The 72,089-nt window shown below is 34.8% G+C and overlaps 3 protein-coding genes across 4 annotated transcripts; all 3 read left to right on the forward strand.

Moving 5' to 3' along the window:
- Positions 1-5,740: 5,740 nt before the first annotated feature.
- LOC139885972 (rab GTPase-activating protein 22-like) lies at positions 5,741-10,599 on the forward strand. Of its 2 annotated transcripts, XM_071869717.1 has the most exons (12): positions 5,741-6,184; positions 7,149-7,244; positions 7,372-7,475; positions 7,703-7,875; positions 7,956-8,036; positions 8,559-8,681; positions 8,762-8,850; positions 9,287-9,392; positions 9,616-9,713; positions 9,834-10,094; positions 10,189-10,271; positions 10,347-10,599. In XM_071869717.1, exons 1-12 carry the CDS (start codon positions 6,083-6,085, stop codon positions 10,360-10,362), a joined length of 1,332 nt encoding a protein of 443 aa, XP_071725818.1. In that variant the 5' UTR covers positions 5,741-6,082; the 3' UTR covers positions 10,363-10,599. The 2 variants fall into 2 exon arrangements, with proteins under 2 accessions (XP_071725818.1, XP_071725819.1); XM_071869718.1 differs by lacking the exon at positions 7,149-7,244.
- A 2,930-nt stretch (positions 10,600-13,529) lies between these two features.
- LOC139851491 (albumin-8-like) lies at positions 13,530-14,722 on the forward strand. Its single transcript, XM_071840560.1, has 2 exons — positions 13,530-13,734; positions 14,484-14,722. Exons 1-2 carry the CDS (start codon positions 13,530-13,532, stop codon positions 14,720-14,722), a joined length of 444 nt encoding a protein of 147 aa, XP_071696661.1.
- A 15,104-nt stretch (positions 14,723-29,826) lies between these two features.
- LOC139851499 (albumin-8-like) lies at positions 29,827-32,149 on the forward strand. The gene is made up of 2 exons (XM_071840572.1): positions 29,827-30,034; positions 31,890-32,149. Exons 1-2 carry the CDS (start codon positions 29,827-29,829, stop codon positions 32,147-32,149), a joined length of 468 nt encoding a protein of 155 aa, XP_071696673.1.
- Positions 32,150-72,089: the final 39,940 nt, after the last annotated feature.

A 72,089-nucleotide genomic window follows, 5' to 3' on the forward strand; every position in this document is an offset into this window, starting at 1 on the left:
CTAATTGTATATGTGATCCCTTTTCAATTCTATAAATCAAACGATCTTTATCTGTTATTCACACAATCACTCAATTATTCATCTCCATTATCAATTACACCTTGTGTACTGAAATTTAACAGAAATAATTTTTTTTTTCTCGTATACCTCTGTACTTGAACTCAAATTGCAAAGGCTCGATTTTATACTGTTTTTCAAAATCTAGAAATGTAGTTGTGTTAGGATTCGTCTATTCAAACTTCCTGTAAAATCCCAAGTTCCAATTCCTCATAACGAATCCAAATTTTGAAGTCAAACTTTTGGTTTTTAAAAGTAAAACTTTGTTCATCAATCGAATTCGTGTTATCCGTTTCGATTCAAGTTAAATTGATGATTTGGAATGTTTCCACGAATGTTTTCTAAACTATTTCATGTTATAATCATAGTCTGATACGTGATCAAAATCGAAAATCAATTTTTTTTTTAAAGTTGCTAGCTTCAGCAGCAACATTTTTTTCTTCTTCTTTTTTTGTTGTTAATCCTCTCAAACTAAATGATTTTTGTTTCGTTTATACATTTTTAAAAACAAACAAAGTATAGTTTCATTAAGAATTTAAAAAAAAAAAAAACTATCAACTAGTTGTTTTGTGAAGAAGATGAAGTAGAGATACGGGTTATAATTAAATGGATTATGTTTAAATCAAAAAAGAAAGGATGGAGGGGTGGTTAAGGGTGTTTGTGTGTGTGCGTGAGGTCTCGGGTTCAATCCTGGTTCGTGGTTTTTTTTTTAAAAAAGGGCTTTCTAAGGTATTTTTCAATTATTATTATTATTGTTACTATCATTATTATTACAAGTATTATCATTTAAAAATTATTAGTATTATCAAATATTATTATTATTATTATTAGTATTATTATTGTATTATTACTAATTTTATCATTTTAAATATTATTATCATTATTAAGATCATGATTATGATTATTATTATTATGAAAATAACAAAATTTATTAATATTAGTATTAGTATCATTTTATAATTAATAATACTATTATTATCAGTTTTAACATAAGTATAATTATTATTATTAGTATTGTTATTATTAAAATTATTATCGTTATTAACATTTTTACAAAAGTTAACATTTTTGCTATCATCAAAACTATATTATTATTATTATTTTTAAAACCTTATTATGATTATTATCAATTTTACTACTAGCATTATTATTGTTATTACAAAATAATACAACTCTTTATTCATTATCATTATCAAAGTCATTTTATCAAACAAATACTTATACATAGAATATATAAATATAAGTATATATATAGAAATATATAACAAATGAAATAATATATAAACTTATTCGATTACAAGTATATGTGTTAATATATATACTTGATATAGGTTCGTGAATCTGAGGTCAACACAACTCTGCACTTGTTCAGTGCCATCCTATGCATATTTACTACAAACTATCGTATCATATCGTGAGTTTCATTTGCTCCCTTTTTATCTATATTTTTAGGCTGAGAATACATGTGCAACTTTTATAACTGTTTTACGTTTAGACATAAGTACTCAAACTTTTATGCTATATACATGCTTTGTCATGCTAAATCCCTGCCGTAATATCGTTAATTGCTGAGGTATAAGATGCAAGCTTAGTTATTGTGAGTAGCGCTACTGAGAGTGACGTCTCTAGTCAGTTGACCATTGGTCTTTGACTACATAATAATGATTCAACGACATGAATAACAAATGTCACTGGGTAACTTTTGTTTAGTCGCGATATTACAAACTACAGCATTACTTTTAGATTGATATTTCTATATCAGTCAACTCTAAACTAAATCTTGTGCTCTAACACTATTATTGAAATCATTATTTATGATAAACCTATGAACTCACCAACCTTTTGGTTGACACTCTTTAGCATGTTTATTCTCAGGTACTTATATGTTATGCTTTTGCTAATTGAAAGCAACATTTCAACGAGTCATTCATGGATAATTGGAAGGACTTGCATTTGCTAAATTGATGATGATTGCTTGCTATGATTGGAGTCTTCATTACATATCATATCAATTAAAGACATTTAATGCGTTGTTTATTAAATACAATGTAATCTATTTATCTTCTGCTGCAAAACTCAATAAAACGTCTCATATAGAGTCGTTCTCATTTATACAACTGTTATTTGAAATAATTAGTCACAAATACCCCAGGCCCTATTTGGGGGTGTGACAGTTAAACTCAAAGTGGAAGTATGTTTTCTAAAATGGTCATCTAGACGTCGTTCTTTCGACTAAAATGACTACCTTTACAAAAACGAATTGTAACTTATTTTTCTGACTATAAACCTATACTTTTTCTGTTTAGATTCACAAAATAGAGTTCAATATGAAACCATAGCAATTTGATTCACTTAAAACGGATTTAAAATGAAGAAGTTATGGGTAAAACAAGATTGGATAATTTTTCTCATTTTAGCTACGTGAAAATTGGTAACAAATCTATTCCAACCATAACTTAATCAACTTGTATTGTATATTATGTAATCTTGAGATACCATAGACACGTATACAGTGTTTTGACCTATCATGTCGACACATCTATATATATTTCGGAACAACCATAGACACTCTATATGTGAATGTTGGAGTTAGCTATACAGGGTTGAGGTTGATTCCAAAAAATATATAGTTTGAGTTGTGATCAATACTGAGATACGTATACACTGGGTCGTGGATTGATTCAAGATAATATTTATCGATTTATTTCTGTACATCTAACTGTGGACAACTAGTTGTAGGTTACTAACGAGGACAGCTGACTTAATAAACTTAAAACATCAAAATATATTAAAAGTGTTGTAAATATATTTTGAACATACTTTGATATATATGTATATATTGTTATAGGTTCGTGAATCAACCAGTGGCCAAGTCTTACTTCCCGACGAAGTAAAAATCTGTGAAAGTGAGTTATAGTCCCACTTTTAAAATCTAATATTTTTGGGATGAGAATACATGCAGGTTTTATAAATGATTTACAAAATAGACACAAGTACGTGAAACTACATTCTATGGTTGAATTATCGAAATTGAATATGCCCCTTTTTATTAAGTCTGGTAATCTAAGAATTAGGGAACAGATACCCTAATTGACGCGAATCCTAAAGATAGATCTATTGGGCCTAACAAACCCCATCCAAAGTACCGGATGGTTTAGTACTTCGAAATTTATATCATATCTGAAGGGTGTCCCGGAATGATGGGGATATTCTTATATATGCATCTTGTTAATGTCGGTTACCAGGTGTTCACCATATGAATGATTTTTATCTCTATGTATGGGATGTGTATTGAAATATGAAATCTTGTGGTCTATTGTTACGATTTGATATATATAGGTTAAACCTATAACTCACTAACATTTTTGTTGACGTTTAAAGCATGTTTATTATCAGGTGAATACTAAGAGCTTCCGCTGTTGCATACTAAAATAAGGACAAGATTTGGAGTCCATGTTTGTATGATATTGTGTAAAAACTGCATTCAAGAAACTGATTTCGATGTAACATATTTGTATTGTAAACCATTATGTAATGGTCGTGTGTAAACAGGATATTTTAGATTATCATTATTTGATAATCTACGTAAAGCTTTTTAAACCTTTATTTATGAAATAAAGGTTATGGTTTGTTTTAAAAATGAATGCAGTCTTTGAAAAACGTCTCATATAGAGGTCAAAACTTCGCAACGAAATCAATTAATATGGAACTTTTTTAATCAATAAGAACGGAACATTTCACATGACACATGTGTGTGTGTGTGTGAAATATAATGAAATAACTATATAAACTTTCAATGAAATATAGGTATATAACTTAAATTAAATAAACAATCAAATATCTATATTAAATACAATATATGATAATTAAGTAAACTTAAAGTATATCAAATTTTTTGAAATTTGCGGACACATATTTTAACGAAAGAGCTCATAATCGTATCATTATATGTTTAAAAAATTGTGCGACATTATAGATAAATAAATTTTTAATAAAATTTAGGTATATAACTTGATTTAAATAAACAATCAAATATCTATATTAATTATAAAATATGATATTTAAATAAACGTAGGGGTAATTGATCAAAATACACTTTTTTAAAAAAATTTCAAAGAAAATACACTTTTTAAAAAAAAATTTGTCAATATACACCATTGGGTAGACCAAGGTGTTGGTCGACCACCATATATCATGGTCGACCACCTCATTTTTTAAGGTGGTCGACCAAGCTTCATTGAGTTCCCGGTCGACTACCGTGTAAACATGGTCGACTAGCTCTTATTTTTTTTTTTTATGGTCGACTACCCAACAAAAAGCAAGGCGGGCGACCCAAACCATGGTTGACTACCAAATAAATAATTAAAAAACTAATTTACAATAATCAATCGGGTCCAAAACCTTGTTGATAACAACCCAGTTAATATAGCCACACCGTATACCATTTCCAAAAGCCATATACAAATCCAATAAACCTGAAGAAATTCATATGTAAGTTGTTTCATTCCTAAATTCAATTTAAATATTATATTATTTCAAATTAATCCTAAAGCTAATTCTGATTGATAGATAAATTGATCGATATAGTTTAATTCTTACACGTTTTTGGCCGAATTGAGAAGCAAGGGAGTTAATTCCATTAATCTTGTCACCCTCAACATCTGGAACATCCTAATTTAAGTTGGGATTTTTAGTACATGATCAGTACAATCAATCAGTGTTTAATTATATTGTTAATTCATGCCCGTAAGTACCTTAAATAGTGCTATAACTATCGTAGATGCTCATGATTCCAGATACAAAGATGGCATGCTTTGAAAGGAAACCCGTTTTTCCAGTTATGTATGTCTGCGTATATTGTCTGTTCAAGTTAGTTTTTTAATTATTTATTTGGCAGTCGACCGTGGTTTGGGTCGCCCGCCTTGTTTTTTGTTGGGGTAGTCGACTATGAAAAAATAAGAGGTAGTCGACCATGTTTACACGGTAGTCGACCGGGAACTCAATGAAGCTTGGTCGACCACCTTGAAAAATGAGGTGGTCGACCAAGATATATGGTGGTCGACCAACACTTTGGTCTACCCAATGGTGTATATTGGCAATTTTTTTAAAAAAGTGTATTTTCTTTGAAATTTTTTAAAAAAGTGTATTTTGGTCAATTTCCCTAAACGTAGACTATATCAAACTTTTTTACATTTGCGGACACGTATTTTAACGGACGGGCTCATAAATGTATCACTATATGTTCAAGAACCTGTGCGACAATGAATGAGAACTATTGATTGTTGTATTGTTTTATACTCATGTTATCAATAATAAAAGGGTTTTTTTTATTGTAATTGTATTATACGTTTGATCAGTATTAATACTAACACTATCGAAACTAATTTATACAATTACCGTGTAACGCACGAGCTCATAAAACTAGTAAAGTTATAAGTTATAAAACCTTTAGCAAGTTAATGTGTTATTGATACTTTAGTTTAAAACTAGTTTAGAAACAATTAACTGCGGAGAGTAGTCATTATCAAAAACTATTATAATTATTAAATAATCAATTTTATATTAAAAGATTGCTACGCATAATACTGTATGATTTTTAAATACAATTATTAATTTACTAAAAATAGGTAAATACCAGTTGCTCATCTGCCAACTAATTTAATGACACTAGTCTATAATAATTTGTAGGCAATTTACAACAATAGAGTCTACAGATTGACGTTGACCACGGCCACAATCTCCTCCTCGACAACTTTACAACATCCATACACAAAACCTTACAACCGGGCCCCCCACTAACCAGCCACGCAACGACCACCCCACCACCACCACCACCACAACTTCGCCACAAAAAATATAAAAAGTAAAATAACCCAACCCAACCTGACACCTTGAATCTTGATTTCAAGATCTCATTTGGGTTTTGTTTCTTCAGTTGGGGTCTGCGTTTCTTCAATAAATTGTCAATTTGATTATAAAGAACACAACTTTAGATCTGGGATTGAAGAAAAAGGTGAGTATCTTGATGATGAATATTTTCCGTAAAGACCCAGGACTAGCAACTGATTCATTTTATGAAATTAGAGCTGGATGCACTGATGTTCCAGATACCAAATTTAGGATCAAGGTAAAACCTTTTTATTCTTCTTTTAAGAACTTGATCATCTGCATTAACCCAATTATTAATGAACCCAGTTAAATGATATTTGGGACTAAAAGATTCGAACTTTGTGAGTTAATGTTTTGTGATTTGTTTGAATCATTATGTATTTATGTTATACAAGTATGTAAACTTCAATAAATCAAATTTTTTTTATCAATGGTCTAATTTGATTTTTAAAGATCTGTGTTGTTCCCATGAATTCCGTATGAACTTTTGGATAATTTGATTATAGTCTTGACAGTATAGTATATTGAGATACGTTATCAAGTCAGAAAAGATTTAAAGGATTAAATTTCAAGAATCTAGTACCATAAAATTTGTGCAGACTGTGGATTGGTAGAATTGGCGCTAATTTTGTACTATTTGATATTGGGCATGAACCCTGTTGTGTACTCTGCTGCTAATTAGTGGTATTGAATGAAATTCTGTTATTCCATGAATCTTTATGGAATTAGTCCCGTGTCTATCTGCCTTTATTTCTACTTCTTTATAAATTTAACTGTTATCATGGTCCTGAATCTTGATGATTGTATGTAAGTGTTTGCTGGACTAATAGTTTTGTTACCCCTATCGTTGAATAGGTTGTAGTAGCGTACAGAAAATAAAAATTCACTTAATGCCCAGTAAAACGCTCAATTCGTCCTATAATAGTACAACGCTTGACTGTTCATGTAGTTTAATGGTGGATATTTGAATATTTGATTGATAGTTAAATATCTAAAACACCCTTTCATTGGAGCAAAAATAATAAATCTCGTGAACCAATATCAGGTCACCATTATCTACCGATGACTCGAATGGACAAATAGGTAAATCAGGATTGTAATTTTGCTAAAATGTGAAAGTAGTTTTTCTTTGAGACAAACGTAAAAGGGAAGTGTTGTAATCATGATGTTGTAACTAAATTTAACATTTCCTTCGTATCCAGTCCGGGAAGACGTTAAGTCTAAAAAGGTGGCTGGCTTCGTTTACACCCGAAGGTTCTCTGGATATAGGCAGGTGTCTTGATCGAATATATCGTGGAGTAAGTTTTCTACTTATAAAAAAAAAATTAAAACATAGATTATAGATTATATATTTTTAAAAGAAAGCAGCAATATTTGTGTTGGTAAATTCACTTGCTTTTGTTCATGCATGTTGATTGTATTCAGGGAATTCATCCTTCGATTAGGGGAGAAGTTTGGGAATTTCTGCTTGGTTGTTACGATTCTAAAAGCACCTTTGACGAACGAGAAGAAATACGACATAAACGAAGGTTATATATTATTTTAAAAGAGGCGAATCTCTTGTATTATTAATTTTTTGATCCTAAATGCATATATGCATACACCATCCTAAAGTATGACATATTTATATTATTAGTGTGACCATCATTAATAAATGGACAAATAAGTTTTCCTGGGTCAACCCTGGGTCTGTTTGACCCGCATAATAAGACATGAATTTTTCCCCCTTTAATTTATTTGTATATTTTGTCTACAGGGAGGCATATGCTGAGTTAAAAGAATCATGCAGTCACATGTTTCCTGTTGTTGGAAGCGGAAAATTCGTAACTGCACGTGTAATTACATCAAATGGTGAACCAGTTCAAGACCCGATTGTATTGTTAGGGACAAAGCATGATGATCTTGCAACCCCACAAGATGAAGAAAGCGGTAAATTTTAATTTTTGGGCCCTAGACTGATAAAACTTTTTATGATCGCTATTTATTTATGACCCGTTGCGTACTTGCAGTTGACCTAAGTGCTGCCCCAATGGTTACTCGGGAGCATGATAAAGAAGTAATTCAATGGAAGCTTGCTCTACATCAAATAGGTTGATATATAAAACTTTAAATACATGCTTAATGTGAATCATGTAATTATTTGGGTTTCTATTACTTTACTAATCCTCTTATATCATGTCTAAGTAACCTAAAAATTGCATCAAATGATGTATAATATCTCTCTGTTTAAATTTAGTATTTTGTAATATTTGGTGGCCATTTCGGCCTATAACTGAGTCCGTTTAGTTTCTTTTCCCGTCTCAAACGAATCAAATGGTTAACTGTAAAGATCCAGCTAAATGGGAACGTGTCAAGCGGGCCTAAACTCTTCGTTCTATCTTAGTGCATACATATTCCTAAATCGTTTTCATTATGAATTTAAATATTATTATTATTACAAATTTAATTACTAAGAATAATTAATTAATAAGAATAATAATAATAATATCATAATTAATGCCTTGATACTGTACAGTTTTTTAAGGTATGGACAAAAAGTGTTTGCTGATCAGCCCGATTGTTTTGACACCCTTAAACTTTTGCCTTTTTGGATTAAAAATTATATATGGCAGGTCTTGATGTGGTTCGCACGGACAGAACGCTAGTGTTTTATGAGAAGCAAGAAAATCTGGCAAAACTTTGGGATGTTCTTGCTGTCTATGCATGGCATGATAAAGATGTTGGTTATGGTCAAGGTGAGTATATATAATACATCACAACCCATATACTATTTGGTTTCAAGATACCAATTCTGAATTATTATTATTTCAAACAGGGATGAGTGATCTTTGTTCCCCTATGATTATGCTTTTTGAACATGAAGCAGATGCATTTTGGTGCTTTGAACGTCTAATGCGTAGAGTGGTAAGCATATGCTGTTTAAATGTATCTATTTTGTATAGAGGTGGCATGATGTTTCGGTTGGGTATGTTTGACTAACAGATTAAACAGGTTTGGGTAATTCAGGTCAAGTTTTGTAGTGGGTGTTGAAATTGGCAGGCAATAAATTTTATTACCCGTATATCCATACTTACTTCTGTAGTTAATCAGTTATATATGGGTATTTATGATTGCTTGTGAATTATTATGAGTTTATATACATTGTAAATGGGCTTTCAGAGTCTTTGAACTTGTTGACCCATTTTTCTTTGCTCCCCTTATTATATTCACCACCCATTTGACCTATTTAATACTCCACCTAAGAGACTCATTCATAATTATTTGGGTTGAAATTGCCACCTATAGTTTTGTAGTGTCTTGATGTTTGGTGGTTGTTTGACATAATTCTTTGTCTTCAAAGCGAGGGAATTTCAGATGCACGGGTAACACTTTGGGGGTCGAGGCACAACTCGATAATTTGGCCAATGTCACTCAACTTGTTATTCCTAAACTTCACCGGCATTTAGGTATTTTCTATAAATAAATTAATGTCTTGATGCTTGCTTTTTATTTGCATTTTCGTTTATATCATCAGTTTTAAGTTTTATACATTGCTATTTATGTAACACATGCTTAAATCTTAAGATGGATATAATATATAGTGAACGAAAGCAACAATCAATTTCGAATTTGGTATGAATATATATTTTACGAAAAAATATCAATAATAAATTACATTTTCAAATGCAGAACACCTCGGTGGAGGCGGTTACCTATTTGCATTCCGGATGCTCATGGTGTTGTTCCGCAGAGAATTATCTTTCGGAGATTCGTTATACTTGTGGGAGGTAATAATAATTATGTAAAAGATGTGAGCCTGTTTATAACTTATTATTATTTCAATTAAAAAATAAACCTTGAAGACATGTATGTAAATTTTGACACTTTTTGTGGTTTGAACCAAATAGATGTTGTGGGCATTAGAGTATGATCCCGAATTGTTTACGTTGTACGAGGGAGGTGAAACTCATGTTCATAAAATAACAAGAAAAGCCAGACGCCAATATGGAAAGTATGAAAGAGCGAACAGGAGAAGTAGAGCGCGGGCCAGAGGTGGGCCCGGATCCACGGCACCATTTTCCATTTTTGTTTTTCTTGTTGCAAGTGTCCTCAAGGACAGGAGCGACAAGTTATTAAAAGAAGCTAGGGGACTAGACGACGTTGTAAAGGTCAACCTTTTGACTCTTTTAGAAAACATAAACAAATATGTTCATTCTTTTTTGCTATGCAAGTTTCTTAAATAATTTAGTTTTTTTTCTGCAGATATTAAATGACGTATCCGGGAATATGGATGCTAGGAAAGCTTGCATTGGGGCCATGAAGATTCACAAAAAGTATCTAAGAAGGTATTTTCGAAGTCGATATCGGTAATACTTCATGTGCATTTCAAGCAAATAAATTTGATTTATGGATCATTTCAGGCAAAAGAATCAATGAGCTAGCTTTAGTGGCTCTTTTTGATCACCTACATTTTGACTTTTGATGATTGGTTTCGCACTTAGAAATCGATCAACGGCACTGTAGGAGGCATTTTGTTGTGAGCTGATGGTCATTGACCTTGTATTTTATTATTATTTTTTTTTTTTCTACAAAACGAACAAATAAGTCATGTTTGTATATGTATATGTAGCAGTTATCTTGTGAAATACAAAAGTTCCTCTAAATTTTTTTTCCTCTACATGTTGTATAGTACAGTATTACTTCAGTCATTTTAGTTGAAAGAGAGATCAAGAGTGCTATAAGTCTAACTAATGCGTTTTGGGACTGAAACTGCAATAAACAAAGTACAACTATGCTATTGTTGTGATTGTGTGTAAATACGCCCCTGGTTCCGGCCACGAAAGGACCAACTCGCAGTTCGCAAATCGCAAGTCGGTCCCTACGACTTGTGAATTGCCACCTTAATCTTATCCGGATAAGAATCTACACAAGATTTACCGATATTTTTATAGGTTCTTTTGGATAATGTTTCAACACTACAAGTAGAATGACCAACTTTTGAAAAAATGCGTTGGGTCATATTTTAATGAATCTGACCATTTTATTTTAGTGTTGAAGATTATCTGAAGATTATCGCAAGTTGCAGGGACCGATTTGCGATATGTAAAAAAATGAGTTTATCCTTGACCGATATACGCTAAAGTATATGCAAATTGGCTCTTGCGAATTGAGCGAGTTTTTTTAGTTCTGGACTAATACAACAACAACAATACTCAATCCTACGAAGTTCTGGACTAATAGTGAGTTTTAAGAAGTTGTTAGACCACAAAATATAATATATTTCGCTTGTTCAACATCAAATGGTGTTTAATTGAAATTAAAATGTAAGAACGAATTAGTACAGGTATGGTCCGACTTTGTGACCACTTTTGGACTAATACAACGACAACAATACTCAATCCTACGAAGTTCTGGACTAATAGTTATAAGTAAGAAGTTGTGATGTGGTCAGCGGTTGGTGGCTTGCCTCATTTAGGGGAGGTCATGAGTTCGACCCCCGTTGGCTACATATGAAAAACACAAATTCATCCCTGCCATGAAGTATCCACTCATGACACATTTCCCATATTGTTTGGAGGTAAAGGGGAAAGGGGTTTTACTTGACCGTGCCCTCGGATCGGTTTCAAGATTTCCTCCCGGGCGGGGTTATTATCGCTGCATCGGCATAGTCGAAACGGGAGATGATCGCAACGGGTGGTTTAGTCCCTCTCGGGTAGACCCAATCGCTGTCAAAAAAAAAAAAAATAGTTATAAGTAAAGTTTTGGAAAAAAAAGTGCGTTTCAGTAAATATCAAAATTCCCAAATAATGATACGGAGTAATAAACATTACACTGTTACAAACTTACAATAAAAAAAATGTGAGAGCATCAATGTTTTAGTTGGGAAATATGGGCCTAGAAAGCCCATCCGAACTTGGCTTCAGATGGTTCAGCTTAAGAAACTTGAAGACCACCTAGAAATCAATTGATCAACTACCGACTGTTTCATGTAATGATGTAATCCGATCCTTCCAAAGAAGATCAACATGAGTTGTATAGTTATTTTATTTTGATTTAAAGTCTTAATAGAATAGAATGATTAAGCTATAGTCAAAATCAAAATTATTAAACAAATAAAAGGAAAAATTACTTATTTAACAACTTTATAGAAGGGATTCATATAATGTGTGCCCTTTTAACGTATGATAAAAAACCAATATTACGTTTGAAGTTTTAATAATTCTAATATAATATATATAATCATACATAAAATGAGTTCCATTTTTATGCTTTCTCATATTTACCCTTCATCTTCTCCATACTTGTCGCTGACATAATATTTTTCTATCTAAAATATATAGATATGAATGACTTTGAGTTTGAATTTTTAAGACCGTGGCTTAATGGTGCGTCTGATTAGGCGTCAGACCAACGTAGCCTTTTTTTACGTTCACCAAATTGTGTTACGAAGTGTGATTTTAGACGCATAGGGTGTGTAAGTCAGATGTTCACCCATTTGAGACCAATTATAACGCAGCGTCAAAATCGAAATCTGACGCCCAAAAAACTGATGTGTCATGTGATTTGACGCCCCTGACGCCGTTAACTCTGATGCCCTCTGACGCCCCGGGGGCGTCAGTTAAAAAATTGACAGAAAAAAGGTAGGCGTCACATATGTATGGACCAATCAGATTTTAGCATTAATATTTATATATTATTAATTAATATATCTTATATCCAACTAGCAATAATATTTTATCACATCACCAATCACAAATTTAACATTCAAATTTAATAATTTCTATTAAAAAACTTCACTTCTTGACATTGCCACGTCACTAAAAAGTACACCACATGCCTGTGACGTCACAGTCAGAGTTAAAAATGGTCTGCAACTTTGGCGTTGCATTTTGTGTCCTCCAATCATATTTTATCTATATTATATTATTATATACACATTACCCAAAATATTTACACCAAAACCTTGACACTCACCACAACATAACTTTAACAATTGATATTTTTACGTTACAGTAAAATTCTTCAATTCACTCTTCCCTAAAAAGTACAGTACCAAATTTGACTCCAAATCAAAATTATTGTAACGGGTGGTCTAATGGTTAAAGATTAATTCTGTACTAATAGAAATGATAAATGTGAAAGAGCATATAATAAAGCCATTTTATGTTTGATTATAGTTGAGATTAACATATAATATGTAACGGTGGTCATCATCTCACATCATATAATATTAGTATTTTTTAATGACATCTAAATTAATTCAATTAATCAAAACTAATCAATATCAATATTAATATTAATCAACGATAACTCCACCTTGTCTTAGGCTCATACTTTCTCTAGAATTATATCATGCATATGCATGAAACCAAAACACAGATGACAGATACCACCAAGCTTACTACATACAGTGCATGCATGCAACAACTACGTGTTAACATTTTCCCTGCACTCTACAACAAATGGATTAAAATAATCACACGTACACTCCATGCAGTCTCCTCAATCCCCTATAAATTCATCACCTTGCATATCACATTATACATCAAACTATCTAATAATTAATAAAAAAAAATATTCGATCGATCATATATATAAAAAAGATGGCAAGGTTTTCGCTTGTATTTGCAGCAGCCGGAGTCCTCCTCCTCGTGGCGTTGGCGACCGTCGCTGAGGCCACCACTATCACTACCATCATCGTCGATGATGAAAACATTTCCCGCAAACAAAGTGGAGGCTGCAGTATGCAGATGCAAGACCCTATGATGCTCAATGACTGCATGATGTACCTCATGTCCTCTACTCAAGGTTAAATAGGTTTAATTAAATTAAATTAAACTGATCATCAAAATAGAATAAAGATCCATATATTTTGATGCATTAATTTTTAATATAAACACTTCAACAAGATTGCGCAAATCTGTTGACAATTAGGAGTAGTATATTTGGTAATTATGGAAGAAACTATGTGTAGCGCTTAGATATCTGAAAAAAATTAAAGGTAAGTTGAAAATAAAATATACTCCGTAATATTTTATAAATACTATTGAATTCAATTCTTCAGTCTCAATTTTATTATCCAGTCTGGGGCGGAACACTGTGTTGCTTAAAGGGGGTTTTCGCTCCACCAGGATTCAACGGAAAAAAAATTATATTAAATTTATATTTTACCAAAAAATGAGGTTTTTTAGTGTTTAGTCCTTCTGACAACGAAAAATATATTAAATTTTTACACTCGCCCCATGTGTATCCGGGTTCAAGTTCCACCACTTGTAATCCACCCACATAAAACAAGCAGATTAAGAAAATTTCACTATCACATTATAATTGCTTTCATCTTAATCTTTTGTCCACCTTTTGTCCTCAAAGCATATACTAAGAGCAAAAGAGAACTTTGATCTATTAACGCCAGTAATTAATTTCATACAACATAAAATGAAATAGTGGACGATAAAATAGGGCCCTTAACTTATATATACTCATATTCTCCTTTAATTATAATTAATACTCCTATAATTACTAAAGTTATTTAATATGTGACGATCGATCGATTATAGGAGGCGGGAGTCGACGTGCAATGATGAGAGAAAGCCCACAGGAATACATGAGAATGTGCTGCATGCAGCTAGAAAACATGGAGCAGGAATGCATGTGTGAGAGCCTGGAGATGATGATGATGAAGCAAGGAGGGATGCAACCACAGATGATGAGCAGAATGATGAACATGGCTAAAAACCTCCCAATGCAATGTGGTCTCATGAACCAACCCTGCCAGATGCAATCTGGCTGGTTCTAAACATGCATATATGCATCGACCGATCGATCCTGAACTCTGAATAATAAAATGAGACTCACTTTCACACCATCGTGTGTATCAATGTAATCATTATGTAGTACATTGTGTCTCATTATTAATAATATTTGGACTTAATTATCTTTTTGATTTTTGTTTCCTACTTCTCTAAGCTAATGGTGACTAAGATCATTTCTAATGGTGTGCACTTTTTAAGTGATGTGTCAATATTATGAAGTGAAGGTAAATAATGGGCGTCACTTTTTTTTAGTGTCACTTTTATGGTGCGTGATCTGATAAAATGTGATTGAAAGTTGGGGATAAAATAAATAAATTAATAATATATAAAATAATTTAGTGAAATCTTATTGGTCCATAAAAGTGACTTTTTTCAGTCACTTCCGTAACTAACGCCCCTATACCGTCAAAACTGACGCTGTGTTAGAAGTGTCAGTGGGCATCAGTTTTGACCACATGTGACTGAAGGAAAAAAATTCACGCATGGTAATATATATGGTCTAATATATCCATCCATCTCAAAATAGCTTTCTCATTTTACTTAAAGTCTTTTATTTTTCAAATTGACTTTACTTTTTTTGTTTAGGGCAAATTCTATTAATAGGTAATAATTTTACTTCAATTTCCAGGTAATCTATGTTTATTTTAACGTTTAAGGGATTTGTTTTATCAAATGTTAATAAAAAAGAGGAGCATCGTTACTTATAAGTTAGAACTCAGTCAAAAAAGTAACGATACTGCATTTTTTTAAGTTAATCATATGTAAACCTGATCATTGGCACTTACATGTGAATATGGAAGATCTCGTGAATGATGATTCTTACGAAATGGATATTTACTCAATTTCATTATGTTCGTAATATGATCGTATAAGATCAACGACACATGTATGTATCAATTGTTAGGCTTGCATATGTTCGTTATCCCCAAGTAAGTGTCAATGATCAGGCTTTCATATGTTTTACGCAAAAAAAATAGAGCACCGTTGATTTTTTGACGGATTTCTAACTTAAAAGTAACGTTACCCCTCTGTTTGATTAACATTTGATATAACAATCTTTTAAACGTTAAAATAATCATACATTACCTAAACTAGAAAATTGAGGTAAAAAGGTTATCTTTTAGTGAAATTTTCCTTTTTGTTTGTGTTATATAGTATTACTCAAAAGTTATTAATAAAAAGACATTTAAAACTTGATTTGTTAATATAAGTTTCATAAAATATTATATAAAATAAATAAAAATATTTAAAGTAAAAGTTAAAAAGTAAAGACTTTCAAAGTGTAAATGAAACATTTATTTTAAAATAAATGAGTATAAACAGAGACATGATCGTTGATATATCTAGTTATTGGAACTTAAAACAATATAATTTAAATATGATGGCCTGCCAAAGAAACCATAACATTAGAAAAAGCATAATATCGCATTAAGACTCGAAAAAAGGTGCATGTTTGGCATGGAGAGTCCGATCATGTGTTTCCTTTAGAAACTCACCAGACTCATATCGAAAAAGTCAGACGCCAGAAAATTACATGTACTGGGTCCTCACACATGTGACAAGAGGAACCATCATCCCACTGTCACAATAGTTGTAAATTTTTGCAGCGAGTAATGCTCGAACATACGCCAATTTTAAGTTCAAGATTCCACATGACCGATCTCAACTTCAAATGGTACCGGTTACCACTGAGTTATTGCTACAATGGTGAAATAATAAAAAAAATCAAAACTTACCTACAACATTAGGGGATGTTTACATATATGCGCTTTGAAAATTGATTTTATGTATAATTAGTGTAGCAAAATGTGTTATATATTGATGAAATTTAAATTTGATTATGTTGTTTGATATACAATAATCTATTAATCGATTGGTACGGTAAGTCTTATTAATTTATAATTTGACTAAATTAATTTTGGGAAAAATAGGTTGACAAAAAAAAAAAATGATCATCACGTTTTACTAAAATAAGGGATTAAGTGCATTTTACGTTTTGAACTCTCAAATCACGTGCGATTAATTGATTTATGTTTCTCCAACACTATTATTTAAAAATTTACAATTATGAACATATTAATCAAATAATCGCATTCTAAACGCCAAACAACCTTAACAGACACTACATTAACACAACAATTTTCTTCTGTCATCAAAGTTTGTGAATTACGAATTTGAAGCCTTGAAAGGACCATTGGCAAATTTGTGATCAAATTTCAAGAGTCCTGCTTTTTGTACGAAACTAATTAAGTTTGAGAGATATTTAATGATCATTTATGTGCAAAAAAACCTATACATCCTAGATATATATGGGTCCTATAGTTAAAGGGAAGTGATATGTACACAACCACTTTTTACATATACACAACCAAACACGCTTTACAGTATTGTACTGTATAACACTGTAAAGCATATTTGGTTGTGTATATGTAAAAATTGGTTGTTTACATATCATCACCCATAGTTAAATGTAGTGGCGCCATGCAATATTCTCTCGTTCGTCTTCGAAATTTTTTCTAATATTTGCAGGTTTGGGGGTCCTGGGTCTTTTTTCCTTTGAAGTTTGGGCCTGTGAGAATAGTTTTAGTGTAGCCGATACATACGTTTAGGATGTTGTTGACTATGATCGTTTCTTGGTTTCCTTTTGAATCAATTGTATTTATTGATTTTTGGATGTCTTTAACTTTATACTAGCTTAAGACCCGCAGATTCGCGGGTTTCGTCAATAAAATTTTTAAAAATAATAATTTATGTAGTAGCTCATGCAAAAATGTGCCACAAATTATGTATGTAATAAACAAATGAATGCAAAAAAGTGTAGTTAAACAAAAGATTAGCTATAAATTAAACACATGGTTCATTATTAACTAAAGAAATAAAAAAAATGTTCAGAATAATTTGTATTAAATCTAATAGTTTCAAAGAGGTTTTACAGCTATACTAAGAAATAACCTACTTGTATGGCAACCAATATATTAGAATGTACTAATATAAACATAACTCCTTGTAGAGTTGACACTTATATGGCTGCCCGTATTTGCATCATTTCCTACTTCAGTGTTCAAGCTTCAACGCAACCTATATTATGAATTCCAAAAGATAAATTGAATGAAATTCAGTACTACGACTATTTAAAGGACCATTTAACTAACTATTACTATATGTTTCTAAAATTCATTGTGTTATATTCATAACACAATGAAATAAAGAAAGCATACAATTGTAACATACTTCCTATTGTTATTGCTCAGCTTATGAATCACAGAAGTCTAGATAGTAGTGATTGACAATAACACTTTCTGGCTATAGAACAATCTGATAGACCCAATAGAATGGAGACTTTATAATTCCTGTGGGACATATTATAAAAAAAAATAGAAAAATATGTTGACTGTAAGGGAAAGAATAATATAATGATACAGAAGGAAAAGGTAATAGTATAATCAAGGCTAATGCTATTGCTTTCATATAATTATATACTCTAACTTTATAATCCTTAAGCGTAATAAGGGTTATGAAAAATAGAACCTGTTTCTTTTGTTGATGCTGCATTTGTTGTTGTTGTTGTTGCATTTTATTATGATTTAATTTGTTACATATTCTATCGTATTGTATGTCGGCAAATTACCTTTTGAGGGCTATAAAGGAGTGATCGTAAGCATCAACACCATTTAGTGAACACTGCGCCACATTCATGTACAACTCAGTTGTCTACTTGGTTTTGCATTCTCCAGTTTACCATCTTAGGGCCTTCAGTAGAAGTTTAAGTCTCGACCTATAGGCAACTACCAAAGTGAAAGTAAAAATCTTTTAGGGTGCGAATCAACTCTGACGTTTTGATCTTCTTTCACCGCATTTTATCTCTTTCATCTTCTCCTTTATTTATTTGACCATCTGTTTAAACTCATGGTTTCTGAAAGCACGTAAATTAATAGTTGATAATCATTACGTCTAACGCAATACTTATAATCAACAGAAAGTAAATTCTAAAAGTATTCACTGCTTATATTTTGAAAATTTTATGTGGTCTACGTGATAAAGAGGTATGATTCAGTGCTCTCAAACATTGTTGATGTCAAACACACAACGGACTTGTTTGCTATATTCCGATTATTGACTATCGATTACTCTACTTTTTTGGTGGTAGGGATAATTATCAAATTCTAACATTTATAGTTTCAACATATTGAAGAAGTAAAGAACATTAAGGTTGTGAGAACCTAAGAATGTATTAACAAAAGGTGATCATAAAAAGTTATTGTGTATATATATATTTAGACATATAAGTGTAGGAAAACCATCGTAAAGGGGAAATTAATCATTTTTTACCTAAACCATACACGCAACAGCTCACAATTGCCACCTAGGAGTGCTCTGATAGTAATGTACACACCAGGTTCATCCTAATCATCACATTTAGTGTCCACGTCACTTGCATTGCTCATTGAAAGCTCTCCCGAGTGATTACCCTCGATTGACAGGCTACTCCTTGTAGAAGCCAGTGATAATGTTTTAGTTTTGGTTCATGGAGGGTAAAAATTTCGAAGCAGTCGATCCTTGATAAGTGGCGGTGTAGCTGGTGTATAACCATCAGACTCGATTTTTACCCTGCAAGAACAATAAGTAGCAATTTATCATTAAAAAGATGACAACTTCCGTGATGAAGCCTATACAATATTACCTAGAACCAATAAAATAACAGCTTGTAAGGAACAACTCAATCTTGATTAATATTACAAAGTGTACCTTTTTGCTGTTGTGTGTATTTGTTTCTATTATGTATCTTGAATGAATCACTTTTGAAGCATGTGGATATTCCTCAACCAAAGGAGTCCCCTGAATTCCAAGTGATATCATCTCATTCACAACCACACAAGATTTATTATTATAACTAAATTCTTTCATTCTCAACTACAATACAATTATCAGTACCCGTAATCCTCCAAACTATAGTTCTAGGTTAACAATACATATAAAGCAGCGCAACCACAACGATAAAAAATTAAATTATTGAGAATTTGTAGTTTCTTAAATTTATGCAATATCAACATGGAATATGCAAACCATGTTTGAATTTTTTTTATAAACACAAAATCAAAGATATACAAATACAAATTCCAAATAAAGTAAAAATAAAAATTACAAAACAGATCTAAACCGGATCTGAATTTAAAATTGAAACTGAAATCGTTCTCATGAACTCTAGGTTCAAAAGCATCTAGGTAACTGAAACCCGTATTAAATTCTCTAGATTATACCATCTCTGACTAATATATATATATTTATAAAAACAAAACTTAACTCCATATTCGTATACTATCCCAATCAAAACCCATAATGAACCATATGAAAGAATAGCAGCAATAATAGAATGTTATACCAGCAACCTTAAACCCATGATCAGACTAAATTTGTAGACTACACTTAAGTCTTTTACGATATGCCCCACTCGAAGTAATTTTTCCTGCGGTTAACATAATAATATTGTAAAATTCAATATATATATATATATATATATATATATATATATATATATATATATATATATATATATATATATATATATATCAAGTTCTTGATTTCATAATAAAGAAGTGAGTACGGAAAACATTGTATCAAGAAAACAGTTCTACCTTATCAAATGCAGCACCAATTATGTGAAAGCCAACGGGAAGTTTGGATGTTCCATTTTGAACAAATCCGCATGGCAAAACCAATGCTGCCAATCCAGCTAAGTTCACATTCACTTGCAAATTATATACAAATATATACAGTTATACTGTTTAAAAGGAAGGTAACTAAAGTTAATAACTAACGTTTAAGAAATTACGGTCATGATATGCCCAAGATACATTGCCAGCGGTTCGTTTTTTTCACCTGTACATATTTATTTAACAAAAAGATAAGTAGTCGTTACAAAATATTACTATGATATCAAGAAAGGGTTGGAAAAAAAATGTGTTACCAATTTTATGTGTTGTCTTGAAGCACTTCTGCACTACTGTCCTCACCTAAACCATCGCATTATCATAATCAACATAGTAATTAGCACCGCGAATAAATATTGGAAAGGTATGTGTATTTTAAAAGAAAAAAATATGTTGTGTTCGCTTTTAATAAGCATCGTAATAACCAGCTGAAAGGGCGTATGTCTATATCAAAATTTTACTCTTTACCTTAAGCATATTAGTTCAAATTTCATTTTTCATAAAAACAATCAACACAACTATGGTCCGGTAGAACTTATAAGCTGCAATACGTGTTATAATATTCAGTTTTGTTCGCACCTCTGGATTAAAAGCGTTAGCATGAGAACCTCCATATAGGGAACTCAACCCACCAGACACAATTTCGTTACCAAACCTGCATAAGAAGGAAGACAAACTAATTTTCAATTAAGAATTTCACAAACTAATAATGGCTAGCAAATGCAAATAATATCAAAAAAAAAAAAAAAAAAAAAATTGTTTTTATTAATCCAACTATAAAATGTCGATAGTGAACATCACCTAATGCCATCATATTGAGTCAAGTTTGAATAAGATTCTGAAGATATGATCCGTATTTTTGTCATTGCAAGAATCAAGTAAGAGATGTTCATCATCAGAAATCCGCCAGATATATATTAGCATCACAAACATGTAATTAGTCCCCAATGCTGCAACTAATCGTTGCATTGCCAAGAGGTGACTATGTGCACACACATTCACCACTAAAGGTTGCGTAAGCTGAAAAAACGCAACAAAAAAAGTATCAGCACACATACACAAACCGCAACCATGTCCAGAAATTAGAAAAACTGATTTTCCAGAATCTGCTTCAATGGTTACAATCTGAAACCCTAATTTTTACAAATTTATTCGTAACAACTGTTAGTTCGAAACTGGAAATCATGTACACGATGTTGGAACCATAATTTATAAACAAAATCGACATATTCATGTTTGTTAATCAATGTTCAACAATTAAATCGACATATTCATGTTTGTTTTCCTCCGTCACTCGAACGTTTCTTCCACCCGGGATCAGTTCATAGTCAGTAATCAGTAACCTAGATTATAAAATTCAATATTTATTAATCGAAATAAACATTCGAACCTTTTGACTACAATAAGTTACAAAACTAAAAGTTATATAAGGTTTTATTACCTCTGATCGTTCACACAATATCATCTTCTCTTCATCAGCATCAATACTAAATGTTAGATCAAGATTATCACTGATATCATTCTGCATAATAATTCCAAACAGGCAATCAAATTAGAATTAAACAGTACTTAAAGTAACTACAATTTTAAAAGTTATTCAAATTCCACTTCAAGTTCTTAAAGTAACCCGGGTCGATCGCTTCAATATCATGGTAGGTTACTTTTGCACCAAGAATGTGCTTGTAAAACGATCTTGTAAAATGTACATCAAGCAACTGAGCATCAAATAGTGCCTTCCCAACCTAAATTACAGTTGAATCTCAGTTAGAAAAAGGAATAAAAAAAACAAATTCTGGATCTTAAAAAACAAAGTGAAAGTGGCAATTTCAACCCATATATTCATAAATAAGTTAATTTGGTTTATGTTTTACCTCAAATGGGTCAAACGGGTAAAATGAACCAGTTTTTTAAAACAAAAGGTTGTTTTAAAAAATCATTTTGGCCCAAACCCATTTTACCTCTAAAGGGTCAAACAGGTAAAGTCAACCAGTTAAGCAAAACAAAAAGTAGTTTATAGAACTATTTTGGCCCAAACCTATTTTACCTCTAATGGGCCAAACAGGTAAACTGAACCAGTTAAGCAAAAAAAAATTGTGGTTTTAAAAAACCATTTTGGCCCGACCCATTTTGCCACGGTTACAAAAAGCAAAGCCACTTACCACTCTTCCAACAAACCCTAAAATTAAAGAACGACATTAAGAATACTCACCCGCGATTAACAACTTATGAATTCTGGAAAATCGAAGTTTGAAGATCGTCCGCATGCGATTGTATCGATCTCTTGTGATTGTATCGTGTCTCTACTTCTTTAGATCTAATTAAGCCGCTTTTTGAAACAAAACCGAGTGTTCAAATAATGATTTATCGCTATAACACAAATTACCCGTACTAAATATCAACAAACTTACCCAAAACACAACCTTTTTACATAAACAATCAATCTCAGAGCATGATATAATTGTTGAATTAATAGACAACTTATAAATTAGTTAAAAACAATAATCTAAAGCATCAAACATATTTCAGCAGATATATATGAAACAATATAGATCCTAAGCATCAAAGAATGAGTGGTTTAGATTAGGGGTAATGAGATGTCTTTTTTTTAATCCAATGAATGAGATTTAGTATTTGAATTAAAGATACCTAAATTAATATTTTCTTTTAATGTATATAAAGATGTTGTAGTTGTCTTGAATAGATGCAGCAGCAGCATTATAAATGTTGTAAAATGTAAATAAATTAGAGTACCTGATAAATTGCTCTTCGTGGTGGGCTTCATTATTGTAGCCAAACTTGCGGAGATCCTACAAAGTTCGATAATTATATATTCAACACATTCTAGAGCAAGTGAGCAATTGTTCATCACAACAACAACATTGTTCATGTGCATAAGTAAAAGAAAAGAAAAAATAACAACGCGAACAGAGTTACCTTATTATAGCAGCAACACAACGACCAAACTTAATACGAAAAGTAAATTTCAATTTCAAAACTTTATTAATCCAATTTCTAAAAACCCGAAAATCTTAAAAGAAATTCAATAAGAAAATAAACAATTGATTGTTACCAGTTTGATGTAAATAAGCACAGCGATATCCAGCAACAAAACGACGACAATAAGAAAAAGATGAAGAAGGCGTACATATTAGGGGTCGGATTGGTAAATTCATAATATGAAGAAGGCGTAAATTCATAATTTTCAGATTCACAATACTATGATTCTATGAAAGATTGTCATTGACACATAACAAACTAAAAATATAAGAAAGCAAACAAAAGTATTACCGATTTTGTGTATTTATCTTGTAACAACTCCTGCAATTGGCGAATCTGAGAACATAAACCCTAATTCAGAGCAATTTGAGCATAAAATAACTATTCACAACTACACAAGGATAGCCGATTTTGATTTTTGGGATTCAATTATGAAGATTAATACTGATGATCGATGATATTGTGGAGGGTTTAGGGATACTCACCCGCGATATGAGTAGTTTTTTGTTCATGCGATTATGAAACCCTAATTCAAAGAAACACTAATCGAAGCATAAAATCAAAGCTTCATTAAGAAAAAAAAAAGCATGAATGAAGGATTAAATGCCGGAATACTCACCCGATGCGATTGAATTGTTAATGTTAAACGATGGAATCGATGTTAGGGTTACGGTTGTAGCCAGGATCGAAGGATCGATTATTATTGAAGAAGATGCAATTCTTTCTAATGATGATAACGTTAGAAAGAGATTAAACAAATGGGGTTTCCAAAATTGAGTTAATAACTGTCTTTTTAATGGGCCCGTGTGATTAATAGAGGGGTACTATTGTCATTTTGTGAGTTTAAGAAGAAGTTATAAGGTGATAACTAAATGGATGGTTGAGATTAGGGGCAAGGAGATGTCATTTAGTTAATCCAATGGTTAAGATTTAATTAATCTAAATCAAGTACCTAAATTATGACTTTCTTTTAATGTATATAAAGGAATAAAGGATAAAGGATGTTTTTTTTTTTGAGTATAGGGCATGTTTTTTTTAGAAATAAAAAAGAAGAAGATAAAATTGCCCTTTCATTCCTGTATTTTATTTTTTTTATTTTTTTGGGTATAGGGTAATTAGCTCACTAATAAGATGGGATATTTTTCTTATCCTAATTGGATTATCTTTGCTCTCACCTCCATAAGAAGAGGTACCGGTGAGGGTCGGTTTTACCTTCTTATTTTTTTAAGATGAGGTGCCGTGAGAATTCAATTTATACATATATGTTTAAACATTCTTGTGAGTTTTTCTCTATTTCGTTATTCCTCTCCAATTTTCAAGGTTTATTGGTTTTCTTCCGACAAACAATATTGGTGGTTTGGTGGGTGATGATTTGGAATATGGATGTATAATTGATTAAAGGATATTAATCAAACAAATGAAGCCTGATTTCGAATATGCAAGCCTTCCAATGAACGATTCCTTCGACGATGATCAACCCCAATACCAATAGTTGGAGCAACTTTTTTTTTGGATACCTGCTGCCTGTTTTAACAAAAACATCAACTAGGTAAACTGAACCTACAGGCTACAGCCTATTTTACGTGGATAGTCCATGTAAATAGTTTTAACGGACTCAGTTAATCTTCATTAGGGTGAGGGATAAAATTGAGATTTTAAAATGATTTTAAGGATGAAAAATGCTGAAAATAAAATATAGGGATGAAACGGGAAATAGAAAATACCGAGACGAAATGGGCAATTTTGTCAAAAAAAAAAAAAGTACATTACTTTTGGGTCGATTTCATCATGGGTAGCTTGTTAACACATACACGTCGCCATGCAACAAAAAACAAAAGTTCAAATCTACAAATGGCTCTATAGTTCAGGCATGCATACAAGTATACCACGACGTCACTACCACAATTCTGGTCTAATACGGCGACACTACGTCGCCACATTAGGCACACATGTCGCCACAATAGACTGATTTGCGGCGACAAATTCGTCACAAAACGGTCGCCGCAATAGATGCGTCACCTTTGATATTATGCGGCGTCTTTTGTGGCGACACATGTGGGGCCCACAAACGGTAAAAGAAAAGGAAAAAGAAATTCTAAAATATAGTTTTTGGCGACAAATTGCGGCGACATTTATTTTTCAATTAAAAAGAAAATTAAAATCTATTATGACATCATCTATTATTAGCGGCGACTTGTTGTGGCGACAAGTCGCCACAAAATGCGAAAATCTGCACAGGAGGCAGCTGCTTTTTCTGCTTCCCACGCGAAAATACCGGGTTTTCTTCCCGAATACAAAACCTGTTATTGCTCATTTTATAACATGCCAATCAACAAACAAATCTAGTACAAACTAAACGATTTCTAATAACACAAATTACAATAGTTTAACATACGATTTACAAAGCAAATTGTTCAAAATATCAAATTCTTCAACATCCGAATTACAAACTAAAGTCTAAACACTAAAGTCACGCTAAAGATCCCTATGCACCATCGCCACTATCACCACATCCATCGTCTTCATCACTATCACCACATCCGTCGTCTTCATCATTATCACCACAATCGTCCTCATTGTCCTCGGAATCAACATACAAGTAGGGCTCTTTTCCTTTACCTACCGCATCATAGAGTTTTTCCCCGTGGTTGTCTCGATGCTACAAATTTACATACACATCGTAAATGCACATAAATAAATTATATTTAAATAAAACAACATAATATATTTATACGTTTGGCCTGATAGTTAGAAGGTAGACTCTGACCACGACCACCACCCTCAGGAGGATCACCGCTACCACCGCCGTAAGAACGTGCTACATCAGCCATCTGTTAAAAAATACAAACGAAATCGAGCATGGATCAAAGGTAATGTATTTTTAGATCGAAAACATTTTCACATAATAAACATTTTCACTTGGTAGTAGAGTGGTGGTATTCCTGACATGACAACAAGCTGAACAGGTTAAGGTTGAGCCAAATGGGCCAGGGCAGTAATTGGGTTGACAACACCAACCTGTTTTAATCAACGAGTTGGGTTAGTTAAGCTTCCCATCCTTTCGTCACTTTACCAACCTGTTTGAAAGCACAATTAAAATGTTTAGAATGAAGATTGCTAGTTCATTTCCATCTTCTGATTATTATTTTTTCGCTAATTACATTTAGGTGTACCTTCCAAGTTTATTGCGGTTGCTTATGTTTATGCCTTATAATCATAATATAAATATAAATATGCTTCTAAAATACTCTTACTCACCTTCTATCAACTATCTTGGACCTTCTTTTGTTTTAGTTGAGATTGCAATTGTAATTGAGTTGACACGAACACCTTATAATAAAGGTGTGTGTGTAGGTTAAGGTTTGAAATATCAGAGTTAGGGTTTAACTGAACATGACAAGAAATTCCCTTTTATCAGCTACTTTACTTCATTATTCTGGTTTTGAAATAATAGCAGAGTTAGGGTTGAACTGAAACTTTAGACTCCTACCTAGCTCACAAGATTTTACAACCCAACTAAAAAAAAAAATCAACAGTAGCAAAGTTCACCCAAAACAAGCAGTAGCATCAAATCTTGATTTTAACCATTTCCTTGCCTAAAAATTTGGATGTACCTCATACAAATATCAATATACGACTCACTTAAATGAGAAAGTCAAGCACATTGATTTGATAATAGTAATTCAAATTCAGAGCCAAAAGTACTAAACATAATTTATTTAAGATAAAAACATAGATGCATAAAAATCGTGAGGTAGAAAATTCTAGACTCTAGTTATAAAACTAGTTCAAGAATTAATTTCATACAATTCATACAAATTCGGAGTTTAAACATACAATTCATCTATTTTATAAATTGAAACTTTTGAGAAATTAGAGGTTACATGTTTACCTTATACAAGATTGTATGGTTGGATCTTGGTTAGATTCGCATTTTAACTTGAAAACCGCAAAGGGTTTTGAGAGGAGAAGAAGAATTAGGGTTAAAGAAATAAAAAAAGCTGCTGTTTTTTTATATACCAGCTACTGATTTCGGTGACATGTCGCCACAAACAGTCGCCACAATGAAAAATTCCCTCCAGCGCCAAATGAAAATTTTCAAGTGAAATTGGTGAAAATTTAATTGTGGTGACAATATTGGTCACAATAGAAAGATATCGCCACAATCTACTTATTAAATATAATACATATACGTATATATTTAATAAATAATACTTATAATATATTCAATATATTTTGATATAAATTAAATATATAATATAACATATATATTCACTATATTATAAAAAAATACATTTAATAGAATATATTATATATTCTCGTCCTCGTCGTGTCCTTGTTCTCGTCTCCGTCCTCCTTATCGTTCTATTGGTCGTTCTCGTCCAGATTCTCGTTATCATACATCACCACCACATTAGACCGTCATACATCAGTGCCAAACTCCACCTTCTTACATAACAGTCACATTTCATCGTTTTACATCAACACCACATTCCTCCGTCTTACATCGTCACCTTTAACTGTCTTGTATAATTGCCACATTCTACGTTATTACAGCATCGTATCATTTCACCGTCTTACAACACTGCCTCATTTAAAATTCTTACATCAACAACTCACTCTAACGTTATACGTACTATACAACCACATTACACCGTCTTACATCACCACACATTTCACCCTCTCATTCCACAATTATACATCACCACCTTACTTTTTTTGCATAACTATCATATTGTATCGTCTTATATCATCACCACATTCCACCGTTTTGGATTACCGCATCATATTACCACATTCCATCATCATATATAACAACCACATTAAACCACCTTACATCACCACATCATTCCACCATCGTACATCACCACCACATTCCACCGACTTTATGTCATCACCGTATTCCACCGTCTAACATTACTTTCTAATTCCACCGTCCTACACCACTGCCTCATTTTACCGACTTACATCACCTTCCCATTTCATCCACTTACATCACTATTACATTTCACAGTGTTACATTATCATCGCATTTCGTTGTCTTAAATAAACACCACATCCATCGTCTTACATCATCATCTCATTCAACAGCCTTACATCACCACCTATTATTAGTGATGCGGTACGTGAATTGACAAGATGTAACTCATTAGAGGTTCTTGATTTGTATCACTGCAGAGGTTCTTGATTTGTTTTTCACCGTCATACATCACCGTCAAACTCCGCCTTCTTACATAACAATCACATTTCATCGTCTTACATTTCCACCGCATTTCATCGTCTTACATCACCACCTCATTCCACCGTCTTAGATTAGCACCTCATTCCACCGTCATACACCACCACATTCCATCGTCATACATCACCAACACAATTCATTGTCATACATAACCATCACATTTCACCATCTTACATTTTCACCACATTCCATCGTTTTACATCACTACCTCATTCCACCATCGTACATGGCCACCACACTCCACCGACTTATATCACCACCAGAATTTACCGTTTTAGATTACCATATCATACTACCATCTTACATCACAACATTCCACCAATTTACATTACTTTCTAATTCCACCATTTTACATCACCGACTCATTTTACTAACGTCGCATATCATCACCGCATTTCACTACATTCCACCGTATTACATGATCGTCACATTCCGCCATCTTACATCACCTCCTCATTTCACCGACTCACATCACCACTACATTCCCCATTGTTACAACATCGTCACATCTTGTTGTCTTAAATCACCACCACACCACCGTCTTACATAATTAAATGGAAAGGAAATGTAAAATTAAATTTGTGGCAACTTTTGCAGCGACATTAGTGGCGACAAGTCGCCACAATAGGTATGGCGGGAAATTTTTCCTCCACTTAATAATTTTTGCAATTTGGAGAGAAAAAAAATAAATGAAATAAAAATAAAAAAATAATAATTGCGACAACTTTTAGTGGCGACATGTCGCCACAATTAAAAAATTTCAACCATTGACCAGGTTTTTATTAAGAAAAATGGAAAAGAAATGTAAAATTAAATTTGCGGCGACTTTTTTGGCGACATGTCGACACAAAAGTTAAATTTGACTCAACAAGTCAAAAAGTAGGAATTTTTTGTCGTTTAGCGGGTTGTTTGCGGCGATATTTATGTCGCCACAAATGATTTCGTGGCAAAAGAACGAATTTCTTGTAGTGCGTGTTAGTAATATTTCTACACCCCTTTACAAATGGATTCAAATAGTTCACACGTACTCACCATTCTGTCACTTATCAACCCCTATAAAGTCACCAACTTTCATACCAAATTACTCATCAAAGTAACAATCTATCAATCAGTTAACACATCCATACTTCAATTATCACATACAATGGCCAAGTTTTCAGTTGTTGCAGTCCTCGCCCTCATAGCCATTGCGGCAGTCGCTGAGGCCTCAACCGTCACCGTCACCACCATGGAGGAGGAGAACCCGGCCATTCATAGATCCAGATCAAGAACAACTGGAGGCGGCTGCAGCCAGCAGATGATGGATCCTCAGATGCTCACCCACTGCATGATGTACCTAATGACCCAACAAGGTAATTAATTTACCGTCTGCATATATGTCCTAAATATATAATCAAAGTTTCAAATGAGAACCGAAACAAACATAGAACTGCAAGAACTAAGGGGTCTTGACTTTTAAACAATAAAAGATAAGAAATTTTGAACATATTAGTAGATGTGAATATGTATATAATTAAGGTTAGACTCAAAATAGTTTGAGAATATACCTTAGGTAGTTAGGTTTATACAAATATTTTTCGTCCCATGTATGTACGTACACATGTTATGTCTGTAACATGTGAACGTTTTTTAACATGTTAATTTTTGTGATTCTTAACTTTTCTTTATCAGTATATGAAAATTAAATAACCTATATATGTAAATTAATGTAATTTGTTGCGTTTACTTTTTAAAATCCTTACTTCCCGCAGTTATCTTGATTTTGACTGTTTTCGTTGAACCTAACCTTAACCACGTTGACTAATGAATATATATAAAATTTATAATATATATATAAGTGGATGCATGCAAATACTTTATCACCATCAACTCTTTAAATATGTCTATTATAATGTATTAAAAATTGTAAAATTATTGTCAACATTCTCTAATTATAAATAACTAGTTATTGAACACTCGCTTCGCGCCGGGAGTTCGATTTTTAATGTATTTTATTGCATTTAGTAAAATTATTTTGTGGCTAACGATGATGTCGTTGAAGCGCAACTCGAGTCGAACTAAAAGGTATAACCCGTGAGAGATTTAAATGTTATTTTAAATTAACAATATATGCGCATCTCCGCGTTTCGCTATGGAATTGTCGACTTTTAAAAATTTAACGCAAAATCAACGTGTATGAAAAGTACCTCAAATATTTAGCGTTTTTTAAAAAGCGTCCGTTTTGCGTATAGCTAGTGACATTGTGTTCCTAAAATTATTTCGAGTTTAACGATGGTGTCGGAAAAATTTAACTCGTTGCGAGCGAGAAGACATGACCCGTTGAATATTTGGGTGGAGTTTATTTAAGATTTTTTTATGAAAATGGTTATTTGACACTTTATCCCCCTGTTTGGGGGGTCGATTTGAATTTTTCAAAAAAGCGTGGAGGCCTTTGTTGGTAAAATGAAATTTAGTTAAAATAATAATAAAAAAAAGTAAAAAGTCGAAAATGCTCCTGGTACTATTCATAACTTTTGTCTGTTAGTTAATACTAGTTATTGAACCCTCGCTTCGCGCCGGGGGTTCGATTTTTAATGTATTTTATTGCGTTTAGTAAAATTATTTTGTGGCTAACGATGATGTCGTTGAAGCGCAACTCGAGTCGAACTAAAAGGTATAACCCGTGAGAGATTTAAATGTTATTTTAAATTAACAATATATGTGCATCTCCGCGTTTCGCTATGGAATTGTCGACTTTTAAAAATTTAACGCAAAATCAACGTGTATGAAAAGTACCCCAAATATTTAGCGCTTTTTAAAAAACGTCCGTTTTGCGTATAGCTAGTGACATTGTGTTCCTAAAATTATTTCGAGTTTAACGATGGTGTCGGAAAAATTTAACTCGTTGCGAGCGATAAGATATGACCCGTTGAATATATGGGTGGAGTTTATTTAAGATTTTTTATGAAAATGGTTATTTGACACTTTACCCCCCTGTTTGGGGGTCGATTTGAATTTTTCAAAAAAGTGTGGGGGCCTTTGTTGGTAAAATGAAATTTAATTAAAAAAAGGTGAAAAGTCGAAAATGCCCCTGGTACTATTCATAATTTTGTGTGTTAGTTAATATGTAAATGTAAATATCCCCTAATTTTTATACTTTTCAAGTTATGTCACCTTTCTCCGTAAATCCTGTTATCGCCTCTGTGTATAATATATTATGGTCTACAGGACAAAGCGGACAAGGCGGGATGAGTCGACGTTCAATGATGCCTACAGCACAAGATCACATGGAATTGTGCTGCATGGAGCTAAGGACCATGATGATGGGTGATGAGACATGCATGTGTGAGACCTTGGACATGATGATGAGACAAGGATGGATGGCACAACAGATGGTGGGTCCACAGATGATGAGCATGGCTAAGAACCTCCCAATGCAATGTGGTCTCATGAACCAACCATGCCAGATGCAATCTGGTGGTTACTAGTTATCCATGGCCGGATATTAATTAAATAAATTGAGACTCACTATCACACACACCATCGTGTGTATTGAATTAATATTGTCCAAATATTGTGTCTCTCTTTATTAATAAAACTTGGACTAATTATCTTTCTTATATATCTTGTTGCGTACTTATTTACCTTATTCTTGCTGGTTATATGCCAAAATACTCGAAACCAGAGTTTCAATTTAGTTGAACAAGGGAAAAAAAATGAAACGTAGACTGAAATTGAAAAATTAGAGATCTAACTTCAATATGTATTAATGGGGCGGCTGAATTTTCAACTACATTAATTAATTATACCAACATTCTTTATGTGTCTTTTTTTCCCCCAAAATACGACAAACTATGTTATGTTTAATATATATTTTTTATATTAAACATAGGGACTTTCATCAAAAGTGAAATACCCTTTCAAAGAAACAAAATACAATAACAAACTTAGGACAACACGTCACCCAAAGAAAACACAACAAACTACGACAACTAAAACAAGGAAACAAAGGCTATCTTGGGGTGAAACTGTTGGTGCATGTAATCCCCAGTCGTAGATAGCTTATCGTTTTAATACATTTAGTCATGTAATAAGGTACATTGGTGACTATTGATAATATATGTGTTTGTGTGTGCTTATTTATTTGAACAATCAATAAGATAAACTGCATACACAGTCGACCGAGTGTGTCCACACACTTGACCGAATGTGTGACTCAGTCGACCGACTGTGTCTGACATGCAGTATATATACGGGTTAAAGCCTCCATTGTGAGGTTACACACTCCAATAACCCTAATCGACTGGTATTCATTCCATTCGATCCCTAACACCAATTACCACCGAAATCATTCGTCTAAGCTTCGTTCTAATCTAGATTAAACCCTAGGTTTGACCATATTGAACCCGACACGACCCGAATCTCGGTTTTAGTCGTTTCTAGTGTATTCCGCCTCTAGTTACGATCATAAGCGACCTAAGATCCGTCCGAACATCGTCTACAGAAACAAACTACGACAACTAAAACAAGGAAACAAAGGCTATCTTGGGGTGAGCCGAAACAAACCAAACTATCAGCACGAGCACCATACAAACCTAAAGAACATATATAGCCTATACCAAATCGTAAACAATAGAAGGTAGCAATAAACTAAACAAAAGGCTAACAAACCGAACTAACAGCACGATCACCATACAAACCTAAAGAACATAGCCTATACCAAATCACAAACAATATAAGGTTGTAACATGTCAATTTGATAACGTCATAAATGTAGCTTTTGAAAGTCACGATGACCAGTTAAATATTAGTTGCAACATTTCTTTTTGAGCGTCTTTGAATTTGTTGTGAATCTTTATCTACATGTACATTGAATTATTTTTTATATTAGCTCATAGTAGAACAAATAAAGTATAATCACTACTACATTTCGGCTCATTTAGAGCCCTTCAATTAGACATGTTCACTACATAACACGTCTAATTTATCAAAAGGAACACGTCTAATTAAGTTTTTTACAAAAAAAACACGGAACATGTCTAATTAGAAACTTGCAACACGTATAAATAAGTATAACACCTCTAATTGGTAACCACGTCTAATAACTTTTACCAGGAACACCTCTAATTGACAACATGTCTAACAAGTATTTCAAGGAACACGTCTAATTAACAACACGTCTAATAACTTTTACCAGGAACACGTCTGAATGAAAAAACAACACGTCTAATTGGAAACACGTCTAATAAGTTTTGTCAGGAACACGTCTAATAAGTTACAAAAAAACTCGTCTAATTAGTTTGCAACAAACGCCTTTTAACTGAAACACTTCTAAATAAGTTTAAATAAGTTAACAGGTTATATAAGTTAACTAGCTCCGTTTAATCAACTTAACACTTACAGTTCTGTTAACATAAGTTAACAGAACACGTGTAATTAAACTTTGTAACCTTCCTTCATCTTAATTATTATCGTTATCGTTATCATTATTATTATAATCTTAATCTCTCTTACTAATAAGAAAAATATTATGATGTTATATTTAATGTTAAAAACCCACATGTCAAATTCTCATCCGTTAGATCAGTTTGCTACTTTTAAATCCATCCATTTAAATTGAACATAGCGTCATTTACCTTTCTAATGGGCAGTTACATTCCCTAACTACACTCATGCCCTTAATATAATTAATTAACCCGATAACCCCAATCAAATAAAAAGACCGACAGTTACATTAAATGTTATAAGAGATGAGGTTTAACATCCAATCACTGTGATTAGCTTTATATTTGATACTGAAATGAATATGGCATATAGTCTCGATGCAAATTGATATGAAGACGATTAAATAAAGGTATGTCAATTAGAAACATACCTTTGTTCAGCGATGAAGACGATGATGCAGGTTTTCTTAGGTTTTTTTTATCGATTTGAATAAAAAAGATTGTCAATTAGATTACTAAATTTCGTGATTATACATATAATACTGATTTTTTGCGTTTACATTTTTTAGTAACAAGGTTACACAAAGGCTCGATTCAATACGATTATTTGAAGGTATGTCAATTTGAACAATCTTGATCCGTATACTTCAACATTTTGTATCATGTATTTTTTTATAGCTTTTTGAATATCATCACCATCATACACATCTGGGGCTTGTCAGTATCCTCGCCAGTCGGGACTTGTAAGTTTGATCCATCACATTTACTCATGTACCTAGGGCTGTGTGAATTTTTATATATATATATATATATATATATATATATATATATATATATATATATATATATATATATATTAAAAAAAATTTACTCTAGCGTGCAAAGTGGTCTTTCAACTCCTACACAGATCTAAAGTACAACGAACTGGTTTTAAGGTGAAACAATTCCACACAGTTCTAAAGTGTCACTATTTGTTCGTTATGAAAGTAATAAATAGTCTATGTTTGAAATCTGGAAAAAGAGGCATGTTATCATAAGTAAAAATTAAACGCTATTATAAACCCATTAAAGAGGTGTTCTGCAATGTGAATAACTCTACCAAAGAACTACTATTTTAAATGTTTCAGGGTATTTCGTTGAACTCGATCATTCTGCTCGCCTAAAACTAGTTAGTTTTTTCTCCAGCACTTTTGTTAGTTAGCATAGCATTCTTCACATTTGACGTTTATCATATCTCATTCTCATATGTGGGTCCAACAATATGGTCATTTATGTCATGTATCAATTCCATGGACTTGATGATGCATGCTTGTGAAAAGAGTATTAAATGTTCAATGAATTAACCATTTGTTCAGTTTATGAGTATATGTAGGATTCACCATTTTTGTGTCTACATTATAGTTTATAGGTATTAGCTGTATATGATATTCTTCGACTGTTCTTCATTGCAGGATCTTAACAACACTATATTCTTAAAATACAACCAAATGTGTCTGAGTATTCCATTGTCACTTCTTGTGATCTACTTCTAACATTTTGAAAGTTACTAATAGTATGTTCTACAAATTGAAATAGGTATAGATACTTTTAGTGTTTTAAATCTAAAATGCTTCAGCTTGTACAGAGTCTTTTTGTAGCTTAATGTGTTTCACACTTAGGAGCCTACTATAATTGAGTAAAAAAATTTATGTCGTTTGATGGTTCATCGTCAAGTTTCTTTATGTGAATACTCCTTTAAGATGGAAGGTGTGGTATGTGAATTTTTACTATTTATGCTGGTTAATCATCAGAATTATTTATGTATATGTTTGAATTGACGTTTTGTGTGTGTGTGTTTGTGTGTGTGTGTGTGTGACTTGCAGCTATATAATGCAAGCTCTGAAATCTTGAACCTCATCTTTACAAAAGGTATTGTTTTATTTCTTCATTTTTTGTTTATATGTTACCAAGTTGCATAATTCAATAACAGGTCAAACATTATACATGAGCAGTCGTCGTAGTTTTGGTCACGAGGGCGTTCAAATGAGTAATGGATTTATAGTGAAATGGCCATGTCTATGAATATTGATTCCCAAGTGGGTAAATACTTTGAGTAAGTGGATAAACACTTATGACACATTGCACGCTAATCAGATTGCTATATTATTTTGTGAATCATAGTGTTATGTAGAGATCACATTGATTGTTAACGAATTATTTACTAAGTTTGTCCACTCATAATGAGGTTCTTAAGAGTTGGTTGTCCAATGATTTTTTTTAATGTACTTTAATGCAATCTGCTAATTATACTGATTTGTTTTAAGCATGCTCTGTATTGTAGCTGAATTTGACATGTTTACATGTAGAAGTGATTCAATTGTATAGCAGCTGAATTTGACAGTTGCAGTAGGAGAACCTAACACAAAAAAGATCTCTAGTTAACAACTTCTCGTTCAAGGTATCTTAAATATCATTTCTAAGTACAAAGCATTACATAACTAAACATGTGAAATTATTTTATAATGTTGTTGGTAGGGGGGAGGGAGGCAAGACTCGCATAAGGATGGAAAAGAACTAACTATAGCTACTTTATATTAGTTTAGTGTTTTATTAGTGTTTTTTAGTTTAGAATTCATCCATTGTAAATTACATTTATGACTTTATATATAGTTTGGTTTTGTAGTAAATTTAATTTGGTATATTTGATGCATTTTGTATTTGGGTGTTATTTGAAATATTTGAGATTTTAATTTATTTGGCGCTAGAAATTATTTGGCGGTATTTGACAGGTATTATTTAAAATATTTGAGTTTAACCATGGTTAACATTTACTAGAACACGTCTAATTGCAACTAACGGAACACGTCTAATTGCAACTAACAGAACACGTCTAATTACAACTAACGGAACACATCTAATTGTAAATAACGGAACACGTCTAAAAGACATAACGGAACAGCCTAATCTAACGATTTGACAACACTTCTACTTTAGAGTTTTTAGAGCGGTTCCTTGAATCGCACTATATGTCACCACTCAATTGAAGCCGTCACATGTAGACGTGTTGTTCAACACATATAAAAACGATTTTCCACACGTCTAATTGTGCCGGAATATAGTAGTGATAATTTGAAAAAAGTACATGTACAGTAAAATAACATGCAAGTGATGTTGTAATTCATATGAGAAATGAGAAATACAACCTTCACTCCTTTAAGTTGTCTAATGAATATTTTTTTAGTAACAAATTTAGTAAGGAGTATATATTACCGCAATTTAAAAGATTAACTATATCGAAACCGGTTCAGTGTAAATGAAATTTAAAAGTTACCTTTTTCATCACTTAGTGTAACTTCAATAGATTAATTTTTAAAGATAACGTGTATTTACTTAAATACTAGTACTTAGTTTTTTTTATGTATTTCTTAAACATATCCGTGTTTTTACGAGTCACTAAACTAGTACTATAAGACAAAGTAATCTAGTAATAGATTAGTGCGGTAAATCCGATTATTTGATAATTGTTATATATACTAGAAGTCATCAAAAAAATTAGTCGTATAGTATGTTAGAACCTGATGTTTTGTTTAAAAATATGAGGAAAAATAAAAATGATTATAACGTTTTACCCGATGTAAGGGATGACATGCTTCTACGTTTTGAACTCTCAAATCGCATGCAATTAATTAATTTCTATTCCTCAATTATTATTTAAATATTTACAATTAAGAACATATCGATCAAATAATCAAATTCTAGATGCAAATATTAACACCCTTAATAAGTACTAGATTAACACAACAATCATCTTCGGTCATCAAAGTTTTTGAGTCCCAAATTTGAAGTGTTTAGTGGTAGTGCCGAATCTAGGATAAAATTATAAAGGGTCCTATTTTAAAAAAGAAAAAAAAAAACTAATTATGTTTAAGAGGTACTTTGGTGGTCATTTACTTTTAAAAAACTATAAATTTTAAATATATTTGGGTTCACATAGTTAAATGTAGGTTTTGAAGTATCCAATGTTTTTTTTCTAGTTCTTGGAGGTTTGGAGGTCTCGGGTATTTTTTCCGTTGGCGTTTGGTATGTGAGAATGGTTTTAATGTAGTCCTCATAGGTTTCCTTGTGTTACAGGTATATAGTCACATTTTTAGTTCCCAGTTTAAACTATTTTTCAATCCGGTGGTAGATTCGGTTTGTTTAGGCCGTTAAATGTTGTCTGAGACTCGATTTTTGGTTTCCTTTTGAATCAGTAACTGTCTGATGTTATATGTTTTCCTTATACGAAAAAAGTATATTACAGTACTTTTGGGTACGGGTCGTTAACACATACACGTCGCCATTCAACAAAAAATAAAAAGTTACAAATGGCTCTAAGACCAATTTTAACGCGGCGTCAGAGGGGTCCCGTCAGACGCGCTGGCGTCGAGTGACGCCCTCTGACGCCACTAGTGGGGCGTCACGGGTAACGAAAAGGGGCGTCAGTGAGTTTTGGAACGGAAGGTAACAGACGCGTCAGGGCTACGTGGCGCTGTCTGATTGGTCGATTCACCCAACGGATACTTTGACCGTTTTGGGTTTTTTTTTTTTTTTTTAATTCCGAATTTATCCAATATTTACCCAATTTTATGGTTTGATATGTATATAGAATAGTTTGATATGTATATGGTTCAGATATATATAGAATATTTATGTGTATATATAGTTTGATTATTTATGTTATATGTAGGTACCGAACTAGTTCCGATTCAAAAAAAGTGCACATTATGGACTACCAAAGAAGAAGAGTGGTTGGCGCAATGTTGGATCGATTCTTCTCAAGATTCCCGAAAGGGAAATTCGCAAAAGTATGAATCGTTGTGGGGTACGGTTTATAAGAAATTCAATAACAACAAGCACGGGTGGTATAGAGGCGATGACCAATTGTCCTCTAAATGGAGAAATATCAACAAAAATTGTCAAGAGTTTAATGCCGCTTACAACGAAGCCCTACGAAATAGAGGAGCGGAGAAAGTGACCTCGATGTTGAGAATAGAGCCCATGAAATCTATATACTAAATACCAAAGGGAAAAAGTTTAATATGATGGATGCTTGGCGGTTTTTGAAAGATAAGGCGAAGTGGTACGTTCCCGGCACGCGTAGTCATGTTTCTTTAGATGCCGACGATGAAGATTTTGATGTTCCACTTTCTCAAAACGATCTTTTCGAGAATGATCCTTTTCCAAGGCCAATGGGGCGAGAACGGGCAAAAAAGAAGGCTCGATCAACAAGTACCGACACCGACAAAACTCGCTCTTCAACTCGATCATCAAAAGCGGATGAGGCTTTGGAAGCTATTTCAAAGCATAAGGAAGCAAGAGCATCGGGTATAGAACACGCGAAAAAGGAAGCAACACTCCAAACCGCGTTTCAAGGAGCTAGCATTTTAGCCATCAACCCCTCGGCAATCGATGACCAAGTCCGAAAACAAATGATTGAAGGGCCTCAAAAAGTGTTCCTCGACAAATATAGCTACTTGCTCCAACCAACGCCACCACCTCAAAACAACGACTTATCCGAAGACGACGATTAGTTTTTAAGTATTTTAGTACCGAATAATTATAATTTTTTTTCCGTATAGTATGTTTTATTTTTTAACCGAATGTATGTTTTTAAGTTTATTAATGTTTAAAATATTTTAGTTTTTATTTAATAATGTTTTAAATTTAAATTGTATAAAACTGGTGGGACCTATTTGACACTGGAGGGGCGTCAGGATTATTTTGGTGTCAAAGGGTGACATTGCCACGTCACAGGCAGATTGCACTTTTTGGCCAAAAAGTGAATAATCTGCCCTGTGACGTCACAGGCAGGGTTAAAATTAGTAATATTTCTACATCCCTTTACAAATGGATTCAAATAGTTCACACGTACTCACCATGCTCACTTATCAACCCCTATAAAGTCACCAACTTTCATACCAAATTACTCATCAAAGTAACAATCTATCAATCAGTTAACACATCCATAGATCAATCATCACATATATACAATGGCCAAGTTTTCAGTTGTTGCAGTCCTCGCCCTCATAGCCGTTGCGGCAGTCGTTGAGGCCTCAACCGTCACCGTCACCACCATGGAGGAAGAGAACCCGGCCATTCATAGATCCAGATCAAGAACAAGTGGATCAGGCAGCTGCACCCAGCAGATGATGGACCCTCAGATGCTCACCCACTGCATGATGTACCTCGTGACCGAACAAGGTAATTAATTACGGAGTATTAATTATTCAATTTAGAAAAAATTACGCCATTGGTCACTTATGTTTACTCAAAATTTCAATGTAGCAACTAATGTTTTATTTGAACGTGGTTGGTCACTCAAGTTTTCAAATCGTTTCATGGTTCATACCTGGTGTCACAGACGTTATCTATGGACGTTAAAATTGTTCCACGTGACTAAAACATGAGGGTAATTTCGTCATATTCGTTTTATGTCTCCCACCTTAGCATATAAAATATTACAATCTGCCTTCATTCGTTTCAGTTTCAGAAGATCTAAAACCCTAGATCGAACAAATCAAAATCGAACAAATCAAATGTCTGAAAACTACCTGCAGCGTGAGAATTATGAAGAAGGAGAAGTAGAAGTCGTATATGGTAAGATTCAGTTGTCTGGGTTTTCGATTGTTTAAGTAAAATTCAACCCAATATTGATTTTAACTGAATTTTTGTTGTTTGCAGGTGAATATGAAACGTATTTCTCGATTAAATTGCATCACGGTGGTGCTTTCACTGACCCACCTTTAGTAGAGTATGTTAATGGTAAATGTACTTTCTTTGACCTAATTGATGGTGATAAGTTTTGTATACATGATATAACTAGCATGGTGAATGACTTAGGTTACGATGGTAGTTCTGTAATGTTTTACCATTTTTTAAGACCTGGAAGTATTTTAGACTTTGGTTTGGAAGCTCTTGCTAGTGAGATTGATATAAATAACCTAAAACAATTTTTGGGTGAAGTGAGGGTAATAAGTGTGTATGTGGAACATGAAAAATCCAAAATGAATACTTATTTAAGTCCTGCTAAGAATCAGAATGTTATTCAAGTGCTTGAAAGTGAATTACCAAGAAATGAGAATGTTAGGAAGGGAAAGATGCCTGTGCAGAAGAAACTAATGTTAGAATGGATTGATGATAGTGAGAATGGTGAGGATGGTGAGGATGGTGAGGATGGTGAGGAGAGTGAGGATGGTGAGGATGGTGAGGAGAGTGAGGATATTGACTACACTGTAGATGAAGATAATATCATAGAAGATGTAAATGTGGACATGAAAGAGTTTCATTTGAATATTGATATGGATGTAGAATTCATGGGTGATGGTAAACAAGTTGAAATAGCAGAAGAGGGGCAAGAGTTGACTGTATTAGAAGTGGTGAATGATGATGGATTCCAAAGTGAAACATGTGAGGATGATGTAGATGAAATTAGGAAGAGGAAGATCAATGAGTTGAAACAACAACAAAAAGAACAAAGTGTAAGCAGCACATACTTTTATCTTGGACAAGAATTTGGCAGTAAAAAAGAGGCTCAAGACTGCATATCTATGCATGCTATTGAGACAAGGAGAGAGATTGTGTTATATAGTAATGACAGGAAGAGGTTAAGAGCTATATGCAATGGAATGATCCCAATATTTGAAGGAAAAGAACTCAAAGGTGGTATTGATCCCAGTCAACAATCACAAGCTTTAAATATAGATGGGAGTACTAGTAAAGAAGCACATGGTTGTAGTCAACATTCACATGTTAACAGTGGGCCAATAAAGGAGGTAGGTGTAAGTGAAGAAAAGGGAGTGAAAACCAATAAAGGCAAGGGCAAAAAAGGAAAAGTGGAGAAAAGAAAAACAATAAGACAAGAAGGGGGATATAAAAAAAGAGTAGCAAGTGGTAAGTGTCCTTGGCTTTTACACATTTCCAAAGTCAACAATTCTGAAACCTGGCAAGTAAGAACCTACAAGGAAAAACACAAGTGTCTTAATTCAAGAGATATTAAGCAATGTACATATGAATTCATTGCTTCACAGCTTCAAGACCAACTGGCTACAAATCCTAGAATACCAACAAAAGCAGTTAAGCATCAATATGAATCAAAACTAGATGTGAATATCTCAAGAATGAAGGCATACAGGGCATTGAGGAAAGCAACTGAAACTCTTGAAGGGGATTACCACAGTCAGTATAGCCTGTTAAGAGATTACCTGGAAGAACTTGTCAAGTGTAATCCAGGCACAAGAACCAAGGTGGTAACTGAACCCTCTAATTCAAATTCAAGAATTAGGGTTTTTAAACGTGTGTACATTTGTTTGGGAGCACTGAAGAGAGGGTTTAGAGCATTGGGGAGGGATCTTATTGGGTTAGATGGTTGTTTCATGAAAGAACCAGCAAGAGGGCAAGTGTTAACTGCAGTTGGGATGGATTCAAATAATGGCATATACCCAGTAGCTTATGCCATTGTAGAAGCTGAGAACTTTAATTCATGGAAGTGGGTTTTAGAAAACTTGGGAGAGGATCTGGATCTTGACAGTCGTTCTAATTACACATTTATAAGTGACAGACAGAAGGTATGAGTTTTCTTATAGTCTTCTTAATTAAAATTTTTATCAATAATGTGTATTTATTTATACTGTCAGGGTTTAACTGGAGCAGTTGATAAAGTCTTCCCAAGTGCAGAGCATAGATATTGCTTGAGACATATACATGAAAATTTAAAGAGTAATAAGTTGAATGGAGTAGCATTTAAACAACATCTTTGGAGGTGTGCAACTGCAACCACTATTCCTGAGTTTGAAAGATGTATGGAGGCATTGAAGGAGTTTAATGCTGGTTGTCACAAGTATCTAGCTGATATTGGTGCTCATCACTGGACAAGGAGTCATTTTACAGGTAAATAAATTAATGGTATGCTAATTATGTTGTGTATTTAAACAATTGTTAATAATATGTGTGAAATTGGCAGGTAGGGCAATAACTGATGTGCTATTGAACAATATGTGTGAAATTCTGAATAGGTGGTTAGTTGATGGAAGGGATAAACCCATTATAACAGCCTTAGAGTTTATAAGGGAGTATTTAATGAAAAGAATTGTCAATGTGCTTAATCACATTGACAAATGTCAAGGACCTTTAACTCCATCTGCCACTAAGGTATTTGAAGGGATTAAAAAGGAAGCTAGTAAGTATACTTTGATGTGGAATGGAGGTCATAAATACCAAGTAAATGGTCCACACAATGATCAATGTGTGGTTGACATGGAACAGAAAGTGTGTGGTTGTAGGATATGGGAGCTTACTGGAATGCCATGTAAGCATGTAGTTGTTGTACTTAATAACATGGCATTCAATGGTTCAAAGGTTGGTCCCTTGGAATCATGGGTGCATAAAGTTCACTGGTTAGCTACATGGAAAATGACATACAGTTTTCACATTAACCCAATCCATGGTCGAGCACACTGGTCCAAGTCTCAAGTACCAAGTCAACTTCTACCACCTTTGAAGGTTGCTACAGCTGGTAGACCCAAAAAGAACAGAAGGAAGAGTGTGAATGAAAAAGAAAGCTTGAATAAAGGAGGGAAATTATCAAAGAAAGGTAAGAGTTCAAGATGTGGAAAATGTAGAGAATTTGGGCATAATCAGAGGAGTTGCACTAATGAAGGAAGTGTTGGAGGTAAGAAGAGGAAATCAGCAGCAGCAAGTGGAAGTGGGACTAACAAGAAATCCAAGGCTTAATAAGAGGAAATCATAAGCAATTGACACCTTGTTTAACTCTGTATGTTTATTAGGGGTTCTCCTTTGTTGATGTTGTCTTTTGGTCAATTAAACAATGTGTCAATTGTATGTTATGTTTTGGGGCTCTCTTTTGGTTGATGATGTATGAACAATGTATGTATGCTCTCTTTTGGTTTATGTATGAATAATATGAATAATTGGTCAGTTTATGTTGTCTTTATGTTGTATTTTGTAATTGCATCAGAACCAGTTATACCAGTTCATACCAAGTTCATACCATAATTGATACAAAATGCTACAACATACCATTCATAAAAAGAAAATGTTACAACATTTAAATTACTTGAAACAAAATGCTACAACATACCATTTAAATTACAGAAGGTTACAACTACACCATAGTTGATACAAAATGGTTCTTCAATAGAAATCAAACATACAACTTTAACAACAAAACAATACAAATCAAACTTAACCCACTTATAATCAACTTCAACTTCTTAACTTCACTTCTCTGTTTGTTAATTGACCTCAATAATCCGGGTATGATTGCAACTGCTCGATCACCCATAGGTGGATCATACCACTCAATGAAGTTACGCTTGCATTTCTGCAAAAAAAAAAATATAATAATAAATAAAGGAAAAATTCAATGACAGTTGCCAACTACACAATTAGGGTTACGACTGCCAATTGCACAATTAGGGTTGTGAAAATTACCTTTGAGGGGCACGCATAATACCTTCTACCAGGGTTTATGTCGGTCCAAGCTGTAATCTTTACTCCTCGTGCTCCACACAAACAATCGGCCATTAAGAATAAGATGTGGTGTTAGAGAGATTGAATTAGGGTTCTTGTAGCTTGCTTGAATGAGAGAGAATGAATTAGGGTTCGTATAAACAAGTGTGGTTGCCAGACTTCACATTTTATAGGCAATTAACATATGTGTGGACGATTATACCCTCACGTGTATAACATGTGAGGGTCCTAACGGCTCTTTTGTAACAGCAAGTAGGAACAGTGACCATAGGTGAACGATTTGAAAACTTGAGTGACCAACCACGTTCAAATAAAACATTAGTTGCTACATTGAAATTTTGAGTAAACATAAGTGAGCAATGGCGTAATTTTTTCTTCAATTTACCATCACTTATATGTCCTATTTATATATAATCGAAATATCGAAATAACAAATTATAGGGCTTTTAATTTCATCATATGTTAGTAGATCGATGTGAAACTTGATGTATATTTGTAATCACAAGGCCGGTTAGACTCAAAATAGTTCGATAAAACCTCAAAGTTACATTTAAAATCAAATATATATATATTATTTTCAGGGATACTGTCCCCTTTATAAAAAATAAAATAAAATCAAATATATATTTCCCATTCACATGTACACATTTTATGATGATGAACATGTGAACTTTTGTTAACATAATGTCCATGTTGTGATTTTTTTGCTCTTGTTAATTTGTTGGTATATGAACATAAATTAACATATATATATATATATATATATATATATATATATATATATATATATATATATATATATATATATATATATATATATATATATATATATATATATATATATATATATATATATATATATGTAATATGTTGCCTTTACTTTTTAAAATCCCTATAATTTGATGTTTCTTGCGGTTCTCATGATTTTGATAGTTTTCATTTGAACCTAGTCCTTAACCACGTTGACTATATATATATATTAATTAATTATGGTGTGCAGGACAAAGCGGACAAAGTGGGATGAGGCGACGTTCAATGATGCCTACAACACAAGATCACATTGAATTGTGCTGCATGGTGTAGAGACCCGTCCTAATCCATCTGGACGAAGTCCATATCGATTACAAACAATTCACAATAGCTGATTACATCGCGAGATACTTGACCTCTATATGATACATTTTACAAACATTGCATTCGTTTTTGAAAAGACAATCTTTCATTACATCGAAAGTTGACGGCATTGCATACCATTTCATAATATATCCAACTATACTTGACTTAATAATAATCTTGATGAACTCAACTACTCGAATGCAATGTCTTTTGAAATATGTCATGAATGACTCCAAGTAATATCTCTAAAATGAGCAAATGCACATCGGAAGATTTCTTTTATACCTGAGAATAAACATGCTTTAAAGTGTCAACCAAAAGGTTGGTAAGTTCATTAGTTTATCATAATCAACCATTTCCATAATTTTAATAGACCACAAGATTTCATATTTTCATTTTTCAATAACATGCAATCTGCATAAAAATCATTCATATGGATTGAACATCTGGTAACCGACATTAACAAGATGCATATAAGAATATCCCCTATCATTCCGGGAAATCATTCGGACATGATATAAAACAACATCGAAGTACTAAAGCATCCGGTACTTTGGATGAGGTTCGTCGGGCCCATAGATCTATCTTTTGGATTCGCGTCAATTAGGCGTGCACTAATTCTCAAAATTAGTGACGTTCCCTAATTCTTAGGCTACCAAGCTAAAAGGAGCATATTCGGCTTCGATCATTCAACCATATAATGTAGTTTCGATTACTTGTGTCTATTTCGTAAAACATTTATAAAAAGTTGCGCATGTATTCTCAGCCCAAAAATATAAAGGGTAAAAAGGTAAATGAAACTCACTATATTGTATTTTGTAGTAAAAATACATATGACGGCATTGAACAACTGAACAATTCAGGGTTGGCATCGGATTCACGAACCTATATCATTTGTATCTTTATTAATACACATAATCGTAATCGAACAAAATTATTTATTATGTCTTAATTTATATATTATATATTTAATTTGTGTATATATTCAAAATGCTTAATATCTATATAGTTACTCGACGGTACCTAAAAAGAAGATTGCCAAAGAGGGTAAATTCCTTCTACCGATTGACATTAATATATCCATATTTATTTATATACATAATTGTTTAGTGTTATATTTAAAATCAATAGTTTGTTATATGTACGTTTTTAAATAAATAATATTAGTAAGTTTTATTTATATAGTTATGTGAAAATTAATATATGTAATAAGTATAGAATATTTATCTGTTTAAAAAGATAGTTTTTGATAATAATAATGATGTACTAATAATAATAATAATAATAACTTTATTAATAATAATAAAAATAATAATAATAATAATAATAATAATAATAATAATAATAATAATAGAAATAATGATAACTACCTTTCAAGACAAAGTTCCAAAAATAAATGTCTATGCCCATGCTCGAACCCACGACCTCTCGCTAACCCAACAATACCCCAAACCATCCTTCTGTCTTTGGTTTTCTGATTAATTACTACCCCAAATCCTTATATCCAAAATCTCCTGCTTACTTCTTCTTTTTCTAAAAAAAAATACGCGCCAGCCTGGTTTCGAACCCTAGACCTCTCGTTCCATGAAAACACTCCCAACCATCTAAACTGTTTAGATTTTGTGTATCAAAATGTAATTAGAATCCTAAAACCCTTTAAATCGATTTTTGTTTCTTTTCCAAAAAAATAAATAAATAAATAAGATTGTTGTATTCTTCTTCTCATCGTCATAATCATTTGCATCATTCATCTCATTAACATTCTATCATCTTCTGTATCTCATCATCATTTTATCATAATCACTACCATAATCATCTCTCATGATCATAACATTATCGTTCGTAATTATATAAATACTATCCTAATCATCAAATCACGATATAGTCATCATAATACTAACATCATTTCCATCACTAAACTCGTCTCCATATACATACCATCATCATCATTATGATCTTGTATCACCCTCATTATGTATCATTATCTTAACAATAACAACTAATCTTGATTTCATCATATATAAAATCTCAATCATAATCATCTTAGTCTAATTTGGCTTCGGCCCAACTAAGAAACTCATAAAAAAAAAATATCACGGCCCAACTGATTTATTCAAGTCCAACTATTTTAAATGTATAGTTTATGCAGTAAGGAACGTTATACCAGCAAGTGGGTGGGGTCTTTGGTATATTATTTATTCAACAAAAACTTCATCTTCTCAACTTTATTAACAAACCGTTCCTTATCTCCTCATCTGTCATTATCACTTGTTCACAGCTTCACTTCATCATTATGATCTTCGTTGTATTTATATAGTGGTCGTGATGGTTTTGATGGTTGGACAGAACAGATAGAGCAGGAAATTATAGCAGCGATGCACCGACTGTTGTGGTGTTTTGGGCTATCAAATGTATCAGAATAGTGGCAATCAAGTAGCGATAAAATGGTGGTGTTCGTGGTTTTTGTTTTCGGATAGTAATAAGGAAACATAAGTAGTTTAAAGGGTGTTTGATGATGAACTTATTCAGGTGTTTGTTCGTGTGAGATTATCGGCCAAACAGCAAGGAACACAAAAAAAATATAGAGAGAGTGGATGAGAGAGAGAGGGTGGAAGAAGGTGGCGGTGATGGTTCATGGCGATTGTATAGTGGTTGTGGGTGTTGAGTGGGTTGTGGGTTCACGAATGAAAAGAAAGCGTATGGTGATGGTTGTAATTGTAGGGTGGTAGTCTCTTAAAAAAAAGGGTGGTAAAGTATAGTGGTGCGAGGTGGCCGGTGGTTGTTGTAGCCGGTTGAGGTGGTGGTGGGTACTCGGCGATGGTGGATGGTGAACAAAATGGGGTGGTGGCCGATGCATATGGTAATCTAGGTGATAGTGGTGATGATATATCATGTAACATATATATATCTATATATATAAAAAAATCTAAATTAATAATTAATAATAATAATAATATTATAATACTTCTTTAATCATATGCATATAAATGAAAGGTCGTCAGAGAAGAGAACACGAGAGCACAGTACAGCAGCCATACTTTTCGAGTATTCTACCGACACTTTTCCTACAATGTGTTATTTCGTACTCCGTTGATAAATTAGTGGTAGATAAAAGTCTTCAGAAAAATCTCAAAATTTTAAATTAAATGTCTTTATTTATTTAGGTCATTATGGTATAAAATTTAGTCATTAATTTAATAAATAAAAAGTACATCAACTGTCCCTCTCATTTATGAGTAAAATATAAAAAGTGTTAAAATTAAATAATTAGATCCTAAATATACTTTTAATAAGACTATAACTTATATAACTCATTTTCAGATCACCGTTTATTTTAAAATCATATAAGTTTGAATTAAACTTGCTTAATATCAATCGGGACATCAAACGAGTATTACAATCATTAAATATTTATTTTCAACATACTTTATTTATATATATAGATATTTTAAATAATAATTATTATAATACCCTATTTTTATTTTATTAATTTTTAATAACAACAACATATAATACTTCAAATTATATTTCGAATTATTATTTATATATACATACTGTAACGACCCTGGATTTTCCAACGTTTAATTAATAATATTTATTATTAATGCTTGTGTTTAATGAATGTATTTTATTACATTTACTTGTTACCGTACTTAACTTTGCATGCCCCGATTCGTCTTTGTGACACACGAACTTTGCGCGAATAATATTTTCGAATATTATTTATATTCATGATTATTTATTATTAATCATTTTAATTAACTAAGGTTACTAGTTAATTACTTGGGCTTTGTTTATTTAATTGTTACTTATTTACATATTTGGGCTTTATAAATGTGCATGGACTTAGAAGCCCACCCTACTTATCTTAATGGATTAATTTAGGAGCCCTTTTGTTACAAGTAGTCCATTAAGGCTTAAACTAGTTTTGTTGGTGAATGAAAGACTAGTTACAAGTATCATTACACATCTTTCCCATGCAAACTTACTTTAATACCATTTTTTTAGGTAGAATCTTCACCTTTACATGCAAGGAACTAGTGGACTTTTCCCTTCCTCTTTCTCCTCTTGAAACCATCGGCTAGGGTGGGTACAAGGGAGGGTTCAAATCTTTTTTTTTGTTACTTATTACATGTATTCATCTCACTTTTACACATACACAAACATACTTCTTCTTTTTCTCTCATTCTCTCTCAAATATTGTAAGTAACTTGAGCTTTTTCTTCTTCTTTTTCTCTTGTAAAAACTGAACCTAAACACTCATCATCATCATTCTTTGATTGTTGTTTTGTTACTTGTTCTTGTTGTTGATTAATTACTTATTCTTTTGTTATTGTTATTTACTTACTAGTTATTAAGAATCAAACTCTCTAGTTTGTTCTTCATTTTATCTTGTTCATACAAGAACATACAAGGACCTAAGCTTTCTAGTTTATGGTTCTACACTTAATGTTTCAAATATTTAAAGTTCATGAGCTGTAAAATCATTACTTGAAGTTCATGTTGTAAACTTAAAGTTTACTTTCTTAAAGATCAAAGCCTTGGCTTGAATATTTAAAAGTATGAACAATCATGAACTTGTTACTTGTTTATTTAGTTTATTTCTTCATATTATGCACTTTAAATTTAACTTTATATCTTGTTTTATCTTGTTTGTTGGTTTAATGGTCAAGTATTACAAGTTAATCTTGATCTCATACATCTTGAAACTAAAAGTTAACTTTATAAGTTCAAGAACATGGAAGTGTAACTTTCTAGTTATAACTTCATATACTTATGAAAGATCCAAGTTTCTATAGCTTATGCTATACTTATTTTGTTGTAAACAAGAGCTTATGAGCTTACATACACTTTACAAGATGAAAATCTAAGTTTCATAACTTATGGTTTCATTAAAGTAAAGATTCAAGTGTTATGACTTAGGATTTAACTTAGTAACTTTAGATCTAGACTTTTGGGTCTTGGATCTTCAAGATCTAACTAAGAACTATGTTCTACAACTTAAGATCTTGATTATTTAGTTACTTTCAAGTTTGCAGCTTAATATTTCTTTTAGAGTTCATGTATGTGTCGGATCTAAGATCTTGATGTAACTTTGGTTCATCAAACTACTTGCAACACTTAATTGAGTTGTGCTACTTATCTTAGACATACACTTGTGTTATGATGGTCAAAAATTGGTAAATATGATGCAAACACATTAACGAGTTGTACACTTGAAGCTATATGCATCAAGGATGAGAACCGTGATGAGCATCGAGCACCAAGAACCCACCAGAACACTAAACCTACTGTTTTTTGGGTCTGATCAAAATACCTGGGCTACTGTAAAGTTTATTTTCAGTAATATCTGTTCGAGTAGATAATTTTTCGTTTAAGACTCGTCTTAATCCGAGTTACGGTTTAGGATCTATGGCCCTCCGAACGTCACTATGTCCTTTTAATGTTGTGCTGAAAATTCTGACCTACTCGCACTTAAACCGTCGCCACGGTCAAAAGAAGATGATTTTGGTTCTGGAATTTTTATAGCAACTAAAGGACTCATATACGGAGCCATGGCCACTGGTCTTACTTCAATTCATTTTGTGTAGAGGCCGTGGTGACTGATCGAATTCAGCCTTTGTTTTAACCTCTTTTTTTAGAATGAAACATACTTTATACTTTTGTTTGATGATGAATGATGATAACCCTTAAGACCTAATTTACATACTTTTAAACCTATCGGGAACGATTTACTGACTTAGTAACTTTTGACTTAGGTTGAGGACTTTTCGGACCTACATACTTGCTTACTTTTCCCGAGTCAACTTACTACTACTTTTCCACTGTGAGTTATATATCCCTTTTTACTTTAACTATTTTGGGAACTGAGAATACATGCGCATTTTACGTTTTACATACTAGGCACGAGTACTTAAACTTTATATATGTGTGGGTTATACAACGGCATAAACTTTCCCCTTAGCTCGGTAACGTTTAGTCATTGGTCTTTGAACCGGTGAACGCGAATCTTAGATATGGATCCATAGGGTTTGACATCCCCACTCGGGCTAGTAGCGCTAGCATTTTACGGGTGTTTAATACTTCGTAAACATATGCACTTGCCAAGTGTACTTTCAGGGGGTGATAAACGTTAAGTTAGTTACCAAGTGCCCACGGTTAAACATATACTTTACATACTATTTTGAAATGCTGTTGAAGCACTGAAATCTCTTGGCCTACCTTACATACTGTTATACTTAAACTATAGCTCACCAACCTTTGTGTTGACGTTTTTAAGCATGTTTTTCTCAGGTGCTTAAGGTTGCTTGCGTCCGCTGTTGTACTAGTCATGCCTTGTAGACACCCGCTGCGCTTGTTAGAGTTGTCACCGCATGAAACGTTTTATTTGCATTCAAACTATGTTACCTTTTGAAACAATGATTTGTAATAACCATTGTGTCACGTACTCTTACTAATTGCTTCTGTTCATTGAAGCATACTTTGGTTGTAAGACATCACCTTTATTCACGAATGCAAACTCCTTTTGAAACCGCATATAGTATTTGACCTTGTAATGATCCTGTTGTTGATGATTCATACACGATGGTTTTGTACGGGGCATCACATTTGGTATCAGAGCATTGGTTGTAGGGAATTAGGTTGCATTAGTGAGTCTAAGATTGACCCGAGTAGGATTCACTAATAGGACTAATCTACAACTTGCTAGTTTACTTGTTTCTGCAGAACTTGCTGCATGCTGCTGCTTACTTTAACTGCTATATGCCATATGCTACTACATGATTTCACTATTGCATGCTACTATCTGCTTTCGATTGCATGATACTTGTCGTTATTACCATGCTACTTACTGCTATAGATTATCTAGACTGTCTTAGTTACTTTGCCTAATACGTGCTTGCTTTATGACTTACTGACATGGAAAAAGTTATTTTTCCTTGTTCAGATGTCGGATATTCCACCTGTCATCATTTTGGACAGCGACACAGACTCATCAGCCACCTCACCGACCATTGTTGCCGATTCTCAGATGCCGTTGTCGACACCCTTCAGTGACTCAGGCGCTTCGTCCTCCGGAGCTAGTAGCCATGCACCCGGCCCAGTGATTACATCAGACGGAGCCGAGGACCCACCGGAGATTCCAGCTCCACTTGCCCCAGGACCTCCGTAGCCACAGCACCATCCCGCTGGTGCTGTGATTCCCGCGGTACTTGGGGAAGGTCCAGTCCGTAATGAGCATAACTATTGGTGCCGACGCCTTCCTGATGGACGTCTCGTACCGATCGGACCCGCCAGATACTGACAGATGATGGCCGCCCGAGGAGAGCCACTCGTGCAGCCACCCCCAGCCGATCTAGACGACCCATCATCCGCCGATTCTTCATCCGACGACTCATCCTCAGACGACTCTAGTGACGATGATTCTGATGAGGACCCTGATGATGCACCTGTACAGCCACCCTCCACCCCGTCGAAGAAGCGGTACCGTTTCGATGGCACCGTCATTCCGGGGATCAACGGAGGTCTAGCATTCACTGACACATATGGTCGGCATCGTAGGGTTACCGCCCGTAAGCTGCTTGTGCCATATCCTGCTGATCCCTTCATCCGTAAGCCTTACCGCTTTGCAGCCTCTACTTCTGGAGCCGGACCGTCTGCACCACCAGCTCCACCAGTACCACCCGTACCGACTGCACCGCCTGCACAGCCTCTACTTCTGGATAGGTGACTTTTTGTGTGTGCGTTATGCGGGACTTGTAGGACTTTGGGTCGGATCGGGATTGGTTTGTGCATAGGTTTATGTAAACTAATCATGCTCTATTTGTTATGTATGTTTAGCGGGCATCGAGCGAGATGGACGTTGTACTAGCAAGTTAATGCGACGTGCTCGCGTAACAATGATTAGCTACCATTGTTACGGGCGCAAATCGTGTTAAACAAGCAATGTACGACGATTGTTGAGCGAGATGGAGTAGTGTGGCATATATGTATATACACATGTAATTGTCCTTTCGTTTTTGTGGTTTAACCTATTTCGTTTTATAGAATGAAGATGAGAAACGGTCCCGATCATGATAACGGAAGTACAAGCGAGGATGCCGAGTTTTTGGCCAAGGTTGAGGCCGTCTTTAAAAAGTTAAAAGCGGATTTTCTTACGGACGTCCAAAAGGTCTTTCAAGATTCGGTCGATGGGCAGGTGACCGATTTGATAAATGAACGAATGAAGGCCACTATCGAAGAGGCCCATGATGCTAGAAACCTTTATCCTCGCGGTGAAGGAGGTGAAGGAAGGCGGGACTTCTATTATAAGAATTTCAAGGACACTCAACCCCCGATGTTTAATGGGGTGCGAGATCCTTTGAAGAGTACATGTTGGATCTCCGATATCGAGGGAGCTTTCCGTACCGCGGAATGCCCTCCTGAGAAGAAAACAAGCTTTGGTTCAAGCATGTTGCGGGAGGAAGCTAAGTTGTGGTGGGACGATAAGATCAACTTATATGGCGAAGAACAATGTATGGGCTTGACTTGGGAAGAGTTCAAGAAAGAATTTTTCAAAGAATACCGAACTTCTTCCGACCTCGATAGAATCCGGGACGAGTTGCACCATTTGCAACAAGGTTCCATGGATTTGGTTACCCTCAAGTCCACATTCTTGGCAAAGACTCGTTTTTGCCCGGAATATGTTGGTGATGATCATAAGCTCATGAAGGATTTCTACCGTACTTTGAATGATGAGTACAAGGGGAAGATTAGTCGGGGTATGGCTAAGTCTTTTGATGAATTGTTCGAGTTGGCTCGGGGTTTTGAGGTGGAGGTTCCAAGAAAGAGTGATTTCATGTTTTCCAAAAGAAAGTTTGAAGGTTTTAGTTACTCTAACGCCTCAAGCAAGAAGAGCAAGAGCAAGAGGGGGGCCGAAAGTGTCAATAGTGCAAAGAAGGGCACTACCGGTGGGTTTTCTTATACGTGCTACAATTGTGGGCAACCGGGTCATATGGCTCGTGAGTGTCCGAAACCATCTTCCGGAAACAAAGTCACTTGTTTTAATTGCGGCAAAGAAGGGCATAAGAAGCCGGAGTGTCCCCACTTACGAAACGACAATGTGAAGCGGTTAGAGAAGGCGGCGGGTACGGCTAGGGGTCGCAACTACTTGATGACTAATGTTGAAGCCAAACAATCGAACGACGTTGTCTCAGGTACTTTCATGGTTAATTCTAATCCGGCGAGGATTCTTTTCGATAGCGGTGCAAATTTGTCGTTTGTGTCTCCTAAATTTGTGCCTAAACTTAATAGACCGTTAGCTAAGTTAAGTCGTCCGATAGAAGTCGAAATAACGGACGGCAAGACGGTGCTAGTGGTTGATGTGCGAAAATTGTGATGTTGTTTTTGGTGCCGAAACTTTTAAAATTGATCTTATTCCAATGACCTCGGGCGACTTTGATATTGTCGTTGGTATGGATTGGCTCGATCGTTATAGAGCCGATATTGCATGCCATGATAAGTTTATTCGTGTGAAGACCCTAAGTGGGGGAGAGTTAATTATTCATGGTGATAAGCGAAGGAGACCGGTGCCGATATGCACTTTTGCACGGACACGTCGTTTTGTTGTTAGTGGTGGCATGGCTTTCCTTGCTCATGTTGTTGATACTTGTAATGAGCCACCACCTATTCGTGAAATTCCAGTTGTTAGTGAATTCGAAGACGTTTTTCCGGACGAATTACCGGGTGTTCCGGCGGAAAGACAAGTTGAGTTTCGTATTGAGTTGGTTCCGGGAGCTACTCCCATTGCTAAAACTCCTTATCGTTTAGCACTAACGGAAATGCAAGAGTTGTTAAATCAAACCCAAGAGTTGATCGAGAAGGGTTTTATTCGACCGAGTGCTTCGCCATGGGGCGCTCCGGTGTTATTTGTGAAGAAGAAAGATGGTAGTATGCGTATGTGCATTGATTACCGTGAGTTGAATAAAGTGACGATCAAGAATCGTTATCCATTACCTAGGATTGACGATTTATTTGATCAACTTCAAGGTGCAACGTATTTCTCTAAGATCGACCTACGGTCCGGCTATCACCAAATGCAGGTCCGTGAGGAAGACATTGAGAAAACGGCCTTTCGAACGCGTTATGGGCATTTTGAGTTTGTTGTGATGCCTTTCGGTCTTACGAATGCACCAGCGGCATTCATGGATCTTATGAACTGAGTGTGCCAACCTATGTTGGACAAGTCGGTAATAGTGTTCATTGACGACATACTAGTCTACTCGAAAAGTATGAACGAACATGAACATCATTTGCGTGAAGTATTGAAGACGCTACGAAAGGAGAAGTTGTATGCAAAGTTCTCCAAATGTGAATTTTGGCTAAGGGAAGTTCAATTCCTTGGTCATATTGTGAACGAAAACGGTATTCAAGTAGATCCGGGGAAGATCGAGACGGTGAAGAGTTGGGGATGACCGACTACGCCTACGGAAATCCGAAGTTTTCTTGGATTGGCCGGTTATTATCGTCGGTTTATCCAAGATTTTTCTAAGATCGCTTCTTCGTTGACGAAATTGACAAGGAAGAATGCGAGGTTTGTTTGGGAGAACGAGCAAGAAATTGCTTTTCAATTGTTAAAAGAGAAGTTGTGTCAAGCTCCGGTGTTAGTGTTACCAGAAGGTGTTGAAGACATGGTGGTTTATTGTGATGCTTCCTTAAATGGTCTCGGGTGTGTTCTAATGCAAAGAGGTAAAGTCATCGCTTATGCCTCTCGACAATTAAAGGAACATGAAATGAGGTATCCGACTCATGATCTTGAGTTGGCGGCGGTAGTGCATGCGTTTAAAATTTGGCGCCATTACTTGTATGGTGTCAAGTGTACGATTTATTCGGATCATAAGAGTTTGAAACATCTCTTTAATCAACGAGATTTGAATTGTCGCCAACGTAGGTGGATGGATGTGGTGAAAGACTACGATTGTGAAATACTTTATCATCCGGGTAAGGCGAATGTGGTCGCGGATGCGTTGAGTCGAAAGAGTCAACATCCGGCGATAAAAGTGGGGTCGTTACGTTTGATTATTTCCAACGATTTTCTTGAGAAGCTTGGCGAGATTCAAATAGAGGCTTACGTTCACAATAAGCATATGGAGCGAATCGTGGGCCAATCGGAGTTTATTACTATGGGTCCGCGTGGTTTGTTGTCTTTCCAAGGAAGGGTGTGGGTGCCTAAGATGGGTGATTACCGACGAGTGCTACTTGATGAAGCACATAAGTCAAAATATTCCATTCATCCGGGCGCGACGAAAATGTATCTTGACTTGAAGAAAGATTATTGGTGGCCGGGCATGAAGCGTGATGTTGTGAAGTATGTTGAGCAATGCGTCACGTGTTTGCAAGTAAAAGCCGAACACCAAAAGCCGTATGGTAAATTGCGACCGTTAGAAATTCCGAAATGGAAATGGGAGCACATTACCATGGATTTCATAACAAAGTTACCTAAGACGGCGAGAACCCAATTTGATACGATTTGGGTGATAGTTGACCGGTTGACGAAAAGTGCTTTGTTTCTTCCCATTAAAGAAGCAATATCGTCGGAGGCCTTGGCTAAGTTGTTTATCAAGGAAGTGGCCTCTCGACACGGGGTTCCTATATCTATTGTTTCGGATAGAGATACTCGTTTTACATCTCGGTTTTGGGAAAAGTTTCACGAAGATATGGGTACGCGATTGAAATTGAGCACGACGTATCATCCTCAAACGGACGGTCAAACCGAACGTACGAATCAAACTTTGGAAGATATGTTACGGGCGTGCATTATTGATTTCGGTGGTAGTTGGGATGAGCATTTGCCTTTGGTGGAATTCTCGTACAATAATAGTTATCATATTAGTATCGGGATGCCACCTTATGAGATGCTTAACGGGCGGAGGTGTCGAACTCCCATTTGTTGGGGAGAAGTGGGTCAAAGAGAAATCGGGAGTACCGATTTGGTTTTAGAGACGAATAACAAGATTGATATTATTCGAGAACATTTGAGAAAGGCTCAAGATAGACAAAAGTCGTAGGCCGACAAACGTAGGCGAACGATCGAATTTCAAGAAGGCGATATGGTGATGCTTAAGGTTTTGCCATGGAAGGGTATTATTCGATTTCGAAAATGGGGAAAGTTAGCTCCTCGATTTATTGGTCCCTTTAAAGTTTTAGCTCGTGTTGGTGAAGTCACGTATCGTTTGGAATTACCCGAAGAACTTGCGGGGAACCATAATACCTTTCATGTTTCCCATCTCCGTAAGTGTCTTGCGGATGATTCATCTTGGGTGTCGTTAGACGAGATTGAGCTAAATAACAAGTTGGAGTATGTTGAGGAGCCGATTGCCATACTCGATTAGAAGGTCAAAAGGTTGAGGCATAAAGAGGTTAGGACTTTTAAAGTTCAATGGCGTCGTAGTAAGGGTTCCGAGTTTACTTGGGAGCCCGAAGAATTCGTGTTGGTTTATCTTCCCTCTTGTCATGCATCTTGGATCGCGAGGATGCGCTCCAATTCAAGTGGGGGAGAGTTGTAAGACCCTAATCAGTTTGTACAGCAGTGTAAATATGTTACATAGAGTGTGGGTGATGTTGTGCAGTTAAACAGAAGTCACTGAGTGAGCTGAGCCTAGTGCGCGCCTCGTACACTAAAGGGAGCGCGCCGCGCACCCTTACTGTAGCCGGGTTCCAGCTTTTTAAATCAGATATTTTGATGGGCATTTTGGTAAATCCACTTATGGACGGGTTAAAGACAGATAGGTCAGTTTGTGTAGCACCATTACTCCATTATCAACAACCTTATCACTTTAACTTTAATTCTAGAGAGAGATTGTGATTTTTGAGAGAGAAAGCTTAAATCCAAGAGGAAGGAGCTTGTTTTGGGTTAAAGTTCAAGCATTAAAGTCATTCATCTTATCTCTAGCTTCGTTGTGGTAGTTGTGGTATGTTCTAATTTTATTTTCCTTACTTTGATTTAGTGTAAGGGTTAGGGTTTGAGTAAATGATGAACACAAAACCCATTATTGGTGATTTTGGGTGTTCTTGGGTAAAATTGAGTCTTGAATACTAATTGGTGACTAGTCTAGGGTTTCAAAGTATTAAATGATGTTTATGAACCCTAATTAGTGAGTTAATTGCTAACACACCTAGTTATTTAGTAAATGGGTGTTGGTTAGTTAGTGGATGACCCGAAATGGGTGTGTTGTCTTAAAATGGTTATTTGGGTAATAAATTGACCTAGTTTGGAAAGATGGGTATGAATTACCCTAATTATGTATTAGTTGGTGTTGTTGGACCTTAATCACTAGCTTTTAAGTGATTAGTGGTGGTCTTGACTTTAATTGGGCGGTTTTGGTATAAATGGGCGATTTAATACATTAAGTCATTAAATGCTCATGTGTAAGTGTTAGTATTGAGTCCACTTAGCTTGTGTGTTTATCAAGTACTTATTATATTAGGTACTTTGCTTTGAAGCTTGTGGAGGTTGAAATCGTCATCTAATTGTTAAGGTGAGTGGAATAATTATATGCGTATGTATATAATGTATCTATTTGTTGTAGCGTGAAAGGTGTAGTGTCGAGGTGTTAAGACACCATGTTTCACGTGAAGGGTGTAGATCGAGGTGTTAAGATGCCACTCGGGTGTAGCATCGAGGTGTTAAGATGCCACCTAGGAGTGTAGTGTCGAGGTGTTAAGACACCACTCCGTAAAATAATGAGTGTTGCATCGAGGTGTTAAGATGCCACTCGGGGTGATGTGCCGAGGTGTTAAGGTGCCACCCTAGGGGTTAGTGGTGCGAGGTGTTAAGTGCCCTAATGGATGTTATGAACACCGATGGCGTTTTCGCGAGCGCCGTTCCCTTGTACTATTGGTCGACCATGGTTACTTGTGTTGTAAGCATATTATATCATTTCGAGTTATATTATTATGCGGTTGTTGCTAGCTTGTGGTATTGGAGATTATAGCTTGTTAATGTGACGATAAGCTAATTGTGTTGCTAGCATGTTTGCGGTTTGTGTAAGTGTATGCAAGTAGGTATAATTATATATGTATTCGTATAATTATTGCATTCACTAAGCTTTGCTTACCCTCTCGTTATTTACCATTTTATAGGTTCGGTTTTGGACAAGGGTAAGGGCATCGTATTGGACTAGAGATCCCGCTTGATGCTAGGGGACGCTTTTGGCTTTAGTAGCTCTTGGAGTTTGACCGGTAGTTGGGTAGTTTAATCCCAAACGCCATGCTCATTGTGTAGTTTGGAACTTAAACTTTTTGGTGGTCAAAACTCTAAACTTGTATTAAACTTATATTTTGGGTCGTGTGGGCCCCGCTTGTAAAACATCATTTTTATGTTTGATTCGTGTTAGTTTTACATATATAAGTTTGTTGTGAAAAGCGTTCGGTCTAAAAATGTCGGGAAGTGGTCCATCTTTTTGTGTGTTAAAAACAGTTCGGACAGAAGCTGGAATGCTTGGTGCGCGCCGCGCACTACAGGGGATGCGCGCCGCGCACTCCCCTGTCCAGCAGCTTTTAATTTTTTTTTTTGGGACTGTTTATGGTCGGTTATCGGGTTGGGTTGTTACATCATCAAACTACTTGCAACACTTAATTGAGTTGTGCTACTTATCTTAGACTTACATTTGTGTTATGATGGTCAAAACTTGGTAAATATGATGCAAACACATTAACGAGTTGTACACTTGAAGCTATATGCATCAAGGATGAGAACCGTGATGAGCATCGAGCACCAAGAACCCACCGGAACACTAAACCTACTGTTTTTCGGGTCTGATCAAAATACCTGGGCTACTTTAAATTTGATTTTTAGTTAGCTCTATTTGAGTAGATAATTTTTCGTTTAAGACTCGTCTTAATCCTAGTTACGGTTTAGGATCTATGGCCCTCCGAACGTCACTATGTCCTTTTAATGTTGTGCTGAAAATTCTGACCTACTCGCACTTAAACCGTCGCCACGGTCAAAAGAAGATGAGTTTGGTTCTGGATTTTTTATAGCAACTAAAGGACTCATATATGGAGCCATGGCCACTGGTCTCACTTCAATTCAGTTTGTGTAGAGGCCGTGGTGACTGATCGAAGTCAGCCTTTGTTTTAAACTCTTTTTTTAGAATGAAACATACTTTATACTTTTGTTTGATGATGAATGATGATAACCCTTAAGACCTAATTTACATACTTTTAAACCTATCAGGAACAATTTACTGACTTAGTAACTTTTGACTTACGTTGAGGACTTTCCGGACCTACATACTTGCTTACTTTTCCCGAGACAACTTACTACTACTTTTCCACTGTGAGTTATAGCATCCCTTTTTACTTTAACTATTTTGGGAACTGAGAATACATGTGCATTTTACGTTTTACATACTAGGCACGAGTACTTAAACTTTATATATGTGTGGGTTATACAACAGCATAAACTTTCCCCTTAGCTCGGTAACGTTTAGTCATTGGTCTTTGAACCGGTGAACGCGAATCTTAGATATGGATCCATAGGGTTTGACATCCCCACTCGGGCTAGTAGCGCTAGCATTTAACGGGTGTTTAATACTTCGTAAACATACGCACTCGCCAAGTGTACTTTCAGGGGGTGATAAACGTTAAGTTAGTTACCAAGTGCCCACGGTTAAACATATACTTTACATACTGTTTTGAAACGCTGTTGAAGTACTGAAATCTCGTGGCCTACCTTACATACTGTTATACTTACACTATAGCTCACCAACCTTTGTGTTGACATTTTTAAGCATGTTTTTCTCAGGTGCTTAAGGTTGCTTGCGTCCGCTGTTGTACTAGTCATGCCTTGTAGACACCCGATGCGCTTGTTAGATTTGTCACCGCATGAAACGTTTTATTTGCATTCAAACTATGTTACCTTTTGAAACAATGATTTGTAATGACCATTGGGTCACGTACTATTACTAATTACTTCTGTTCATTGAAGCATACTTTGGTTGTAAGACATTTGATGTTGGTTAAGACATCACCTTTATTCACGAATGCAAACTCCTTTTGAACCGCATATAGTATTTGACCTTGTAATGATCCTATTGTTGATGATTCATACACGATGGTTTTGTACGGGGCATCACATTTGGTATCAGAGCATTGGTTGTAGGGAATTAGGTTGCATTAGTGAGTCTAAGACCAACCCGAGTAGGATTCACTAATAGGACTAATCTACAACTTGCTAGTTTACTTGTTTCTGCGGAACTTGCTGCATGATGTTGCTTACTTTTACTGCTATATGCCATATACTACTACATGATTTCGCTATTGCATGCTACTATCTGCTTTCCATTGCATGATACTTGTCATTATTGCCATGCTACTTACTGCTATAGATGATCTAGACTGTCTTAGTTACTTTGCCTAATACGTGCTTGCTTTATGACTTAATGACATGGAAAAAGTTATTTTTCCTTGTTCAGATGTCGGATATTCCACCTGTCATCATTTTGGACAGCGACACAGACTCATCAGCCACCTCACCGACCATTGTTGCCAATTCTCAGATGCCGTCGTCGACACCCTCCAGTGACTCAGGCGCTTCATCCTCTGGAGCTAGTAGCCGTGCACCCGGCCCAGTGATTACCTCAGACGGAGACGAGGACCCACCGGAGATTTCAGCTGTACTTGCCCCAGGACCTCCGAAGCTACAGCACCATCCCGGTAGTGCTGTGATTCCTGCGGAACTTGGGGAAGGTCCAGTCCGTAATGAGCATAACCATTGGTGCCGACGCCTTCCTGATGGACGTCTCGTACCGATCGGACCCGCCAGATACCGACAGTTGATGGCCGCCCGAGGAGAGCCACTCGTGCAGCCACCCCCAGCCGATCTAGATGACCCATCATCCGCCGATTCTTCATCCAACGACTCATCCTCATACGAATCCAGTGACAATGATTCTGATGAGGACCCTGATGATGCACCTGTACAGCCACCCTCCACCCCGCCGAAGAAGCGGTACCATTTCGATGGCATCGTCATTCCGGGGATCAACGGAGGTCGAGCATTCACTGACGCATATGGTCGGCATCGTAGGGTTACCGCCCGTAAGCGGCTTATGCCATATCCTGCTGATCCCTTCATCCGTAAGCCTTACCGCTTCGCAGCCTCTACTTCTGGAGCCGGACCGTCTGCACCACCAGCTCCACCCGCACCACCCGTACCGACTGTGTAGTGACCCGAACTTTTCCATGTTTATATATATTAATTGAGATTGATATTTACATGATTAATTGTTTCCAACATGTTAAGCAATCAAACTTGTTAAGACTTGATTAATTGAAATATGTTTCATATAGACAATTGACCACCCAAGTTGACCGGTGATTCACGAACGTTAAAACTTGTAAAAACTATATGATGACATATATATGGATATATATACATACAGTTAACATGATACTATGATAAGTAAACATATCATTAAGTATATTAACAATGAACTACATATGTAAAAACAAGACTACTAACTTAATGATTTTTAAACGAGACATATATGTAACGATTATCGTTGTAAAAACATTTAATGTATATATATCATATTAAGAGATATTAATACATGATAATATCATGATAATATAATAATTTAAAATCTCATTTGATATTATAAACATTGGGTTAACAACATTTAACAAGATCGTTAACCTAAAGGTTTCAAAACAACACTTACATGTAACGACTAACGATGACTTAACGACTCAGTTAAAATGTATATACATGTAGTGTTTTAATATGTATTTATACACTTTTGAAAGACTTCAATACACTTATCAAAATACTTCTACTTAACAAAAATGCTTACAATTACATCCTCGTTCAGTTTCATCAACAATTCTACTCGTATGCACCCGTATTCGTACTCGTATAATACACAGCTTTTAGATGTATGTACTATTGGTATATACACTCCAATGATCAGCTCTTAGCAGTCCATGTGAGTCACCTAACACATGTAGGAACCATCATTTGGCAACTATCATGAAATATCTCATAAAATTACAAAAATATGAGTAATCATTCATGACTTATTTACATGAAAACAAAATTACATATCCTTTATATCTAATCCATACATCAACGACCAAAAACACCTACAAAACACTTTCATTCTTCAATTTTCTTTATCTAATTGATCTCTCTCAAGTTCTATCTTCAAGTTCTAAGTGTTCTTCATAAATTCTACAAGTTCTAGTTACATAAAATCAAGAATACTTTCAAGTTTGCTAGCTCACTTCCAATCTTGTAAGGTGATCATCCAACCTCAAGAAATCTTTGTTTCTTACAGTAGGTTATCATTCTAAAGCAAGGTAATAATCATATTCAAACTTTGGTTCAATTTCTATAACTATAACAATCTTATTTCAAGTGATGATCTTACTTGAACTTGTTTTCGTGTCATGATTCTGCTTCAAGAACTTCCAGCCATCCAAGGATCCGTTGAAGCTAGATCCATTTTTCACTTTTCCAGTAGGTTTATCCAAGGAACTTAAGGTAGTAATGATGTTCATAACATCATTCGATTCATACATATAAAGCTATCTTATTCGAAGGTTTAAACTTGTAATCACTAGAACGTAGTTTAGTTAATTCTAAACTTGTTCGCAAACAAAAGTTAATCCTTCTAACTTGACTTTTAAAATCAACTAAACACATGTTCTATATCTATATGATATGCTAACTTAATGATTTAAAACCTGGAAACACGAAAAACACCGTAAAACCGGATTTACGCCGTCGTAGTAACACATCGGGCTGTTTTGGGTTAGTTAATTAAAAACTATGATAAACTTTGATTTAAAAGTTGTTATTCTGAGAAAATGATTTTTATTATGAACATGAAACTATATCCAAAAATTATGGTTAAACTCAAAGTGGAAGTATGTTTTCTAAAATGGTCATCTAGACGTCGTTCTTTCGACTGAAATGACTACCTTTACAAAAACAACTTGTAACTTATTTTTCTGACTATAAACCTATACTTTTTCTATTATATTCATAAAATAGAGTTCAATATGAAACCATAGCAATTTGATTCACTCAAAACGGATTTAAAATGAAGAAGTTATGGGTAAAACAAGATTAGATAATTTTTCTCATTTTAGCTACGTGAAAATTGGTAACAAATCTATTCCAACCATAACTTAATCAACTTGTATTGTATATTATGTAATCTTGAGATACCATAGACACGTATACAATGTTTCGACCTATCATGTCGACACATCTATATATATTTCGGAACAACCATAGACACTCTATATGTGAATGTTGGAGTTAGCTATACAGGGTTGAGGTTGATTCCAAAATATATATAGTTTGAGTTGTGATCAATACTGAGATACGTATACACTGGGTCGTGGATTGATTCAAGTTAATATTTATCGATTTATTTCTGTACATCTAACTGTGGACAACTAGTTGTAGGTTACTAACGAGGACAGCTGACTTAATGAACTTAAAACATCAAAATATATTAAAAGTGTTGTAAATATATTTTGAACATACCTTGATATATATGTATATATTGTTATAGGTTCGTGAATCAACCAGTGGCCAAGTCTTACTTCCCGACGAAGTAAAAATCGGTGAAAGTGAGTTATAGTCCCACTTTTAAAATCTAATATTTTTGGGATGAGAATACATGCAGGTTTTATAAATGATTTACAAAATAGACACAAGTACGTGAAACTACATTCTATGGTTGAATTATCGAAATCGAATATGCCCCTTTTTATTAAGTCTGGTAATCTAAGAATTAGGGAACAGACACCCTAATTGACGCGAATCCTAAAGATAGATCTATTGGGCCTAACAAACCCTATCCAAAGCACCGGATGCTTTAGTACTTCGAAATTTATATCATATCCGAAGGGTGTCCCGGAATGATGGGGATATTCTTATATATGCATCTTGTTAATGTCGGTTACCAGGTGTTCACCATATGAATGATTTTTATCTCTATGTATGGGATGTGTATTGAAATATGAAATCTTGTGGTCTATTATTATGATTTGATATATATAGGTTAAACCTATAACTCACCAACATTTTTGTTGACGTTTTAAGCATGTTTATTCTCAGGTGATTATTAAGAGCTTTCGCTGTCGCATACTTAAATAAGGACGAGATTTGGAGTCCATGCTTGTATGATATTGTGTAAAAACTGCATTCAAGAAACTTATTTTGTTGTAACATATTTGTATTGTAAACCATTATGTAATGGTCGTGTGTAAACAGGATATTTTAGATTATCATTATTTGATAATCTACGTAAAGCTTTTTAAACCTTTATTGATGAAATAAAGGTTATGTTTTGTTTTAAAATGAATGCAGTCTTTGAAAAACGCCTCATATAGAGGTCAAAACCTCGCAACGAAATCAATTAATATGGAACGTTTTTAATCAATAAGAACGGGACATTTCAGTTGGTATCCGAGCGTTGGTCTTAGAGAACCAGAATTTTGCATTAGTGTGTTTTATCGAGTTTGTTAGGATGCATTAGTGAGTCTGGACTTCGACCGTGTTTACTTGAAAAATGATTGCTTAACAAATTTTGTTGGAAACTATATATTTTTAACATGTGAATATTATGTGATATATTAATCTCTTAACGCGTTTGATATTACGTGATAGATGTCTACCTCTAGAACAAGTCCCATTGACTCACCTAATAATAATGAAGAGTCAAATGTAAATTGGAATGATTCGTGGACTGATTCACAAGTTCCCGAAGAGGAACCGGAAGAAGAGTCGGAACCGGAAGAAGAATCGGAACCGGATGAAGAAATAGAACCGGTGGGGGAAATAATAAAACGGTTAAGTAAAAGAAAATCCTCAACCAACCGACCAAGGTTAATTATGGTCAATGGTGTTTCCGCCAAGGAAGCAAAATATTGGGAGGATTACCAATTCTCCGATGAATCGGATTCCGACGAGAATTCCGATGATGTTATAGAAATTACCCCAACTGAATTTAAAAAGGCAAAAGAAAATAATAAGGGAAAGGGCATAAAAATAGAGAAATCTAATTCCAATCCCGATGAACTTTATATGTATCGTCAACCCCCGAAGTCCTTAAGTTGTAACAATGACCCGGGAACCTCTAAACCACCAGGTTTTTCTAAACCAATGTGGAAAACGACGGCTCGTATTAGGGGAACATCATATATCCCTAGAAACTTGGCAAAACGAACCAAAACCGAAGAAGAAGAAACAAGCGAGTCGGAATAAGATAGTTGTATTCGTGTGGTGTAATATATGTAATATAGTGTGCTTATGCTTTATGATATATGTAAAAATTGCTTGTATTAATAAGTATTTTTTTTTACGAATCTAACTCTTGTCTATTTTACAGTATAAAAACACAAAATGGATAGACAACCCAATATTTTAAGAGACCTACCCGGAGACATGATTGATGAAATCTTGTCTAGAGTCGGTCAGAATTCTTCGGCACAACTATTTAAGGCGAGATCAGTTTGTAAGACATTCGAAGAACGTTCCAAGAATGCCTTGGGTTATAAAAGGCTTTCGTTCGAAAGATGGAGGATATCACATTGGGAAATCCATAAGTTACGATGTGTTTACTTTGACGCATATATTGCGGGGAACCCAAATGCTATTTTACGCAATGGGTTAAGAAATTATTTTGACTCAATATATCCGAATATTGGACTTCGTGATTTAGAAAAAGCGGCTAACATGCAACATAAAGAAGCATGTTATTCTTACGGATTAGTAATGTTCGCTTCTCACCAAAGTGAGAACAAGAACATCGGGCTACAACTATTAAACAAAACGTTCCCACAAGTGACGGAGTCGGTAATTGGGGTAAGAAATGAGGTTTTTAGATTGTTACGGGACTGTTGGACATTACGTAACCCTCGTCCCTTTGACGATGTTACAACACGTTGTCTTATCAACGGCCATAACGGTTATGTTCCACAAGACCAAGGATGGGAAGTAATCCTAGTAAAACTAGAATGCATGACTTGTTTCTGGACGTATGAATTACGTGTCTTTATTGCCTTTGCTGAACGACTTGTGTACTAGCTAGAATTATCTTCACAACCATCTTGTATCAAATTTATTGTGTGCTATATTTCATGCTATATGTAAAATAAGCGGTATTGTAAGTTTGTAAAAAATATTGTGTAAAAGTTTGAACGCGAAATATTATTATAATCAGTTTTTCATATAGAATTGTAGTAGTTGAATTGTATATTAGCTACTAAGTATGAACTTAACGGGTAGGTACTACCCGAATTTAAACTTATAAAACGCTAATATGAAGAAAAAGCTTTTACAAATGAGTTCATATTATGCTACGAAATACTATTAACTACTCTTAATATTTTGTATGATTAACTTGTTCCATTTGACTATTTTGAAGGAAATGGCACCGACTACTCGACACACCGTGAATATGAATGAAGAGGAATTCCGTACTTTTCTAGCTTCAAACATAGCCGCCGTACAGGCTGCGATACATACCAACAATAACCTTGGATCTAGCAGTACAGGAAATCGTGTAGGATGCACCTACAAAGAATTCACTGCCTGCAAACCTTTGGAATTTGATGGAACCGAAGGACCGATCGGATTGAAACGGTGGACCGAGAAGGTCGAATCGGTGTTTGCCATAAGTAAGTGTACTGAAGAGGACAAAGTGAAGTACGCTACGCATACCTTCACAGGTTCTGCGTTAACATGGTGGAATACCTATCTAGAGCAAGTGGGACAAGACGATGCGTACGCACTACCGTGGTCAGCATTCAAGCACTTGATGAACGAGAAGTACCATCCCAGAATCGAGGTCAATAAGCTCAAGACAGAACTTAGAGGGTTACGAACCCAAGGATTTGATATTACCACGTACGAAAGACGATTCACAGAATTGTGCCTATTGTGTCTGGGAGCATTCGAAGATGAGGAAGAGAAGATCGACGCGTTTGTGAAAGGATTACCGGAAAGAATCCAAGAAGATATAAGTTCACACGAGCCCGCCTCCATATAACAAGCATGTAGAATGGCTCACAAACTAGTGAACCAGATTGAAGAAAGAATTAAAGAACAGACTGCTGAAGAGGCCAATGTGAAGCAAGTCAAAAGAAAGTGGGAGGAAAACGGTGATAAGAATCACCAATACAACAACAGCAGCAATTACAACAATAATCGCAACAATTATCCCAACAATCGCAACATCAATCGCAACTACAATAAACGGCCCAACAACAACAACAACAACAACAACAACAACAACAATAACAGCAACTGCAACAATCATCCTAACAACAATAATAACCGCAACAACAACAACAATCAGAAGCAGCTATGCCAAAGGTGTGAAAAGTATCACTCAGGGTTCTGCACCAAATTTTGCAACAAGTGTAAAAGAAATGGTCATAGCGCAGCGAAGTGTGAGGTCTACGGACCAGGGGTTAATAGAACGAAAGGAACAAATGGTGTTAGAACGAGTAATGGCGGAGCAAGTAGTGTCGGAGCAAGTTATGCCAATGTAGTTTGTTATAAATGTGGAAAACCGGGCCACATTATTAGAAATTGCCCGAACCAGGAGAACACGAATGGACAAGGCCGCGGAAGAGTTTTCAATATTAATGCGGCAGAGGCACAGGAAGACCCGGAGCTTGTTACGAGTACGTTTCTTATTGGCAATAAATCTGCTTACGTTTTATTTGATTCGGGTGCGGATAGAAGCTATATGAGTAGAGATTTTTGTGCTAAATTAAGTTGTCCATTGACGCCTTTGGATAGTAAATTTTTACTCGAATTACCAAATGGTAAATTAATTTCAGCAGATAATATATGTCGGAATCGAGAAATTAAACTGGTTAGCGAAACATTTAAGATTGATTTGATACCAGTAGAGTTAGGGAGTTTTGATGTGATAATCGGTATGGACTGGTTGAAAGAAGTGAAAGCAGAGATCGTTTGTTACAAAAATGCAATTTGCATTATACGAGAAAAAGGAAAACCCTTAATAGTGTACGGAGAAAAGGGCAACACGAAGCTACATCTTATTAGTAATTTGAAGGCACAAAAACTAATAAGAAAAGGTTGCTATGCTATTCTAGCACACGTCGAGAAAGTACAAACTGAAGAAAAGAGCATCAATGATGTTCCCATTGCAAAAGAATTTCCCGATGTATTTCCGAAAGAATTACCGGGATTACCCCCACATCGATCCGTTGAATTTCAAATAGATCTTGTACCAGGAGCTACACCAATAGCTCGTGCTCCTTACAGACTCGCACCCAGCGAGATGAAAGAACTGCAAAGCCAATTACAAGAACTTTTAGAGCGTGGTTTCATTCGACCAAGCACATCACCGTGGGGAACTCCTGTTTTGTTTGTCAAGAAGAAAGATGGTACATTCAGGTTGTGTATCGACTACCGAGAGTTGAACAAACTTACCATCAAGAACCGTTACCCACTACCGAGAATCGATGACTTATTTGATCAACTACAAGGCTCGTCTGTTTATTCAAAGATTGACTTACGTTCCGGGTATCATCAAATGCGGGTGAAAGAAGATGATATTCCAAAGATTGCTTTCAGAACACGTTACGGTCATTACGAGTTTATGGTCATGCCGTTTGGTTTAACTAATGCACCAGCTGTGTTCATGGACCTTATGAACCGAGTGTGTGGACCATACCTTGACAAGTTTGTCATTGTTTTCATTGATGACATACTTATTTACTCAAAGAATGACCAAGAACACGGTGAACATTTGAGAAAGGTGTTAGAAGTATTGAGGAAGGAAGAATTGTACGCTAAGTTTTCAAAGTGTGCATTTTGGTTGGAAGAAGTTCAATTCCTCGGTCACATAGTGAACAAAGAAGGTATTAAGGTGGATCTGGCAAAGATAGAAACTGTTGAAAAGTGGGAAACCCCGAAAACTCTGAAACACATACGACAGTTTTTAGGACTAGCTGGTTACTACAGAAGGTTCATCCAAGACTTTTCCAGAATAGCAAAACCCTTGACTGCATTAACGCATAAAGGGAAGAAATTTGAATGGAATGATGAACAAGAGAAAGCGTTTCAGTTATTGAAGAAAAAGCTAACTACAGCACCTATATTGTCATTGCCTGAAGGGAATGATGATTTTGTGATTTATTGTGATGAATCAAAGCAAGGTCTCGGTTGTGTATTAATGCAACGAACGAAGGTGATTGCTTATGCGTCTAGACAATTGAAGATTCACGAACAAAATTATACGACGCATGATTTGGAATTAGGCGCGGTTGTTTTTGCATTAAAGACTTGGAGGCACTACTTATATGGGGTCAAAAGTATTATATATACCGACCACAAAAGTCTTCAACACATATTTAATCAGAAACAACTGAATATGAGGCAGCGTAGGTGGATTGAATTGTTGAATGATTACGACTTGCAATTCGTTACCACCCGGGGAAGGCAAATGTGGTAGCCGATGCCTTGAGCAGGAAGGATAGAGAACCCATTCGAGTAAAATCTATGAATATAATGATTCATAATAACCTTACTACTCAAATAAAGGAGGCGCAACAAGGATTTTTAAAAGAGGGAAATTTAAAGGATGAAATACCCAACGGATCGGAGAAGCATCTTAATATTCGGGAAGACGGAACCCGGTATAGGGCTGAAAGGATTTGGGTACCAAAATTTGGAGATATGAGAGAAATGGTACTTAGAGAAGCTCATAAAACCAGATACTCAATACATCCTGGAACGGGGAAGATGTACAAGGATCTCAAGAAACATTTTTGGTGGCCGGGTATGAAAGCCGATGTTGTTAAATATGTAGGAGAATGTTTGACGTGTTCTAAGGTCAAAGCTGAGCATCAGAAACCATCAGGTCTACTTCAACAACCCGAAATCCCGAAATGGAAATGGGAAAACATTACCATGGATTTCATCACTAAATTGCCAAGGACTGCAAGTGGTTTTGATACTATTTGGGTAATAGTTGATCGTCTCACCAAATCAGCACACTTCCTGCCAATAAGAGAAGATGACAAGATAGAGAAGTTAGCACGACTGTATTTGAAGGAAGTCGTCTCCAGACATGGAATACCAATCTCTATTATCTCTGATAGGGATGGCAGATTTATTTCAAGATTCTGGCAGACATTACAGCAAGCATTAGGAACTCGTCTAGACATGAGTACTGCCTATCATCCACAAACTGATGGGCAGAGCGAAAGGACGATACAAACGCTTGAAGACATGCTACGAGCATGTGTTATTGATTTTGGAAACAGTTGGGATCGACATCTACCGTTAACAGAATTTTCCTACAACAACAGCTACCATTCAAGC

Source organism: Rutidosis leptorrhynchoides, chromosome 1, assembly GCF_046630445.1.
Source record: "Rutidosis leptorrhynchoides isolate AG116_Rl617_1_P2 chromosome 1, CSIRO_AGI_Rlap_v1, whole genome shotgun sequence".
Lineage (NCBI taxonomy): Eukaryota > Viridiplantae > Streptophyta > Magnoliopsida > Asterales > Asteraceae > Rutidosis > Rutidosis leptorrhynchoides.

Excerpts from the sequence above, each read along its gene's own strand:
- LOC139851491 (XM_071840560.1), top strand. The coding sequence starts at position 13,530 with ATGGCAAGGTTTTCGCTTGTATTTGCAGCAGCCGGAGTCCTCCTCCTC. Across the intron at positions 13,735-14,483 it reads CCTCATGTCCTCTACTCAAG|GAGGCGGGAGTCGACGTGCA; the intron begins GTTAAATAGGTT and ends GATCGATTATAG.
- LOC139851499 (XM_071840572.1), top strand. The coding sequence starts at position 29,827 with ATGGCCAAGTTTTCAGTTGTTGCAGTCCTCGCCCTCATAGCCATTGCG. Across the intron at positions 30,035-31,889 it reads GTACCTAATGACCCAACAAG|GACAAAGCGGACAAGGCGGG; the intron begins GTAATTAATTTA and ends TATGGTCTACAG.
- LOC139885972 (XM_071869717.1), top strand. The coding sequence starts at position 6,083 with ATGATGAATATTTTCCGTAAAGACCCAGGACTAGCAACTGATTCATTT. Across the intron at positions 6,185-7,148 it reads ATACCAAATTTAGGATCAAG|TCCGGGAAGACGTTAAGTCT; the intron begins GTAAAACCTTTT and ends CTTCGTATCCAG. Across the intron at positions 9,714-9,833 it reads ATTCGTTATACTTGTGGGAG|ATGTTGTGGGCATTAGAGTA; the intron begins GTAATAATAATT and ends TGAACCAAATAG.